Raw genomic sequence first — 72,089 nt, forward strand, 5'->3', positions numbered from 1 at the left:
CAACTCTATAGTCATTACGCTTTTTTCATAATAGCATGAACTATTAGCATAAGCTATGAAGTGAATCACTTACAGAGCTGCAGATAAGTGTGATTACATGATGTGCCCAGGCTCACACACTTTGTTTACAGGGTGAAACCGGGATGTGGACAATTTAAGCAACTGAACACATCTTCCCAAGTCTAATTGATATAGATACTTGTATTTCATGTACTTACATAATAATGTATTTATAGCAACGCCTTTGAAGCAAACCACATTACATAATAAGATAGCCTTTCATATTAAACTAACCATACACTATATACATTGTCATAGAAATATGTTGAGCAATACCAGTAAGGATTTAGTTTTATTCTCCCCATCCTACATGCAAAATTACAATAGCATCATGCAGATTAATGTGAGCCTAACAAATCCCCCTTGGGGTTTAAAGCAATAGTCATGATTTCATAAAGCATTCAGCATTGTGTACCCTTCTCACTTATGATCAACCCATTCACATTTCCTAAGGGATAGAAGTCCCTGGTAATACTGCCCCCTTCCTCCCATCAATGCCTAATGGCTCTCATTGTAATGGTCTGTTGACACAGAGCAATGTGTCAGGCTCCTGGGAGAGCCGCTCTGCTTCCCAGAGCTCGAACAATGAGGGTGCTGAGCAGGAAATTCTGCTCAGCACCCTCATTCTCCTGGTCTGGCTCTTAAAAGAGTCACTGGGGGTGGCAAGGTGCTCCTCCTACCCAACCCCTCCACCCCATCCGCTCTGTACGCCTCTTGTAATAAGGGCTAGTGCACATCATGTTTCCAAGACATGAAATGTATGATGGCAGTTATGTAGAATTGACAGAGAATCTATTGAGTGGTGTGAGACAAGAGACATACGAGTGAGACTCCAAAGCACGAGGGCTGCGGTGGGACACAAATGAGACTCCATTAAAGTGTATGGGCCCAGCAAGGAAAGAACAAGTGAGACTCCACTGAAGTGTAAGAGATCAGTGGTGTTGTAATGAGTGTGACTCCACTGCAGAGTATGAAGTCAGTGATTTAGCAATGAGCAACTCAATGGAAGTGTATGAGACCTGGGATCTGGTCATGAGTGAGACTCCATTGATCTGCATTGGACATCAGATGGAAAATGAATGTGACTAATGAAGACAGCGACAGGGAATGAGGGAGCCTCCGCTGAAGTGCATATGGTCAGTCGTATGGGACCGGTAATCCCAAATTAGGTACATTCCACTAGCACAGCAATAAGTGAGTGACCCTGGAAACGTATAATGCTAGTGAAGTGGGAATGAGTGAGACTCGTTGGAAGGGCATGAGGCCAGTAATGGGTTAGTTAGTGAGGCTCCATTAAAGCGTGTGAGATCAGTTCTGTGGCGATTTAGCGAGACCAAAAAGTCAACAGGGACATTCATGTGGGAATAAGTGAAACCCGATAGAAGCGCATGAGGTCAATGATGGCAAATGTGTGGGATTCCATTGGCATGTAGGAGGTCAGCAATATAGGAGTGGAGGAGAATGGCACAATATGGGAATTATGCAGAGGCAGATCTCACTGTGTTTGTCAAAATGGAAGCACTGTGGTTTAGTGGATTTGGCCAACTGGGAGTGTACTGGTATTGGGAAAACAGGGAGTATACTGGGATTGTCAAACTGATAAATAACTGGGATTGTCCCACTCAGAGTACATTAGGACTATGCATCATAGAAGTATACTGGTATTTTGTAAACACAGTAGGATTATCAAACTAACATTTTGCAAACTGAGTTCATAGTGGGATTTCAGGATGGGAATATACTAAACTGGTCTAACTGGAAATACACTGGGATTGTCGAAAGTGGGGATGCAAAACTTGGATTTTCAATCTGGGAGTACTTTCAAAACTGGAATAGTAGAACAGTTAATTGGGATTTTACTAGACTTGTTTAACAGTAATCCACATGTAAAATATGATTGTTTAATTGCACAGTTTGGAGTATACCAAAATGGAGCAACAGCAAACTGGGAATTGTGCAATGTGGCAGTATACTAGTATATTGGAATTGTGTAACAGGCAACTGGAATCGTATTGAAATTGTGTACAATTGGATACTGTGCAAAATTATAAAATGCTGAAAATACGTGGATTACCACTCTAGAAACATACTAGGTTACAGCAGACTGGAAACAGACCTGGTTAGTAAAGCTACAGTAATGGTGGCATAGGACAAACTGGGATTATATTAGATTGTAACGTTAGGAATTAGCTAGAGTTGTAAGAAGTGGGATTATATTGTGATTGACTGCCTCTGAATATACTGGGAATGTGCACACTGAAAGTGTACCAGGATTGTCACACTGCCAATGTGATTGTTTTTAGTAATAATAGATTGGGTTTGCTATGCAGTATCACATGTATACTGGTTCTATCAAACTGCTCGTTTACTGTGTTTGTCAAACTGGGAATATACTGGGATAAACAAATTGGAAATATACTGGTGTTGGGAAATTGACAAATACACTGGGGTTGGACAAAATGTGGATTTAATGTTGTTAGGTTAACTGGGAATATCCTGGGATTGCAAAACTGGGAATACACTGACATTCTGCCAGCTTGGAATGTCAAATTGGGAGAGTGCTAGGATTTTGTTAACAGAGGGTATATTGGAGTGAGTGCCAAAATCTCACCATTGAGGCTGGGTAATGGGGTGATAGGCGTCCCGGTGGCCATGGGAATCTTCCCGTTCCATGATGCTGATCATGTAGGAGGTATGTGGTGGATCTCCCTGGATCTTTGGTCCTAAGATTTTTGGACCACTTGTTTAGGCCCCTGTACGGAACCTGTCCAGCTGAAAAAAATGTGGGTGTTAAACTAGATGTGACGTTGACATTATCTTCCCAGGTATCATGTGTGGTTCTGCCCTCTTCATTTCAACTTGATCTCTTATCGTCTTATGGCAAATTCTTCACTTTCTTCCATTCTCCAGTTAAAATACAAAGGTCAATGCTTTCATCCGTGCAGTTTCTTAGACTACTCAAGTATGGTTTTCTTGGGGTGTGCTGAGTATTCTAGCTTTCATGTGCAACCTGTACAGAATGGCGCTGCCCAGATTTTAATAGGACTGTGCCAGTGTGATCATGTGCCCACAGCTATTTCTGCTCTGTATTGGCTCCCGATAGCCAAACGTGTTTAATTCAAGGCATTGTGCCTTATTTTCACGTCACCCAACTTCAGTGGTAGAAGTGTACTGAAAAAGGTAGTGGAACTGTAGAGTTAGCAGGGGAGAGGGGAGGCGGAAGCAGAGCGGACCATGTGACAAAGTGTTGCGGCATAGGCATTGCAATAGTCTAAGAGACTAGTAACTAAGGCTCCTGTTAGAACTTTACACTTGCACAAGGACATGAATGGACAAATCCTCAGTATAGAATGGTGAATATGGTCGTAAAAAGTAGAGGTATGGTAAACAACAAAAAATGAAAGTAGTGGAACAGCGCTCCTGACCGTTTTTGCTCACTTCGATCAATGCCCAACTTCAATCACCCCTTCTTTTTTGCCTAGACATACCCTTACTGACTGCCGTTCCTTATGCCCATCCTCTGCAAATTAAGTTCTTGATCCCTCTATTTCGATATGGTATCGGTGGCTGATCCATCTCGGCTCATGTCGCCCATCTCTGGAATTCTTTACTTGCCTCTCTTCTTAAGTAATTAGCTCTTTACAAGGTCAGGAGGAAGATTACAACTTAGTTGTTTACTGATTGATCTCAGAGTTCAATGAATGTATTTTCCAATCAGCAATGCACTGTCACCCTTAAGTTCACATCTACAGCAACAAGATGCCAGAACGAGTAATAGTGCACTTTGCAAACAACAAACTACAATGCAAGTACAAAATACTCATTTCCCCATGCCCACCCCAGTAGCCATGTTGCATGCATGACTGCAGAAACCATTAGTAAAAAGGGTTCAGATAGCTCACGCCGTGATCATGGTTTTCGAGTCTGGCTAGCAAACGTATAACAGCGCATGGGGAGAATGGCAGGCACGATGATCCACGGATGGGATAATGATAGCTAGCGCAAGTTTCCGTGAGCTGTGCAACCACATATCACACAACCTTACAAGGGAGTGTGGGAGCCTCTCTACTGAGAACAAACATGGGTCAAATACCCTGCTCTATGGAATTTCTTCCACTCGGGAGGGTCTCCAAGCACGTTTTAGCTCACTGCACCCTTCACAGGGGAGAATACCCATTTGCATATTAGGCTTTGTGTAACCCACAAGGGCAGTCCAGCACCAAAATGCTAGGCAACACTCCTCTGAACAAGAGCACCATCAGCAACCCCAGACATGTGTTATGGCCTAGCCGGGCCTCATCAGTGAGGTGAAGCTGAGCCTCTCTAAGCACAGTGAGTAAGGGGTCCAGTCTGGATTACCCTGGGTTACTTATGGTAAAACCCCAAGTTTTACAAATTTACAAGCCCCTGCCTGATTCAGCTATGGTTCCATGCAGGTAGTCGTTGTATGATATGTGTTACAAAGGAGTGTATGATATGTGTTATAAAGGAGTGTGGGAGCCCCTCTTCTGAGAACAAACATGAGTCAAATACCCACGGGTGGGACAAAGACTGATATGCAAATGGGTATTTCTCCTTTGTGAAGGGTGCAGTGAGCTGAAACGTAGTTGTAGACCCTCCTGAGTGGGAGAAATTACATAGAACTGGGTATTTGACCCATGTTCATTCTCAGTCGAGGGGCTCCCACACTCCTTTGTAACACATATCATACACTCCTTTGTAACACATATCATACAACGACTACCTGCATGGAACCATGGCTGAATCAGGCAGACTCGATAACTGGGCTGCCTTATTCCAAGGTGGCAGCCCCAGGTATGGTCTATTCAGCTTGCAGAGCTACTGGTCAACCATTAGTAATTCAGACCTTGGGATTAACACATGGATCAGAGGAGGGTCCTAGGGCAATTAACCAACTCCACATAAAGAGACTAATAAACCCACAAAGGAGTCAGCACCTCATCATCTCATTCACAGAGGAGGTTGGGGACAAAGGGGCTGGGGGTGAGGCAGAGTGAGAGAGCTTGGACTCAGGTTGGGAGTGGAGAGGTTTGAGGCGAATTATAGAGAGATGAAATGCGCCAGACAAAGCAAAAGGGAAGGAGAGAGAGAAAGAGAGGAAAGGATAAAGGTGCAGGGATTGGAGATGTGGGAGGAGCAGGGAGCCAGGTCAAGGGAAAGGAAGTCACTGGAGGAGGCTCAGTTGAGGTAGAGAAGAGAGGAAGGTAATGGACGTTGGTTGCACTGGACAGCATGGTCCTGATTGGGAAACAGTATCGGCCAAGCCAAGAGGGCCAAATGAGAGTGCTGGGAGGCAAAGGGCACATAACCTGTGTTGCCAGAGCTGAGGTGCTGCCAGGACATGCCAGGCAACCAGTGCAAAGTCAGTGTCAGCCAGGAAGTCAGCAAGGGAGAGGAGGAGAAAAAGCAGAAGCAAAGAGAAAGGTTTTGAGGTACTTCCGGAACCAAAGATGATTCTCCTCAAGTTTCAGGGAGGAAGGGAGGCTGTTCCAGAGGGAGGCCCCAGCCAATGAAAGAGATCTACCACCAACTCGTTGCTTGGAGAAGCGGCTGACCCTGAGGGAGTTTGAGGCAGATGAGCGAAGAGCTCGAGAAGGAAGGTATTTAGGAAGAGAGAGTTGAGGGTATTGAGACCCCAGGCCCCAGAAGGCCTTGTGGACGATGCAGAGGGTTTTGAACTTAATCCTCACAGCCACAGGGAGCCAGTGCAGAGATTTCAGACCGGGAGAGATGCGATCCCTGGGCTAGAGGCCCAGGTCAAGTCTCGCAGTCCTGTTCTGGATAAGTTGCAGAGGCTGGAAAGAAGAGGCAGGCAGATTTAGAAAGAGGCTGTTGCAGTAGTCCAGTAGTAGAGAGAACTAGAGCTCTGGAGACAGTGAGCTTCTGGGGGAAGGAGAGGAAAGGAAGAATACCTCTGAGGAGGTGCAGTTGGTAGTGTGACTTCTTAGAGACGTCAGAGATTTGAGGAGAGAAGGAGAGTGTAGAGTCGAAGATGACCCCAATGTTCTTAGCCACACAGGTGGGAGCAGGAAGAGGGCCAAGAGAGGCCGGCCAGAGAGCTACAGGAAAGGAAGGAGGGGGTGTGCCACTGAGGAGAATCTCAGTCTTACTGGCATTAAGGCAGAGGTCATTGGTGGCACACCACTCCTGGATAGTAGACAGACAGTCAGAGATGAGGGAAGTAGAGGAGGAGGCCGAGGGTAGCCTGAAGATGAGCTTGGTGTCATCCGCATAACACTGAAAGTTGGGGCAGAGAGCAGCGATGCGGTGGGCCACGAGTGCCAGGTATTGGTTGAACAGCCAGGGAGAGAGGTTAGACCGCTGGGGGACACCACAGGTAGAGAAAAAGATAGCGGTTAGGAAGGACCCAAGTTGGACCTGAGAGGGTTGGTCACAGAGGAAAGAAGTCAGCCACGCCAGAGCCTGACCAGTGATACCAAGGTTATCACAGAGACAGTTGAGCAGGAGGGCATGGTTGACAGTGTCAAAGGCAGAAGAGAGATCAAGCAGGATGAGGACGCAAGGGGTGTTAGAGTCAAGATTGGAGAGCAGGTCTTTACAGATGTTCAGGAGAGCAGTTTCCATGCTCCTGGCAGCTCTGAAGCCAGACTGATGGTCATGGAGACAACCAACCGATTCAGTGTGGAGATTAAGCTGGGAGATGGCCAGTTTCTCTGGGAGCTTGCCCAGGAAGAGAGTGATGGAGATTGGGCGATAGTTGGACGGGCAGGAGGGGTCGGCAATGGGTTTCTTAAGAGGAGGGTGCACAAGGGAGTGCTTCAGGGGGTTGGTGGCAAAGGAGTGATTGCAGAAATCAGCCAGGGCAGGAGCCATGGAGTCAATGTGGTCCTTGATAGTTTTAGAGGAACAAGGGTGAATCTGTTTCGGCAAGACTTTCATAGATCGGACTTGTCTAGAAAACTTGTCTGCGGAGAACAGGGGAAAGGCAGAGAAGGAGGGAGGAGAGGTGGCTGCAGAATGGCCAGAAGAAGAGCAGGGAGTGGGGGGAGGGAGGGGATAGGAGGAGAGAGAGGACAGGATGTCCTGAGTTTTAGAGATGAAGTAAGACGCCAGTGCTGTACAAAGGGCCTGGGAGGGGACAGGAGAGGTAGAGACTGCGGCAGGATTGGCCAGTTCCTTGCAGCCGAATTGTTAGATGCCACAGAGACGCGGGTTTGGATATGCGCTCTCTTCTTGGCTAGGACAGAGAGACAGTATCGCCTTTGCAGCGGGCAGCAGGCCAGTTTATCAGAGAATGTACATGAAGCATGCCATTTCCTCTTGGCCACCCTACACTTGTGTTTTGGGGTGACAAGGTCTGTGTCGTACCAGGAGTTGCACTTGGCTTTGGGCTTCAGACGGATTATCATGACTGGGGCAAGGATATTAAGAGTATCAGAAACAGAAGGGTGGAGAGTGGAGAGGGCTGTGTCAGGAGGAGAGTCAGCCAAGGGGGCAGGGGGGTGAGAAGGTGGCGGCGAAAGCCTCAGCTGACATGCGCTTCATGGGTCGGATGACCGAGAAGGTGGGTGTCAGTGATGGAAGTGGCTTGGCCTGGCTGGTAGGGAGGGTGAGTTGGGAGGAGAGGAGAAAGTGATCACTCCAGGAGAGAGGAGTGGTGAGAGGGACAGAGAGGGGAAGTTCTGAGGAGATCAGAACATCAAGAGTGTGCCCTTCAGAATGAGTCGGGCCAGAAGGGAGAAAAGTGACTGAGAGAGAGTCGCAGAGGTCGCGAAAGAGTCCAGAGGGCGGACAGGAGGCATCCAGGTGGATGTGGAAGTCTCCAAGGAGTTGAGTAGTTGAGGTCAGGAGTGAGGAGAAGAGGTCCACCCACTCAGAGAGGAAGGATGAAATTTGACCAGGTGGCCGATAGATAGTAGTCTATTACAGTAAGTGAGTGCCTAGGGGAGAGAGAGAGCCTGCAGACAAGGCATTCAAAAGAGGAGTAGGCCTGCGTAGGAGTGACAGAGGTAGGAATCCACTCGGGGAAGATCAGGGCTATGCCCCCACCTGAGCGGTTGGCCCTTGGCGCAAAGAGGATCTTGTAGCTAACCATCAGGTAAGAGCGAATCAACGCTTGTGACAGAGCTGGCCGTGAATCATTCCTCAGTGAGACCGAGGACATCAAGCTCAAGTTCTTCCAGAAGTCTGCAGATATCAGAGGAGTGTTTGACAGCAGAGCGAGAGTTTAGAGTGGCAAGATGGAGAAGGTTGCCATCCTTGAAGGACTTCCGGGGAGGGGTACAGATCAGAGGTACACCCTGCAGAGGTGTAGAAGGAGCCGAGAGGGGGCAGAGAGGGAAGGGGACGGCAAGGTGGCCAGGGAGGAGGCAGAAGGGGGAGACGAGGTAGTCAAGGAAAGGGGAGAGGGACAGCAGGAGAAGAAAGGAAGTTCATGAGGCGCATGAAGCGTCCATCAAAGAGGTGAAGGTTGGCCTGAGGGCCTTGGACCAGGACAGTCCCATTTGAGTAGACATTAATGATGACTTTAGAGGAAAGGAAGAATGCCAGGAGGGTGTCCCAGCGGGTGCCACCATTAATGGGAGAAGAGGAGAAAGGGGAGAGCACAGAGACCATATGAAGGGTCCATAGGTCTGGCGAAGGCACACAAAGTGGATGTCGGTGAGAGTTTCCTTGGAGGAGGCACTGGTGTAGGTGTCGGCGATAGGGAGGCCTAGGTTGGCGACCAGGATGTCCTTTTTAAACCTTTTCCTACCAGATTTAGTGAGGAGAGCAGGATAGTCAATAGAGAAGCAGTTAGAAAAGATAGGAGAGACAGAGAGCACCATAGAGTAGGCGGGAGAGGGGGAGGGTGGAAGGGAAGACACTAGCGAAGGTCAGTGGAGTAGGCAGACCAGACAGCCGGAGGCAAGCAGGTTGTGCAATAGGACAGAAGACAACACTCAAGAAAGAAGTTTTCAAAATGCGCCGGTTTGAGACAGCTAGGAGGGCACACCTAAGTTTGAGAATCCTAAAAGGGGAGAAAGGCCTGGATTTTCCCAATGCAACTTTTTTAAAATACTGGTACAGTGCATATTAGAACAACACGGGGAAAAACACCTAAGTTTGAGAATCCTAAAAGGGGGGAAAGGCCTAGTTTTTCACACTGCAATTTTTAAAAGAAATACTGATACAGTGCATATTTTAACAACATGGGGAAAAAACACCTAAGTTTGAGAATCCTAAAAGGGGGGAAATGCCTGGTTTTTCACACTTCAATTTTTTTTTAAAATACTGATACAGTGCATATTATAAAAACACAGGGAAAAAACCCCTACGTTTGAGAATCCTAAAAGGGGAGAAAGGCCTGGTTTTTCACAATGCATTTTTTTAAAAAATACTGTTACAGTGCATATTATAACAACACGGGGAAAAAACACCTAAGTTTGAGAATCCTAAAAAGGGGAGAAAGGCCTGGTATTAACAAGGGGACTACAACACAACCGAGAAGGTGTGAAGGCGGCAAGGAAGCTCAGTGGGACTGACCAGAAGACTGACTGGTGACTAGCGTCTCCTGCAGACACCTGCAGACACAACAGGATGAGCCGCCGCAGAGGGAGCCGCCCTTTGCCTTAGGGGCCCTTAGCTTTGGGGCTGCCGGGCAGGGGCTGCCCTGGTAGCGCCTATAATGAGGAGGGGGGGCGTGCCAATCAGGATGCAGTGGGAGGGATGGGAGGGATGGGAGGCGGGAAGGAGGGAGGAAGGCAACCGTGAAACCACGGAAGGGGGGAGGGGGCATGAGGAGCACAACAAAGGGGAAACAGAGGTAGGGACAACCAAAATCAAAGAGCAGGGCATACGGAGGGTCCTGGTACCTTTACAGCAGCCTGCAGTCACCCGCTCAGCACACACTGTAAATGGCGAGTGCGGTGACTGCAGGGCTACCTAACTTGGCCAGGAACTGGAGCGGCCAATCAGGATGCAGTGGGAGAGATGGGAGGCGGGAAGGAGGGAGGAAGGTAACAGAGAAACCATGGAATGGGAGAGGGGGGTAGGAGGACCATAACAAAGGGGAAACAGGGGTAGGGACAACCAAAATCAAAGAGCAGGGCCCACGGAGGGTCCTGGTACCTTTACAGCAGCCTGCAGTCACCCACTCAGCACACGATGTAAAGACTCCTAGGAATCCACCCTGAGGACTTGATACACGCATAAACCCAGCAAGGAGTCTGTGATTGGCTCAAAAGACATTGAATACACAAGGCTCTTGGCTGGGGGGCATACAAGGACTGCAACCTGACAGATGGAGAAGAAATTAGCAGGCATATGAAAGCCAGGCAACCATCATCTAGGAGGCCAACGTGTGCACCAGCAGCAGAGGGGTTAAGGGCCCATGAAGCGCAGAGAACTGTGAGTGACTTCACTTGCAATCCTCGAGGGAAGCTACACCTGCACCTATATAGGCCAGAACGTTTGGCCTTAAGACCATGGTTCTATGCTAGATTAACTTTGGCTCCTAACAATAGTCCTCCCAGTTATGGCAGCCCAAACATGGAACTCACTCCCCTACTCACTCCGGGCTGATCAAACCTACCCCAGTTTCAGACGAAACATACAGAAATTGATTAGAACCCATGGCAAGCACCCAACAACTTAGTGTCAATCAACAGACTAAGCTAATATCTGCCACCACATAAGCTGGCAACTGAAACGTCACCTTATACTGCTCTCCGTAATGTAACAGTATATATTGTAATGTACTGTATATATCTTTAACTGCTCACCAGCAACCTGTGACCGGTAACTCTATTACTGTAATTCTATGACTGTAGTTCTATGTATCATCAAGCCTAAAGTCTCCTTGTACTGTTTGCGCCCAGTTACCTTCGGGTTTGGTGCGCCATATAAAAACAATAAACAAATAAACAAACAATTGTCTGGTTCGCCTTGCACCCTCACACCCACTAAAGGAGAAGCATCCAAGGTTGGCTTTGCCCGTACTCCAGGCCTTGTGCTGTGGGCTTTTTTGTTGAAACCCCATGAGATTCAACTTATCGTTTGTTCCCTCAGTCTGTGGCAAGTGTCAAAGTGGGAATTGCCTAGGGTTGTAATCGTGGGTATTAAATTGGAATTGGCACCATCAGAATGTAATCAGTTTCTGCGCATTGGGGAATGTACTGGGGTTGTCAAACTGAGAATAGACAGGGCCCAGGGCTGTCGAACTGTAGGTATATTAAATTAGACATACTTGGTGCAGGCTGGAATTGTGGAATTGGAGTATACTGTGGGTTGTAAACTGTGATTTTGTACAATGGTAATTGATGGATTAGTACAACTCGGAATAGATTTTTTGAAGTTTGCATTTTTGGAATACTCTGGGGATGTCAAACTGTAGGCCTACTAGGGCTGTCAAACTATATATTTACTCTCATTCCAAACCATTTGATTCTGCATTGTGAAAAATTAGGAAGATTAAACTGGGACTATGCTTGGATTGTACAAACAGGGCATATCCTGGGGCTGTGCAAACTAGGCGCACACCATTGGTGATCAAACTTGGAATATGCTGAGATTGTCTACCCCAGACTAAACTGCCATTATGTCCCCTCTGAATGTTCTGGGGTTGCCAAATTGGGAGCGCGATGGGATTGTGTACATTCTGAATATACTGGTTTAGTCCCACGTGGATTGCACTTGTATTTCCAAAGGGGAATATACTGGAGTTATCAAATGGGCGACAACTCAGATTGCCAAGTAGCAATTTTGCAAACTCCCTGTAAGGTAGGGGCTGCAAAAGAAACGTTCTGTTCACATACCTGTTTCAAGATCTCAGTAACTCATCTACGTGAAGATAGAACTGTGAATGTTAGCATGTCCACACTTAGATAGAATTGTGAATATTGGCATGTCAAGACTTGGATATAATTGTGGATACTAGCATGCCTAGACTTGGAGAGAGTTGTGAATATTGGCATGTCCAGAGTTATATGGAATTGTGAATATTGGCATGTCCACACTTAGATGGAATTGTGAGTGTTGGCATGTCCAGACTTGGATAGAATTGTGAATACTAGCATCTAAGTCCACACTTGGATGGAGTTGTGAATGTTTGCCTGCGTCGCATCTGGATGGGACTTTGAATGCTGGCATGTTCGGACTTAGATAGAATTGTGAATATTGGCATGTCCAGACTTGGATAGAATCTGTGAATATTAGCATCTAAGTCCACAATGGGATAGAATTGTGAACATTGGCCTGCAGACTTTGAATGTTAGAATGCCCGCACTCAGGTGAAACATGAATGTTAGCATGACCACCCTTAGATAGTATTGTGAATATTAGCATGTCCACACCTGGATAGAGTTGTGAATGCTAGCATGCCTACACTTAGATAGAATTGTGAATGTTAGCATGTCCAGACTTGGATGGAATCTGTGAATATTAGCATCTAAGTCCACACTTGGATAGAATTGTGAACATTGGCCTGCGGACTTTGAATGTTAGCATGCCCGCACTCAGGTGAAACATGAATGTTAGCATGGCCACCCTTAGATAGTATTGTGAATATTAGCATGTCCACACCTGGATAGAGTTGTGAATATTAGCATGCGTCACATCTAGATAGGACTTTGAATATTAGCATGTCCAGACTTAGATAGAATTGTGAATATTAGCCTGTCCACACTTAGATAGAATTGTGATTACTAGCATGTCCAGACTTCGATAGAACTGTGAATGTTAGCGTGCTAAAGGTCAGGTAACCCACTAACCAATATAAGCTCAAACTCTCCATACTTATCTCACTCAAAAAACTCACACAACCATCTCTCGCACAACAAGCCGCACGCACTTCACAACACTGCAACAACACATAAGCCGGAGCAATAGCACACGCGGACTGACACCGATCCAATACCCGCACCAAAGCTCAGTATCTGGTGTATACTGAGCTGAAGCTGCCAATAGAACTCTTTCAGCTAGCTTTAAACAAGCGTTACCATCAAACTTTGCACTGGAATTGGCTGCCAGTGTTTTTCCAAAGCAGTCTTCTGAGAGTTAATGGCTTAATTGGAGTTGTAAAACCGCTACAAGTGTAATAAAAATGTCTGAACCAGGTCTGCCTTTGGCCTCTCGCTTTTTAAGCACTCTCTGTGTCCTTCACTGAAGTCCTGTCAAAAACAAGTATTGGCAAAGCCAACCGTTTTGGCTTGTGTATATGTATTAGGCATTTGCCCGTCTCTGCTATTAGATACCCAGATACTCGCACCATTTTGCACTTGCTGCCATCAATGACCAGTTAATACCACTACAGCAATGCCTGGCAAGTGCGTTTCCCATGCACACACAACAGCCCAAACTGCCGGCATTGCCAATACTTGTTTTTAGATGCCTTGGGCAGTAGGTTTTCTGAATGGGGTTGGCCTGCCTCATCCAGTATGTGGCCAGGTATGCTAGAGTGGGGTGGGTGGAGCATACCCTCTACAGGTTTAGGAAACCATATTGGCCATGGTAGTACAGAAAATTAAGAGACAAAACAGAGAGACCCGCTCCCAGTGAGAGGTTGCTTTGTATCGTGTTCCAGACATCCTACAGAGCCTGGGCGTGCAGTTTTGTGCCACTGCAAAACCCTTGAATCAAGACCCATATCCGCAAAAGCACAAGGTGGGGGTCATTGATACAGTACTCGTCTCAAAGGAGCAAGTGACACGTGACACCAGGTTTATTTGACCTCTTTAAAAAAAAAGAAATTCTAAATTGGTTTGATTGATCATTTTCAGGAAATGAATTGTCAAACATCTACATTGCAACGATCGAATAAGTAACTCAGGCAAACTACAAACATGTTTGTCGTTTAACATTTTACTTAGTTTTGACTCCCGTCCCCCATCCCTCTCCTCCCCACCCCCCACTGGAGACTCGCCAGGTCACGAATATCAGTCTTTGGATCATGGGCATTTCATTCCCTGGGGGATCTTGAAGCTTAGGTTGGTTCTGGGTCATTTATAGGCCTCAAGGAAAGGTGCCCATTCCATTTCCCTACTCGGAGATGTGCCATGAATGGCCCCTGTAATGCTTTCAATTTCATAGGGTTCTCTGGCTTTTTTCAGGCCCATGTTTTGGCTTTCCAGCTTATTGTGATGCAGTCCCTGGCTGCTAGCAAGAGGAGGTGCGTCATGTGAGGGACTTTTACCAGGTGCCCTTTTTGTTCTTCAAGCCCGAAAAGCACAAGTCTTGGATCAATGTCCCTGGCAATACCTTCTATGTTCTTAATCCAAGCCAGCACCTCCGTCCAGAACGTTTGCGCAATTACTGGCACACCACATGTGCCAGTAATTGGCATTGTCCCCACATTCCCTGCAGCATTTAGCGATAGTCTGGCTGAACATCTTGGAGAGCCTAACGGGCTCGTACTGCCATCTGTGCAATAGTTTTATTCTGTGTAACTTATATTGCGCTGAGATGGATGTTTTCTGCGCTGCTGTGCACATTTTAGACCAGAGCTGGTCATACATTAGTGGGCCTAAGTCTTTATCCCATCTTCTTTTGAGGCTCTCAAGGTTATTTCTCTGCTCCGCTATTAGGGATCCGTATAAACGAGAGGTGAGGCCTTTGCTCGCGTGGGTCTCACTGAGTACACGTTCAAAAGCGTTGAGGTCTCTTTGGAGCACGTCTTTCCATCCCGGAGCCGTGAGCACCCCCTTCCGTTGTAGATACACGAATACCTTTTACATTTTTTAAGTGTTTACACATCTTTTTGACCTTTTTATCCTTAAATCTTTATTGAACTCTTTTCTTGCATCTTTTTAGTATGGTAGATTCCTGTCTGATATGATATATTTTATTTATATCGCGCTCATACACAAGTGTTTCAGAGCGCGACGAGGTAAGGGAGGCGTAACTGTCTACATTTGAAAATCAAAAATCCTGAGATGTATGCCCCGCCCACAGCCACACAAGACTCCGCCCATTTGCACACAGCTCCGCCCACCTGTCAAAAAGGTAAACTCGGCTGTGTATGCACATTTCATTAAATTGGCTTTTCATAACCACCCAAATTGCATAGAACCATAAAACCAATACACACACACAAAACCAAGATAGGTTATTTTCTTCAAATTGTGTTTTTGAAAACGTTAACATGTGTGCATGTTTTAAACTCCATGAACCACTACAAAGGTCTTCCCTGGAACTTGCAGTACCGAAATTGGACATTTCACCTTAGTTGTTTGTTATTTTTCATGACATTATATAGTGCAGTGGTGAGGTGTCCAACCTGCAAACCTGATGGCTGTGGTTCAATCGTTGAGGTCGGCTTTAATTCATGAATTCAAAGAGGACGTTCAATGTTTCTCATTTTAGCTGGGGGGGGCAACCTCTGAAAAAAGTGGGTGAACTTCGCCCACCCTCGTGTACCCTCAATTTGAGTCCTGGCAAACTGGCCAAAAAGAATGGAAGCTGAAAAAATAGGAATACTGCTTTCAATCCTGTGTCATTAATGACACCGGATTGAAAGCAGTATTTAGTGTTCACATTTAAGGGCGACTAAAACAAGGCAAACTGGCCAAAAGGAATGAAAGCTTAAGCCAAATAAACGCGGTAATACTGCTTTCAATCCGGTGTCATTAGTGACACCGGATTGAAAGCAGTATTCTACGTTTCTTTTCCTCCAGTCTGCAAAAGTGCGCAGGGAGGAACATTCGCAATGATTACGGGTCCCGCCCACACCTCCCCCTGATTGGCCACCGGCAGCCGTCTTTTGCAGCCAATCGAATGGACGGCACCCGGAAACTGCATCAAAAACCCGGAGACTCCAGGGTCCTCCTCCTTGGAGACCTGGAGAAATGGCTAAAAACCCAGAGACTCTGGTGAAAACCTGGAGGTTAGGCAGGTATGAAGGGAGGGGAACAAGGGAGGACAAAACCACAATGTTACTAGGCCCAGTGACATTGAGAACGCGCAAGTGCAGGGGAAGTGTGTAAGTGTGTAACACTAAACTGGCATTATATTGAAATTGTGTATAGTGGCTGTTATAAGCTGTTCTCCCGGAGGCCCAGCACGAGGGGCTGGCTCCGGTCCAGGAGGCCGCGCGGCCTTGAGCATGGCATGGGCAGGAGCGCTGAATAAACACACGCACGCGCTGATCTGCATTCGCCCGGAACTGCCTCCCACTCCAGGGGGCGGGGCTTTTATTTAGCTGCCCTACGTCACCGCGCTGCGGGACGTAGGGCGGATATAACATTCCTCCTTTATTTCAAACCAACCTAACAAACAACATAAACAACATGCTCAACTATAAACTCCTGCCACTGTTCTTGGCTTAGCATACATAGTCATTCAGCCTCGCAGGCGGTCTTGTGGTCTTTCTCAGACTGTACCGCTTCGTTTGGGGGCTGTCCCCGCTCGGTTCGTAAGTCTGCTCACCTTCGCTGCATGTGTCCTCACTGCTGGGCGGTCTCGGTGATTGCCAGCTGCGATCCCCTGCGGATTCTTCCTCGGGGTCTTGCGCCGGCACGTCGCTGCTTTGTTGCTCGTTGTCGTCGTGAGGCCCCTCGCAATCCGTCCAGAGATGCTGGGGCACGGGCTTGAACCAGGAGGCGTTCCTTGTTACTTTCCGACCTCCCCGGGTGACAGTTATCATGGTCCCGCGCCGGTTGCTGATAGTCCATGGCAGTTCCTCGTACCTGGTGTCTAGCTTGGATTTCGTGGGGTTTCGCAACATGATTACTTGGTCACCCACTCTGTGGTTTGAGGGCCTTGCTCTTCTCTTGGCGCTCATGTGAGCGTTGGCACGTGTTCTCCTCGTTTCCACGCGTGCATTGTCGACGTCGTCAGGGGTCCTGCTTGGATGATGGGGAATCGATGAGTTGATGATAGTTCCAAACATAAGGTCAGCAGGTGGTATGCCCGTGGTGCTGTGGGGGGTGACCCGATAGTTCCTTAGGAACCGGAATAGGTCGATCCTCCATGGGCTGGCGTTTGCCTTTGATACTCTGAGTCCCTTGTTAATGGTCCTCATGAATCGCCCGACGTCCCCATTAGCTTGTGGCCACCTTGGCATGATGTGGTGGTATTTAATGCCCAGTTCCTGTAGGTATGACCTGAATTCCTCCCCTGTGAACGGGGGTCCATTGTCACTCTTAATGGTCGTGGGCAGACCATGGGTGGCAAACATCTTTTCCATCACCGGGATGACCACTTCCGCGGCGGTGGACTCCAGTATCTCGACCTCTGGATAGCGTGAGTGGTCATCGATTGCCACCAGTAGATGTAGACCCTCTCTGATTTTGCAAAAGTCAATGCTGATCGCTTCCCATCGTGCCCGGCCACGCTCGGCCGATAGGATTGGTTCTGGGTCTGGTGGCCCACTCGTTATTTGGCAGGGTAGACATGTGTTCACTAGGTCCTCGACACGATCGTCGATGTGAGGGAACCATACCCTGTGTCTGACCCGGGCCTTTGTTCTTGCGAGCCCTTGGTGTCCTTCATGCGCTAGGGCAACTATCGTGTCTTGCAGCCTTGGGGGTATGATGATGCGGTCACCCCTTAGCAGGAGCCCTCCCTCAGTGATTGAGAGGTCTTGTCGAACCGTGAACATGCCTGCTAGGAACTCCTTGGCCCCCTCGGTTCTGTTGCGTGTGTGCGACATGAATTCTTTCCAGTTGCCTGACATGATGGCATCTTTTACCAGATCGCAACAGGGGTCATTTTGGGTTTCTGTTGCAATGTCCTCAATGTTTATGGCTTTGGGCCTCATGGTGTGGACTACTTGACAAATGTGTTCCTCCGTTTCTTCGGCGACTAGCACTTCCTGCTGGGTGGCTGGTCGTGGGTGTCTCGACAGGAAGTCCGCGGGGTTGCCACTGCCCGGTTGGTAGACAAGTTCAAAGTCATACTGCTGGAGGTGTAGCAGCCACTTGGTGATTCTGGCTGGTGGGTGCGCCGATGACCCAATGAAGATTGGTAGTAGGGGCTTGTGGTCGGTGATCGCCGTGAACTTGCGCCCATATAGGTACATGTGGAAGTGTCAACACCCCCATAGAACGGCGATTGCCTCCTTTTCTATATGGGAATACCTTTGTTCCGTTGCTGTGAGCGCCCTGGATGCATATGCAATCGACCTTTTTGTGCCCTCTTTTGTGACCTGCATCAGGATTGCTCCAAGTCCCACTGGGCTGGCATCCACAAATAGTTCTGTCGGGAGGTCCTTGTCGTAGTAGGCCATCTTGGTATCAGTTGATAGGGAGTCTTTTATGCTCTCAAATGCTTTCTGGCATTCGGGCCCCCAGTCCCACTTGGTACTGGCCTTTGTTAGCTCCCGCAGCAGTTCGGATAGGGTTGCTAGGTTCCGAATGAATCTGCCACAGTAGGTGGCCATTCCCAGAAAACTGCGCACCTCGTTGGGGGACTGGCAGCTTGGATGTCCGCCACTTTCTGGGGGTCTGGTGATATCCAGGTGCGGTCGAACCTGTATCCAAAAAAAGTTATTTCTGGTTTTAGGAACTCGCACTTCTCTCGATGAATTGTGAGTCCGGCGTTTTCCAACCTGTCCAGTAGTGTCTTGAGTCTCGTGATGTGTTCCTTGGTGTCCGGTGCATGTATTAGGATGTCATCGCTCACGTTCAATACCCCTGGTATGCCTCTGATGACCTCCTGGATGGTCTGTTGAAAAACCTCCGCGGCCGATGATATGCCGAAGCTCAGGCGCTTGTACCTCCTCAGACCTAGGTGGGTTGAGAAAGTGGTGATATAGCGCGACTCTCTGTGGAGCTTAAGCTGGTGGTATCCCGCCTTTAGGTCTACCTTCGAGAACACACACGATCCAGTGAGGTCGGTGATGATTTCATCAATTGTGGGTGTTATGTGTCGTTCTCTTTTTATGGCTGCATTGGGCAGGCGCATGTCAATGCAGATCCGGACTTTTCCGGGCTGTTTGGGCTTCCTGGTGACCACCATCGGGGAGACCCACGGTGTTGGTCCAGTGACTTCTTCAATAATGCCAGCGGCTTCGAGTGACCTTAACTCCTTCTCAACCTGTTCCCTCATGTGGAACGGTGTCCTTCGGTGTCTTACCACACGTGGTTGCACTGATTGATCAATGTGTAGTTTGATGGTCTTTCCCTTGAGACGGCCTATCCCCTTCTGTAGCTTGGGGTGTTGCCTGAGGAAGTTCTCGACCTCGGACGTGTCGTCAATGTGGCATATGAATTTGACCACGCCCAGGTCTTCAGCCGCATCTCCACTCAGCAGGCTTTCAATTCCCGCCTTGACAACATAGATCTTCGACCACAACTTCTGTTTGCCATGCTCAAGAGTGGTGCGGAACCTCCCGATGACTGGTAAGGGTCTCCGACTGCCGTAGGCAAATAACCGAGTGTCTGTGGATTTTAGCTCGGGTGGTGGTACGAGGGTTTGGAAAACGGTGGTTGGCATGACGTTTACCGAGGCCCCCGTGTCAATGGTCATCTGTATGTCCTGGCCTTGTATGTTGACCATGCATTTTCGTCGCCTGTCGGTTCTTTTCGACGGTGCTGGCCCTTGGTTCAGTGTCGATACTAGGTATACCTTTCGGCCCTTTCCTTCGTTCTCCGTGCCTGCTGTTTGTCGTAGGGCTGAGAGGTCATCCCCTTCCTCTTCCGTCGAGGAGTTGACTACCGCAACCCTCCTCGCGCTGGCTTGTTTCTTTTTTTTCGATGACCCTTTTTCCTGCGGAGGCTGTAGTGGCGTGTTCGCTGATCTGCACACTTTCGCGTAGTGATCCTTCCTGCCACACGCTCCGCACGTGGTGCCTTGCGCCGGGCAGTTTCGCCTTCCGTGCCTTTGACCCCCACACCATCCACATTCTGTTGGTCCTGGTGCTCGAGGCTGCCACCTGTTCTGGGTGTAGCCGCTGCCACTTTCGCTTCTCGTTGATTGTCTGTCCGAGATTTGAGCGACCATCGCTGTGGAGAGTGACGGCTGGAGTTTTTGTAGGGTCGCTTCCATGTTGGCGGCCCTGGAGTGGGCAAGCTCCCTCTGTCGACCCAATTCCAGGATGCGTTGTAGAGGGATGCCCTTTTCACTGAGCACGAGACGCCTCAGCTTCTCCGAGTGAATTCCATTTATGATTTGCCTCCTAATCTCCCTTTCAGTGTTCGTAAACTCACACGACATGGCCAGCTTCCTCAGCCTCGTGTGGTAGGCGTTGAGAGTCTCATCGGTGGCCTGGATGGTCGTGCAAAAGATAAAAGTTTCATAGTCTGGATTGAGTTGCGGGAGAAAATGTGCTGTTAGCGCGTCCTTTGCACCCCGGTATGCGTCTTGGCCGTCATCCACATCCAGGGAGTTGAAGATGCGCAGCACCTCGTCGCCCACGCTGAGGAGTAGATGCGCTTTCATCTTTCTGGATGACGTGATGTCCTTACATTCCATGGCCATCTCAAACTTTTGTAGCCATAGCTGCCATCTGGGCCCACTGGATGATGGGTCTGTGAATGGGTCGAATGGTTGGATCAACGTCGACGAACTCCCCTGCGTGCGAGGCGGTGGTGACGCCATTGACAGGTTTGCCGCCATCCTGGACGGTGTTGAGGGTCCAGGGGTAGATGACCCAGTCGCCATGGTGTTGCGTGCGCTTGGTCAACGATTCTCCGCCCTCTGGGTTTGTGCGCACCCTGTGGTGAGGCAGTGTCCCACGTGGTGACAGTTCCTACCGGCACTTGTGCTCCGATTGATTGGCGCTTCGTGACCTGTGTGCTTTTTTTTTTGGTGGTGGGGGTCACGTGATCGTGGGGGCCCCCACCGGGTGTCCAAAAATTTACACGGAGCGTCCGTGTGGCATCCGCGTGTGAAATGGTGGTGGAGCGCGTGGATGCTCGCTCACTTCCTCGTCGCCATTGTTATAAGCTGTTCTCCCGGAGGCCCAGCACGAGGGGCTGGCTCCGGTCCAGGAGGCCGCGCGGCCTTGAGCGCGGCGTGGGCAGGGTCGCTGAATAAACACACGCACACGCTGATCTGCATTCGCCCGGAACTGCCTCCCACTCCAGGGGGCGGGGCTTTTATTTAGCTGCCCTACGTCACCGCGCTGCGGGACGTAGGGCGGATATAACAGTGGCATACTGTACAAACATACAAAATGATGGGATTGTCACACTGGCCAGGTTCGTCCCAGCATATCCCGGTTTGTCCTATGTCAGTATATCCCTAGTTTTACGAACCTGCCAAAGTGATACAATCATCCTAGAACCGGATCTATACTAGGGTTGTAAAAAGTGGGATTATGTTGGGATTGCCAACTGCAGGATGTATTGGAAATGTGAAACCAGTCAGAGTTCTGACAACTGCCAAACCAGCAATGTCCTGGGATTATTTAAACTGAGAGCTACTGCCTTGCAGTACTATGGGTACACTAGGACTGTCAAACTGGCAGCACACTCTGATTATCAATCCGATAATCTACTAGGTTTGGCCAACCTAGGAATATACTGGCTTTGAACAAAATGGTAATAATTCGACATTAAAAAGGAGAAATGTAGGGTTGGAGAAAATGGGAAAATACATAGCAATGGTAATGTAATTGGGCAATATTTGGATATTTAGGGTTGGATAAAATGAGGAAATACCGACTTTGTAAAAAAAGGGAATATTCTGGCATTGTGCAAATTGAGAGTGTCACAATGAGAGATGTCGCTGGTACTGAGGACAGCAACACAACAGCAGAGTTCAATGTCATGCTTCTATTGTAAATTGCAAAAGGCGGGGTCGGTGTGACGGCGGGCATCATATGAGCAGCTCACAGTTGACTGAGAGTGTTCAGTCAAATCGCGCTCGCAGTCTCCGTAAGTGAAGACTTCCTGCACCAGAGACCGTGTTTCCCACAACCCACATCCCCTGCACAATTCCCAAAACTCTGGCTCCATGCGGGGTGAGCTGTGCTTCCAGGGTCTGGACACAGGCCAAGTCACCGGCGCTACATACACATGGGACAATGCCTATGGAAACTTTTAGTATCCCATGCCCCAGGCATGGTACCCAATGTCCATGTCCTGTGTTTACTGTGAGAATGGCTTGGACATAACTAAACCGTGCTCACAGGCCGTGCATTGCACGTGAGACAAAGATGTAGGCTAAGCACTTTGGCAACTATTCAAGAATACTGATTATCACATGTCTGATGATGACAATGCATCTGTGATATCATCAGTGACGTTATTGATGATGTCATCGGTGACACCATGAGCTGTGCATTGTGGGATGAGTTACTGTTCTTTTGTTAGCGTAAACACGAATATCCGTGTTTTTAGGCTGTGCATTCCAAGCACAGTATCTCTCCGGCTAAACATTTCTCGCTGAATTGTGCAGCTTTTAATAACAGGTGGTTTACCATAACGACCCTTAAACGTTTGTTTAACTGAAAAGATATATAAAGGATATGGCAGAGTCACACAGCGAGTCAGTATTGCATGTTATTTTATGTTTACATTCTGGGAAAACAGAACGCGGGTAAAGGCAGAAGGGCTTTCGATGGTGCATTGCGTGCAGAAGTCCTGGCACGCGTCCAGTGGCTACAGCTGCTTGGAACTTGCTGCGCGGTCATGTCGCAGTTAGCTGGCGGCGGGAAAGGCAGGGCTTGGGCAATACTTCCTCATAAGTGACGCAAACGCGAGCATCCGCTGTGATGGGTGGATTGCCACGTGTGAGCCAAACATGACGCGGAAACCTGAGAGATATGCTACCAGTAACACAACAGGATGGGGGGAGGCAGTGAGGGGGGTCAGCAGGACAGCCTTGGGACAAGGAGGAGCCAGTACAGAGACCTCCCACTGCGCAGTCACGACTAAAGAGTGAAATCCAGAACAGAAATTGCTCTCGCTAACGCGTCTGCGACAATGTCACTTTCTAGTGTGAGTACCTCGCCCAGTGAACATATCGCATGCTTTCTAGTGTGAGTAGCTCACCCAGTGAACGTATCTCATGCTGTCCCTTTCTAGTGTGAGTAGCGCACCCAGTGAACGTATCTCATGCTGTCCCTTTCTAGTGTGAGTACCTCACCCAGTGAATTAATCTCATGCTGTCCCTTTCTAGTGTGAGTAGCGCACCCAGTGAACGTATCTCATGCTGTCCCTTTCTAGTGTGAGTAGCTCACCCAGTGAATAACATATTTCATGCGGCCCCTTTCTACTGTGTGTAGCTCGCCCAGTGAACATATTTCATGCTGTCCCTTTTTAGTGTGAGTAGCTCACCCAGTGAATAACATATTTCATGCTGTCCCTTTCTAGTGAGAGTAGCTCACCCAGTGAAAGTATCTCATGCTGTCCATTTCTAGTGTGGGTAGCTCACCCAGTGAACGTATCTCACGCTGTCCCTTTCTAGTGTGAGTTGCTCACCCAGTGAACATATTTCATGCTGCCCCTTTCTTGTGTGAGTAGCTCACCCAGTGAATATCTCATGCTGTCCTTTTCTAGTGTGAGTAGCGCACCCAGTGAACATATCTCATGCTGTCCCTTTCTAGTGTGAGTAGCTCACCCAGTGAATAACATATTTCATGCGGCCCCTTTCTACTGTGAGTAGCTCGCCCAGTGAACATATTTCATGCTGTCCCTTTTTAATGTGAGTAGCTCACCCAGTGAATAACATATTTCATGATGTCCCTTTCTAGTGAGAGTAGCTCACCCAGTGAAAGTATCTCATGCTGTCCATTTCTAGTGGGAGTAGCTCACCCAGTGAACGTATCTCACGCTGTCCCTTTCTTGTGTGAGTAGCTCACCCAGTGAACATATTTCATGCTGTCCCTTTTTAGTGTGAGTAGCTCACCCAGTGAATAACATATTTTATGCTGTCCCTTTCTAGTGAGAGTAGCGCACCCAGTGAACATATCTCATGCTTTCTAGTGTGAGTAGCTCACCCAGTGAACATATTTCATGCTGTCCCTTTCTAGTGTGAGTAGTTCTCCCAGTAAATGTATCTCATGCTGTCCCTTCCTAGTGTGAGTAGTTCTCCCAGTAAATGTATCTCATGCTGTCCCTTCCTAGTGTGAGTGGCTCAGCCAGTGAACATATTTCATGCTGCCCCTTCCTAGTGTGAGTGGCTCACCCAGTGAACGTATTCATGCTGTCCCTTTCTAGTGTGAATAGCTCACCCAGTGAACGTATCTCATGCTGCCTCTTTCTAGTGTGAGTAGCTCACCCAGCGAACGTATTTCATGCTGTCCCATTCTGGTGTGAGTAGCTCACCCAGTCAACAAAACTCATGCTTTCTCTTTCTAGTGTGAGTAGCTCACCCAGTGAACGTATCTCATGCTGTCCTTTTCTAGTGTGAGTAGCTCACCCAGTGAACATATTTCATATTCGCCCTTTCTAGTATGAGTAGCTCTGCTCACCCAGTGAATCTCATGCTGTCCCTTTCTAGTGTGAGTAGCTCACCCAGTTAACATATCTCATGCTGCCTCTTTCTAGTGTGAGCAGCTCACCCAGTGAATTAATCTCATGCTGTCTCTTTCTAGTGTGAGTAGCTCACCCAGTGAACATATCTCATGCTGTCTCTTTTTAGTGTGAGTAGCTCACCCAGTGAACGTATTTCATGCTGTCCCTTTCTAGTGTGAGTAGCTCACCCAGTGAACGTATCTCATGCTGTCCCTTTCTAGTGTGAGTGGCTCACCCAGTGAACATATTTCATCCTGTCCCCTTGTAGTCTGAGTAGCTCGCCCAGTCAAAGTATCTCATGCCGTCCCTTCCTAGCGTGAGTAGCTCACCCAGTAAAAGTATCTCATGCTGTCCCTTCCTAGTGTGGGTAGCTCACCCAGTGAACATATCTCATGCTTTCTAGTGTGAGTAGCTCACCCAGTGAACGTATCTCATGCTGCCTGATGTCAGGTGAGAGCTAGCACTCACTACGGGCTTCATTATGAGTTTGGCAGAGCAGTAAAAAAGAGACTTTAGCATAATTACTGCCACGTTTGCTGCACGTCCCAAATTCGGAGTTTGGAAAAAATGTGGAGGAAGAACCCCAGCACTTGCCCACAGGCCTTACCTGCACATTACCCCCCAAGAGTTGAGTGTTTACTGTGGGTGGAATTACGGACCCATGGTCAATATGAATGGAGATTAAAGCCGCCTCACCATCACTCGTTATCTGGCGGATTTCCTGCCAGGTGGAATGGCTGTAAAGGTCAACAAGTATGGTAGTATGTGCCATGCAAAGATTAGTTTTATGATACACCTGGAGGATAATTAACACCTGCAAACAGTGGCTCAAAAAGAGACACTTCACAGAGCAAGGAGCACACCTACCTGAAGCAAGTATCTGCACTGTGCACATGCCTTCAAGCCAGAAAGTGCCAAGAGGTGATGCGGTCCAAGTCCAGGTGCCATCATGCATTCCTCCTTTTACCCGTCCACCCATAGGTCGTTAGAGTAGACTAGGAGCGAACTGTTGGAATATGTGCGAGTACATTCATTACACGGACGGCGGTAACCATGGTGCTATTAGCGCCATGGTTGCTGCTGGTATTTTACCGATTCCGCCTTGGTGAATGGGGGAATTACCGCCCCATTCCAAGGTTGGCGGGGCAGTAATTCCCCATTCACCAAGGCCCTTCCCCATTCCCATTTGAGCCCCTATAGGGCTCAATTGGAATGGGGAAGGAGCAAATAACGGTACCGCTATTGCCTTGAAGTCCCTCAGCGGGTCCCTTCCTTAACGTGTGGTCTGGCCACATGTTAAGGACGGGACCCGCTGAGGGACCTCGTAGTATGGCGCTAAGGGATTACCGGCACCGGTGCCCTTACCGGTGCCGGTAATCAATGTTCCCTCTAATTTTTTTGGGCTGTGTGCGCCAAAGAATAGTTGTGTGCGGGCTGTTTTTCAGTCATGTGCGCAACTGAGTGATGCGCTGCCAGACCGGGGGTGGTCGTCGGCGCAGCGGCGGCGCAGCGCCATACCAGTGAGCAAAGCTTAGTGATCAGATTCCACAGTGTGCAAGCGAGGAATGCGAATTTGCAGCACAACAAGCTCTACTTCAAGGGACATTTGGGTGCTCTATTCTCCTCCCAAGACTTTAGCTCTTCTGAAATTGTGTCCTTTTACATCTCTAAACCAAGATCTTTCGTTTTATGATGGGTTGGTACAAGAACAGAGGGGTTCTTGTAGTGGAACACAGATTCTGCCTCACAAATTAATATTGGCACAGCATTAGCTTCTCCATTCACTAAATGTATGGAATATAAAGGAAATGCTTTCTCTTGGTTTAATGAAATAAACAGTACATGAACATGATTAATGACAAAGACGGCTTAATAGAAGGCGGGATATGAATGGACATTGCACTCTGACAGTTAAATAAAAAGCACTGAATCATGTAATCATGTAATCTCAGATGATTGTCACCACTCACCTCACCAATGCCATTTGTGAATGTCATGTGACTGCCAGTGTTTAAACATAAGGTCTGTTGTAACGTAACTTGTAGATCATGTGATCTCCATATGTGTAGCAGTGGAGAAAAGAGGTGTTCATTCTACAATACTCTGCCCATTTGAGGCCCACTGTGTATTTATTTGCAACTGGATTTAATTCTACAAGGTTTTTACTTGTCGCACCATGGAGTACTGACCTTCCACACACCAGGTCGGGTGGAGAACAATCGTGTGGCAAGCACGGGATGGCTCTATCTCTTCTACACATATGCCCAATTCAACATATTGAGGGTTCATGTGTCTGTTACATTACAACACTCCAGACAACGCCTCTACAGCCAACTTACACAACATCACCACCTGTCCACTCCCTGCCCTGGTCCCTTTCGGGATACCAATGCCCCTATGCCCTCAACAAAGACACTGTGGGGTCGGTGCTTCCGAACTGCACACAGCAACAAAGGCTAGCATCATCCGGGGTCAGACTGGGCCATGTAATTGTCTCAGGCACCAAAGAAAAAGTGGCTCGCACTTGCAAATAGCTTTTCATTCCTTTTGTGATACTGTTTGAGTAGTACCCAGGGGAGCTTTTTGATAAAGTGACGTGCAAATTGTACATTTTAAAGAATATTTATTCAGCAACACTGGTCAAACTACTAGTCACAGCAGAGTAAATTAACTCATCAAACTGGCCCACATGGGCCAATAAGGGTCCCAGTGACTTTTTCTTTCTTTCACCAATGCATCAGGGCTGGACCCCTGAGCTGCTCGGGGCTGGCCCTCTTGACTACAACAAAAGAAACTCTGCTGCAAGACCAGGGGCTCTGTGTGTAAACCAGCTGACTCGCACACTAAACTTTTTCTTTCTTTTACCAATAAATCAGGGGATATCGCGAACGCAGTCCCCCACTACTAGAAATAATGCAGTCGAGTACCCTGCATTTGGGGACATCGCAGGAGTCAGCAAATCCGATGTGCAATGGATGAGCCTCACCCGGGGAGCTCTGCCTTTCTGATCACAGATGCTCCCCTGCCAGGTAAGTATGAGTTGCGAGCAAGAGGGCAGGGGTTGGGCGGCGGGGCCTTTTCTGGAAGCCCCGCTAAGCGAGGGTGAGAAGGCCGGCACTGACCCAGACCCAGCCCTCCCAGAAGCCCTGAGCGTCTGCAGAGCTGCCTGCCCCACAGGCAGGGAGAAGCTCCGGCAGGCAGAGCCCAGCAGAAGAGGCACATTGTAGCACAGTTCATTTCTCCCATCAGGCCCTGCTCGGCCCGAGATTTGCATAAATTCGGACCTGGCCGCCAGCCAGCAGGCACAGTCGGATAGTGAGCAGGCCTGGTGCAGTGGGCCCACTGGCCCGTCAGCCCCAGGAGGGTCCATGGCCCTCCTGAGCCGACAGGTCACCCCGCTTAAATAGAGCGTCTCGGGTGGGGTGCCCCCCATCAGGACACGGCAACGCCGTGAAGGCAAGGCCCAATCGGTGCTTGGACGGGGCCGGCGGCAGCCGGTAGCCAGACCCCCCTCCCTCATAAATCCCCAGGAGCTGCTGTAGCCAGACCCCCCCCCCCATAAATCCCCAGGAGCTGCTGGCTGGGCCTTCTTCAGGTTGGAGGGCCTGGGCGCGAAAACAGGCAGGGTGGCTTCAAGAACTACCGGGGCACCTCATAGCATGGGGCGCACATGGGTGGGGGGGGAGGGTGCGGCTGGGTGACGTCCATGGGGAAACACACCATAGCGTTTTTTGCCAAACCCTTTTATAAGACGAGAGTCCTCTCCTCCTTACCTTGTAGCACAGTGGCAGGCTGACTGTTGGCTGCTGACTGTGGCCTGGGTCGTCGTCGCCTCGCCTGGTGGTCCTCCTCAGTGTGGCTGTCCTGTGTGTGGGCTGGGCACTGGGCTGGCTGGTGGTGTGACTGGTGACTGAGGTCCACTGGTGCACCCCAATAAATCATGCCCAGCCAGGGCCAGGGCCAGGGTGGGTCAGAGGCCCAATAGCATCAGTCACGTGCGTCACGCCGTGATGGACCTGGCGGCACTGAGTCTGGGTGGACACGAATTTTCATTGGCTTGTTCTTCCCCCAGGCACAAGTGGAAGTTGTTTCAACTTTGTAAAGAAGTGCAACAACAAATTTGTTGTTACTTCCTCCAAAGTTGAAGCAACTAGTGTGCAATGTCACTGGGCCCCAGCTCAGCCCTGCAGGCAGGCTGCCCCCCCAGGGTCAGGACTCGGAGGGAGGCGGCAGGTGTTACAATTGCTTTAGTGTGTGCAATTGCTTCAGCCGCCTGCCGCCTCCCTCCACAGATCAAAGTAAACGTTGAACTCGGCCGGCCCGAGCAGAGCGCGGGCCGAGCACCACACGGCACCGGCCCCCCACGGCCGCCGGTGGCCCGCCCACCATTTTGAATGATGCTGCCTGCTTGCTACACATGCATCTGCATGCATCATAAGTTATGATGCATGCATGATGCAATCATCAAAGCAAGGTAACAACATCTAGTGTTAACTTGCTATGATGATGAATTGTGTGCAGACACTGCAGAGTGCCTCCTGGCTCCTGCCCTGCCCAACCCAGCCCCAGGCGGCCCAGCCCCCAGGAGTCTGACTTGACTTCCCGGCCGCGGGATGAAAAAAATAAAAATAAATAAATAATCATTTCACCCCAGGAGTCCGACTTGACTTCCTGGCCGCGGGCTGGGAAAAAAAAAAAAAAAAAAAAAAATCACAAAATGATGATTGCAGTGCGCGGCAAAATAAGCACTATGCGCGGCTCACAATCAAAAGGTGCGCGGCCGCACAGGCGCGCACCTTACAGGGAACATTGCCGGTAATCCCTTAGCGCCATCCGTGTAATGAGGCCCTATGTCTTGCTAACCTCTCAAGCCAAGGGAATGCGATTGGACGAACGCCAAAGTGTCACCTTAAAGGTAACCTTTGGCTATCCTCTGCGGCCGCCTGAATGTGGGGAAAAATCCGGTGGCACAAAAAACCCCAAGGAAGTCCACACAGAGCGGTTAGGTGAGAACGAGATCCACAAGTTCTTGAAGCAGATCCGGGAAGTATATTCTGTGGCCTGGTCCGGCAGCAGAACGGGATGTAGAGTGGAGCTCCCGTGCAAACTCCTCAGGAAGGTAAGTAGTAGAAGGAGCCTCAGCGAGCAAACAATGGTAGTGTGGCCAAGTAGATCAGAGAAAAGTCAGTCCATGATGCGTTGAAAAATTGAAGATGCGTTGACCAAACCAAAAGGCATCACTTGGTATTCATAAAGACCGAACGGAGTCCTGAAAGCGGTCTTCCATTTGTCGCCGGTCTGAATGCGGAGTAGATCATAAGCATTGCGTAAGTCCAATTTTGTGAAAATGGTAGCTCCCTGAACTGCATGTATGATCTCTGCAATCAGTGGCATGGGGTAGCGGTCTTTTATGGTCACCTTATTTAAGCCTCTGTAGTCAATACATGGCCGTAATTCGTGAGTCCCTTTTTTAGGGATGAAAAACAGCCAGGCCCCTGCTGGGGATTTGGAAGGTCGGATGAGTTCGTTAGCGAGATTCTTGTCTAAGTAATCTCGAAGGTACTGTTTTTCTTTTATCGATAGGGGATACATGCGGCAAAAAGGAACCAAGGCTCCGGGATGGAGATCAATACAGCAATCTTCCGGTCTGTGTGGTGGAAGCTCTAAGGGAACCTTTTCAGTTACCACTTCCGTGAATTCCTTAAGATCAACTGGTAGGCAATGTACCATCTTAGAATCAATACTGCATGTAGTTTGAACAGCTTCAACGGTAGGTTTAGGCAGACAGTTTGTTTTACAAAAGGAGGAATGGAAACTTAACAAGTTCTTAGACCAGTCTATGGTGCGGTTGTGTTTGTGAAGCCAACCAATGCCCAGGATGAGAGGGAAATGAGCCGCTCGTATTATATCAAAGGTGAGACGCTCGGAATTACGGTCTGATTTCTCGACCGCTCTCTCTCTGTTTTCTCCGCTGCCCCATCCCGCCTTGACTCGTACCTCCTCACCTTGTTCCTTCCTTTCCGCCCGTCTCCCGTTTATTCTTTCTGCTCCCTCACTTTGCCTTTCTTATTCTTCCTTTCCCCCATTTTCTTCTGATTGACTTCCCGTGTACCGACCTTGCCTGCATTTGGATTGCTCGCCCTCGCGCTGTGTCTTGATATTTCTCCCAGTATACCTGACCTTCGCTTGTCCCAGGACTGCTTCTTATTTTCCCTGTGCTGCTCGCTGAGGCTCCTTCTACTACTTACCTTCCCGAAGAGTTCGTATGGGGGCTCCACTCTACATCCCGTTCTGCTGCCAGACCAGGCCACAGAATATACTTCCCGGATCTGCTTCAAGAACTCCTGGATATCGTTCTCACCTAACCGCTCTGTGTGGACTTCCTTGGGGTTTTTTGTGCCACCGGCTTTTTCCCCACATTCAGGCGGCCGCGGAGGATAGCCACAGGTTATCTTTAAGGTGACACTGTGGCGTCCTTCCACGGTTGCCCCTATCTACATAAAAAAATGGAGAAGACCAGACCCAAAGGAAGACAAAAGCCAGCACTCCGGTGGAAAGACAGAGGTGAGGTGGAAGGGGAGGTGGGAGAGACAGAGTCTTCGGTGGAGGAAGAAGATATTACCGACCATTCTGACACCGATTTACTTCAGCCAGTAAATCTGCTGTGGTAAATCAACTGGATTTTGGTGGTAAGGGAAAGGTGAAACAATCCATTTCACCTTCAAAGTTGGAGTTTGGCTGTGGGCAAAAGGTAAGCAATAGAATTTCACTGCCACTTCACTGCCTTTTTACCTGCACCATTAAAATCCCAATGAGGACCTTTAACCTTCTGTATTTGCAAATGTGCATGTGTCAATATTTTTACATAAAACTCACATTTGAAGGTTGTGAAGAAGAAGTGGCAAGTTCACTAGTGTTCATTAAATCATTGTGGAATCATCGTGATAAGATATTGCTGTTGATACAGAAAAAGGGTGAATGCATTTTGTTTTCTTAAGAAGAATTTGTGTTGAACTTTGTTGCTATATGCGAAGAGATAAAGACTTTGTGTGTGACTGAACCTTTTGATATAGTCCAAGTGAAAGACTTTTGGAGTAAGAAGGAATTTATGATCAAAACCTGGCTACAACAAGGAACTTTCTTATTTAAACTTTTGATTTAAAAACCTGTTTTGAATCTGAGGGAGGGGATCCAAACTAGGTTACAAGGATGCACAGTTATTGGATTTATGTTAAACATAACTGGTATTTCTGTTTCATTTGAATTGCCATATATTACCTTCATGTGTTTGATGTATGTTTAAGTGTGAAGGACAGATTCCTTATATTGGAGTGTTTTCCTTTAGTTTATTTTCAAGTAGGGATATCCACGTTAGGTTAGAGATAGTGAGGCGTTTGTCAAACCTCTATGAGTTAATAAAATGGCTTGTTGTGAAAAAGCTTTACCAAGTTGTCCGCTTAACATTTCTGACCCCTCACAATCCTCCGAGTTCTGTTTCTCCCTCTCTTCTCTGGAAGACGTTTTGGGTAGGGATCTTCCTTCCCTCTTTGGATATCCTGGCCTCCTTCACTGGTAGAAGAAGTAAGGCACACTGTACCTTCTGCCAGGTTCCAAGGTTGAGTTCTTCTTTCTTACTTCTTGTGAAGTCCTCAGAAGGGTTCAGCCCCCTTTTAAAGCCAAGCCTACCTTTGTGAACCAGTCCTGGGGTCCCAAGCAACAATCTCCTGTATGTGTGAGGTCATAACCAGAGTGCTTTGCAACAGGAAAGGGAAAGGGGTGAATACAGGAACAAGGTGTGCATCAGAACAAACATGGCAGAACCCTTCTCTCAACAGAAAGAGCTCTGGGTTCACTCCATTTTCCAACTAAATCCCACCCATATTCCTGTCTGTTGTCTTCAAAGAGTCTCTCTGGTTAATGGTCCTCCCTGTGTAGGGCCTGCTAAAGCAGCAGGTCTCCCTTAAAGCTGTGGTGGGACCAGACTCTCTGGGTCCTGCCAACCACATTCTCATACCCTATGAATGGGGCCCCCTAGCGGGGTGGCTTACTGTAAACAACAGACCCAGACATGACATTTGCCATTGATACTAAGAAGTGGGTCCTGGATTCAGGTTGACAGTTACATTTGAAAGGTTGCTGCCTCCTTTGTTATCCTCTGCAGCTAGGCCCTGTGTGGGCTTGTTTGAAGTACCCCCGTTGTTATGATCATCACTGTCACCAGCTGCAGGGCCTAACAAATGACAAAGGTTGGTCCTCCTCCTTCCTGGAGATGACATTGTGCACACCTCAGCTGTTCCATTCCAACTAAATATAACAGGGACATATGGTGACCGCAGGCGTTGTCCAGCCCAGAGTACACAGGTCTATGCTTTTGTTGTGGTGTAAGATTATCCCCACACATTTCCAGATGTTGGTCTACCATCATTCCATCTAATTCAACATTTCAAAAAAGCCCCGGCGAGAGCACACCCCCCCCCCCCCTGCAAATGGTTGAATTCCTCGCACGGTCAATTGACCAGTGCTGGAAATAAGAGAGCTTTGGTTAATAGAATAACATAGGTAACGTTTAGGAATCCAAGAGTGGGAGTAAAACATCTTAGTAATGCAATGGAGAGGGGAAGACACTCTCCTTGGTTGGTAAGTAATGATTATATTTACCAGGTGTGAAGCAAGATTTAAACTGTTTAAGGGTGCAGGGGAGAAAAAGATGACTTTGACACTAAAAGTCATTAAGCTAATTGCAAAAGAGAAAACGTGTCCACAATTGTCGCACACTTCCATCCCCTGCAAACCCTTGTACTAGTAAATACCAGTCAGTAGTTATGAAGATTTATAATGAAGTAAATTCTGTTGCTAGAGTTAATCCTAGTTCTAATTCAAGTGCACATCACAAATAAACAATATTTTTACAAACAAAATTCTAATCCAAAGATATATACAATAATACAACAAGCTCAACACGTTTCAAGAAATATCTATCCCTTCATCAGGAGCAAGTTAATGTTTCATTAGACATATTAAAACATCATTCTTCAGACTCCAAGACAGTCTGCAAGGTAAATTAAAGGTCTGTGTCAGTGTGTTTCAAGTTACAGTATGTACTGAGTATACAGTGATAGGATTAGTAATAACTTGAGAATTCACCTGTATCTTAGACTGTTGCAAAAATCAAAGTTCATTTGTTGCCTGCAGTCCGTTTAATATCGATCTACTCTTGCAGTATTGGTGATTCTGTATGATGTTTAAAGAAAGTAAAGGAACAGTTGTATCACTGAGCTCTAATAAGAGTCAAAAAAGTAAGATAGAGAGTAGAGGGCAATACATACCTCTTCTGCGGTAATCGCCAGGAGGAGGTCAATTGATGTGTTGTCCGTGTGAAACGTGAAGATCATCTCCTAAATCTGCCTGTGTTTAAGCCCAGGTTTGGATGTTGTCTATGGGAGTATAGAGACAATGTTTCAGTTTCAAGTCAAAAGCTGCCACTGATTGGTCAAATGTGATGTAACCAGTGGGTTCTTACCCCATTGCGAAGTGGTGGATAGCATGTTGTCAAGTATAATGGCGTTGCAAGGCAGCTCCAGCGTCCTGTGATAATGACAGAGGACATTTGTCTTAATGGAACGCTAACCGTGTGTGATGAGCAATTATCACCAGCTTGTAATTCCTAGTAGCCAAGACCTGATAACAAGTAAGGGTCCCCCTACCCCCACTTCCAAGACCCGGCACGTCGGTGAGGCCTGTTAGGAAGTTCATAGAAAATGTACATGCAAAACGCGACCTGGTTGCCCCAATTACAGTGCCAAAGATAACAAAGCATGTCGTTTTCACCGTTTTAGGAGAGAATCGACACACAGTGTCTTTGTACCTTTCAAACATGGGGCTTAACACCCGAGCTGGAAGAAAAGCAACAGGTATTTTCGGGCTGAGCCTAGGAGGGAGACTTTTTAGTCTTGAGTAATGAGACTACATCATAGAAAGCACCCCGAGGAAAGAGGTTTAATAACCCTTATGCTTAAAACCTATACAGTTAGGTAGAACCAGAACCCTATGTCTAAACTCCCTTTAGACTTGAATGGGTCTCTGGCTATTTTGAACTGTGCCCCATGTTGATCCATCACCATAGAGTGTGCAGGACAGGGCTGAGGCATGGGTGCAGCATCACTGGGTTTATTGGGTTGCAGTCTCCCTCCACCACCCTGATATTTTGGTCCATTCCGAAATGCAGATGATGAGCAGAGTGGTTCTGCTCAATGACTTGCCTTTAGACAAGGGGCTCTGCAACACAGCATTTCTAACTGAAAGACCCCATATGAGTCCAATTAACCAGAGATCTGTTTCTGTTTCGAAGACAATTAAAGTGTCTAAAAGAATAAAGATTCCTTTTACAGATTCCTTTACACCCATGATGTCCCGCACCTTGACATGCAAAAAAGGGTTTGCTTTTATGTGGATATCAAATGTTCTTAACATCATGCATTGCAGCAAGCTGCACTTTTTTTTGGCAAACTAGCTGTATAAAAGGTGACCTTTTACACAATTTCTTTTCGAGTTTAATTATAATTTAGCATTAAAAGAATGCATAAAATGTATATGCATACGTTTTAAGCATGTTTTAACCCCGTGCAACGCCACCCCATCTTTTCATACATTTGTATGGCGGAGAAGGGGGACCGGAATTGCCTTTTCCGTCATCCCCATCCTCTCTAAATGCATAAGCATTTACGCATGCATGACATTTTCATAGAATCTGATTGCTTTTTACACCAGCTGAAAGCAAGCACATTTGAAATGAACCCTTTTCAAACACTGCCTGCCATGCATAAATGCAAGTGGCATTTACTCAGTGTACCCTACAAAGCGAAAAAGCGAAGACGTACAGGCGTACAGGCGATTACGCCAAAATGTATACCTTTGTTTTGTATTTCAAAGTGCGAATAACTAAAATCACACGCAGGGGACCTCTTTACAGATAAGGGCAAATGAAACTGGTCCCCTCTATGCAATTTATATTTTTAAGTAAAAGGACCTTTCAGTATTCGCTGAAAGCACATTGCTGTACAATAGGAGATGTTTTAAGGCTAACATTATTTTGCAGTCTAGGAAAGGAAAGAAATTCTATCAAAAATATGAGATATCACAGTCTGTTCACTACCTTTGAGTCCACTGGTACTGGTAGTGGGAGATGTACCCGACAATGACACCTACCCCATGTCGGGGCCAATGGCAGAACTGGTATCCCACTCACTCATTGTGGCGAGAATAACCCAGGCTTCATTCTGGAAAACCCATTGGAGACCCATCATCTCATATTGGTGGATAAGGTGCGGGAGATTATAGCAATGGAAAGGATATCAGCCATATTGTCCACCACCATGCCTAAATACATTCACACATGGGCACCCTTTCTTGAATATGTCAGGATTCGAAATTGCCAGGAGCCGGGAGCTATTTAGCTCCTGCTTATAGCACAGGGGGAGCGTGGCAAGCTTGAACCAAACAGCTACCAGGGTAAAGTGGTGCCATACAAACCTAGCTATGTAATGTTTAAACTATGTATTTTTGGAATGTATTATAAAGGATAATAAAGAACACACATAAGGGACATTTAGAGCATATTGGATAACATGAAATGGACACAAAGCTAGATTTGCTGGGCACTCTGTACTAGCTCTTGGTTCCCCACAGGTAGATCCTGCCTACCTGGTTATGTCCGATGCCCAGTAGCTGTTTTTTGCTCCTAGTCAAAACATTCCAATTTCCATCCCTGATATGTGAAAGATAGGGAACACAGGCCACAACTATTGAAAACCATGACATTAGATTGAAGGCAACCTTGAGGAAAAGGCAGTAAGATTGGGGGTTATCGCAACTTCGGAGTTAACACACTGGGCTCTGGTTGATCGAGACCCAAGTGGTGAGGCATGCTTGTAACCGGGTGCAGGAGGCTCAAACATTCCTTTTTTTCTCACTCGAATCTTGGCTTTTCTGGGACATTTTCCCCTGGATTCCTACTGGTTCCGAAAGATCTAGAACATAAGGATTCTGGGGGTTATTGTGGAAGTTTCTGTTGGGAGGGGATTTGTTGTACAAATGGATCTTCAAATGTAACTTGCAACTTGAAGTTGCTCATGATTTGTGTACTTGTTTATTTTTGCTGAAGGTGTACAAATATAATAATAAAGAGGTATGGTCTCAATGCAAGCGTGTGCGGCGAAATTGCTTGCTTTTTGGCGTGCCCCTCTCCTTTTGTTTCTTACTCACAGGCTCCGACCCCTTTTGGCAGGCTGCCTGCTGGAGTCAGAGCCTTTGATTAAGAAAGTAAAGAGAGGGGCATGCACCAAAAGCAATTATAACAGTTCTGCGCCCCTCCTTTTGCTGTTCAGGCAACCCTTTAACTCCACATAGTCGCGTCAGGGGTGCCGAGTACCCAGGTGCTCTGGGGTCGAAACCACACCAGGAAAGGCCAATTTCATGGAAGTCCCTATACATTGCAAAGGGACTTTTCTTTTTTTTGATGCTGCCTCCCCGACCCCGTCGGGAAAACCAAAAGTCATCGCCCCTGAGTCTCATGGTTAAAGGACTGTCTGCGTGATTGAAGCCTCTGATATAGAAACAAACAGAGATTTCGGGGTGGGGGTCACTGTTATTATGGTGCTCACGTCTCTGTTTTTCTTATAAAAAATACCACCTTCAGAGGCAGCCCTTTAACCAAATGGCTCTGTGAAATGAAAGGGCTGCCTGAGGGGATTGGCACCTCCAGAGTGCTAGTTAGGGGTGGGGTGGCAGAGCCCCGGCTTCGGAGCACCACGGGTCTGTGCCTCGGCTAGCTACAACCTATTTAAAGCACAACATAACATGGCAGATAAGACCAGGAGTACCTGACATCATGAGGCCATTGCTATGAACCAACTTAATGAGTGGAATTTTCATACTAACTTAACCAACTATCTTTAACTACGACTTATACTAATCAGTTAATTGATCATTTTTCCCATGAAATATATGCCTAAAGGATGCTTGTGGGTCATATTTTGACAGCTCCAGCTCCCCTTTGCCATATACCGCAGCGTAACTGAGGGATAACGCATCTGCTCCTTACCCCCATGATTGCTGCCCTACCATGATACTCTGCGGGTCCTGCAAGGTACTGATCACTCCTGCTCCTTCTGCTAAGCGCTAACAGGAAACTCCCAAGCACTTCTTCGGTCCATCAGGCACTCATTTCCCCCTCATAGGACATCACTGCCTCACTCCTCCTTTAGCCAAGGAGAATCTTTTGATTCTGCCAGGCACATGGATATTCCTCCTTTGTGAAAAGTACAGTGAGAAAAATAGCGATGGCTGCGGACTCTCAAAGTGGGAAAAACCACTGAACAGGTTATCATGCTATGTTCTTCCTGGAGAGGGATGCCTTCTACCTTTTTTGTATTTATGCCAGGCACATTGCACCTCTCTCGTACCTTCCACATTATCCCCCACCCCTCCATTCCTTCACCCCTTGTTTCCTCACCCCTATCAGTTGCCAGCGCCATTGTCTTTGTTCTACTCCTGCAGTCCTGTGTGTCTTCGTCCCCTTTCTAAGTGCTCCTACCCTACCTGCAGGTAGTTGTATTGATAATGCACAGCTGATCGGAAAAGCGATTTAACATAACATTACATGTATTTGATTCAATATGGTCGCATCTGTGGGGCAGCAGAACATACACATACTTGCATCTCTAACCTCATCGGTATTCTAGCTCCTAAAGAAACAATCTATATTAGGAGCACAATGTCCATAAGTAAAATATGCACCCAGCACCGTTTCAAGGTGCTCTCAGAGGGTGCAGCCGCACAAGGGTGCACCCACAATAAAGGGCGCATTGTCTCCAACTTAGTGTCATGTAAACAGCACCTCAGTTTTGAGACCCCCGATGGTCTGGATTTGTTGTGGGCGGGTCAGTGATTCTATGACAAGACAGGAGGCTCATATTATGCATTACAATCTTTACTCTGAAACCACAGCAGCAAAGAAAAAACGTTTACAAACATAAAAAGTTGTAAAGAACAGAACTAAATAGAGTTCAATGTCAATGTAAGGGAGCTCCGCAATCCATCATGGAGGACAGATCATGCCCTGCAGGAGACCAATCAGCAGGGACCCTTCCTTACATAAGTCCATTGCTCTAAACCCAACTCCTCTTTCTTTGCTGCTGACACCACAGCTAAGTCACTCCTTTTCGTTGTGTCTTGCATGTTAGTCAGTAGTGGGCCTTGTTAGTACATTAGGCCTTAAAAATGTGTAAATATAATGTATTTCTTAATTTTTATTGGGTTCCTCTATCATGTGAGGAATGTTTATGGTTTTGTCATTGTATCTGGAAAGGCCGTGTGCGGCCGTTACTTTTGCTAATGTGTTTTCTTTTCACAATGTAGCGCTCACGCTGGTATGCCTCTGGCTATTAAGCCTGTTGCTAATGTTTCCTTTCTAGTGTTTATTTAGCCCACAGCACTGGGCTAATGGAAGCTTCTGCTTCTCTCCAGGCACGTGCAGGCCTCTTTGATTAATTACTGTCCTGGGAATTCCAGGCGCTGAAGGCTGGGCCTGTGGTGCGCACTGGTCTCATAGGAAGCTACTGCTTCAGACACGGTGCTCACAGGCCTTTGTTGTTGTTTCAGGAAGCCTCCTTGTGTTAGGAGACACTGGGGACTACTAGGTCTGGTCCAAGAGAAGCGTATGCTTCAGTCCCAGTGCGTGGCCCCATTTCATTTCATTCGTTTTCATTTCTTGGAGTGTATTGTGTCTGTGGCACAGCCAGTAAGCTTTGTGACTTTTACCTGAAAGGTTGGGGGTTTGAGCCAATCCTCCTACATCAAAATTCTGAAAGTGTTATGAAATAAAATCATAATTTTAAAAGAGGCGCACGGCCCTCTTTTTGTTGGTAAAGCTCTTTGAGTGAGCATATCTACAGCGTGCAGCTGTAACCTCCTTTTAGGTTGAAAAGCCTCTATGTTTTTTCTTTATTTATATATATGGGTATATTGTTTCTGCTTTAACTTGGCCCTTAATTGTGGGGAAGTATGAGGAAGGCTTCTGTTTCTTCACATAAGCGAGATGGCTCCATAAGGAGGCTGCATGTTTACCATGCAGAGGGACCTGGTTTTGCTTCCCGCCATTGGCAGTGTACACATATGGATGTGTGTTTATGTATATGTATTTACATGTATTTATATATATATTTAAAAACTTGACTTTTTATTTAGTTTTTAAATTGATATTTTCAGCTATATTGACACTAGTTCGCCTTTTGAAGAGCCTCATACGCTGCTAATGTGCTGTTTTATTTATTCATTTATTTATTTATTTAAGCGCTGCATAGGGCATAGGTGATTTGCCTTCACTGTAGGTGTCATAACCTGTTCGGTTTCAGGTTCTGCCTGAGTTCTAATGCAAGGTTAACCCCTCGTGTACTGCTGGTTACAACACCCTGCTGGGGTGAGCAGTTTGAGGTACACTTGCTCAGTGTATTCCTCCCTTAAACTTGGCAGTTTTGTTTAGGTGCTGCTTGTGGCAGATGTAATTATCTTCCCTGTAAGGGTGCCGTCACCTGCTCGGTGGCAGGCTTTGCCTGTGTTCTTCTGTGAGGTGACCCCTGGTATACTGCTGGTTCCACACCCTGCTAGGGTGAGCATTTTGAGGTACACTTGCTCAGTGTATTCCTCGTTTGCGTGCTGCACATCGAATTGGTGATTACCTTAACTGTTTGTGTGCCATAACCTGCTCGGTTTCAGGTTCTGCCTGAGTTCTAATGTGAGGTTCCCCCTCGTGTACTGCTGGTTGTCACGCCCTGCTTGGGCAAGCAGTTGGAGGTACACTTGCTCAGTGTATTCCTCCCTTAAAGTCAGCAGCTTTGTTTTGTTTAGGTGCTGCATGTGGCAGTTGTCATTATCTTCCCTCTAGGTGTGCTGTCACCTGCTCAGTGGCAGGCTTTGCCTGTATTCTTCTGCGAGGTGAACCCCTCGTATACTGCTGGTTCCACACCCTGCTAGGGTGAGCGGTTGAGGTGAGCTTAGTCAGTGTACTCTTTTGCTAAACAATATGTTTAAGTGATGCCTGGAACACATTTGCATTTTCAGAATTGTCAGTAGCCCGGATAGCTCAGTAGGTATCAGCTTCTATAAGAGCCGGGGTTTGGACCCCTGTGAGGGTGTAACCCCTCTTCCTTGCATATTTTATATTTTATATTATTTTATATTATTTTATTTATTTATTAAGTACTTTAAAGAAAAGGGTGTGTGGAAGTAGTTGTAAACAGACCCATGTGGGGGGTTGTACCTTCCTCTCTAGCCATCACTCTGGTGTTAACCTTCGTCTTTTAGTTAAAATTCTGTCGCCTTTTACCTTAGTTAGTTTCAGGACAACTCAGTCCTTTCCTTAGGTTTTGCTTTCCCCAATAACAATTGCTCCACCCAATACCTGTGCTGATTAAGCTGCAGAATATTCTCTCGACATGAGGAAGAAAAAATGAGGCGTTATGCTCCTATTGAGGTCTCCAGGGCTTGATTATCTCTTTAGAGAGTGGCGCGTTTTCTTTACTATTTGTCCCATTATGACATTCATTATACTATTTGGACTATTGGTGGAGACGAGGTCAGCTCGGGGGTATCTGTTCAGTTTTGTTGCACGGCAAGTTGGGCAACCATGTTCTAATTGGATGGAGTGTTTGGAAACACTTTTTGGTATCAGAGGGATGAGTTGCCAAATAATAACTTTCTGGTGCCTGCCCCATGGTTTTCCTCCCAAGGCTTGGCCTGTTTTCAGCTATCTAGCAGTCTCCTCGAGGAGTACAAGCCGGCGTCTGTACCTTCAAGAGAGTTGTTTAGCCTCTTTCTTTATATCCATGATCGCTGCAGTGTTCACCTGGCGGGGATGAAAAAGGGCGGGCACTACTCCTCTGCAATAGCTGCAAGATCTCTAAATTGTTTCATTTTGAGCAATTCAATTTTCTTTAATAATTCGAACGCTGGGTAACATTTCATAACACGGCAGATCCATAAGTGCCCGTGTAATCTTGATGTACCTAAATCATAGTTAGCCCGAAATCACTGAGCGCAAATGCCTTTGATGAGCCGTGTATCCTTAGTTTCTGTGCCCATGCCAACCTGTTAGATCTTTTAATGCCACCATACTTTAGGAGTCCGGACCCTTACTTCTCTCGTACTCTGTCCAGACCTCAAACAGGCTTACCTCCATGAGAAAACACCTAACCAATGAAATGTATGTTAACACTGTCTCCTACCAACCACTCTTCCGTGACAAGGAGAGTGTTTGAACTCATAATGGGTAAGAACATAGATGTCAGACATCAGTAGGTATTGCACGATCTCCCATCTCTGTATTTCATGGCCTATCTTCAAGTTCCAACACAGCCACCTAAGAAATTGGCCCTTTTCAAATCCACTATCATATCCGCGTGAGATGCCTGCACTGTCTTGGAATAGGCGCTGTGCATAGATGGAGAATCCTAACGTGGCAGCGGTTCTGTAATTGCTCACAGAAATGCATAAGCAATACCAAGCATCGCTCTACAGTTACTCAAGCACCAAGCCTCAAACACAAGCAGAAGATATAAACAGTTCCCCTTGAGGCTCGGGCCAGCCAAGCAGGAAGTGAGGAGGACATTGCCAGGCTGCACCCATTCCAGCAGGGAGCGATTAACATGCAGCAAACATTTCTGGCAGCCCTTCTGGCCATAAACTAGTGTGAGGATCTGTCTTGTGAGATCACGGTGGGCTAGATCTCATGAGACTATGTGCGTGAAGCGTGCAAGTTGCCTGGAGCCCGCCAGTTGCAGAGCGGACCGCGAGACAGGAGGGTGCTCCCCGGCACTCCTGCTTATATCAGGCCTGCAGCCTGATCAGTCAAGCCAGCAAATATAACTTGCTCTATATGCTGAAAGCATAAATCCATGGCTGTGTATCCAACAGCAGTGCTTGCCACCTAGACTTGCTAACAAACTCTTACAGATACATAATCTCACAGCAGTGGAGCAACTGCTGTGGTGGTCTCAGAGACTCTTTAAGTACTCTAATGTTATTGTACATATAACCTTATGTGCCATCCAGGTAAAAAAAAGCCTGTCACGTCATCACCCTGTGCCCAGTGCTCCTTTCAGGCCACCACATAATTGGCGACGAGGACCACAGAAACCGCCCCAAGCAGCCACCATGCAGGGTACCACCCCACCCCCTCCATTTCTCCAGTCCTCGGGAAAGCACGGAATCCCCTGGCTGCAATGGGAACCTTTGTTCACTACATACCTAGAAACATTTGGAGGCATGGCCTACTCCGCAGGCAGAAAAAATGCCATGTTGCTCAACGCAATGGGAGTTGAAGGGTAACAGATCTTTGCAGGCTTTAAGCCAGAGCCGGTTGTGGGTAAAGGAGACGATGTGTTTAGAGAAGTAATTTGTCGTATCATAAAATGGTTCTCCAGCAAACAGAACATAGTTCTGCACCGGTTCAAGTTCTACACCAGGAAGCAAGAGAGTGGTGAGCCTGTCAATGATTACATTACCTGCATATGAGAGAGCTATGTGGGTTTGGAGACAATGCTGAACACGTTATATGTGACATGCTCGTGGTGCACATAAATAGCAGGAAGGTGCAGCATAAGTTCATTCTGGAGAAAGAATTGGGCTTGGATAAAGCCGTTCAGATAGCGAGAGCGGAAGAGGAAACAGCAATGCAGGCGGAAAGAAATAGCAGGAACGGCGCTGGCTGCTGAGATGACGAGCAATATAAATGGGTGGAGCCCACCATTTTCTGGTAAAGGGGAATTAGGCTTTGTGTGGGAGGGATTTATTCAAAACACAAGAACCAAAGGCCTAATTACCTCTTTCTAGGTCCGCCGTATCAGCCGGCAGTGGTCTACATTTGTATCACGTGCACCAGCACATTGAACAGATTTATCAAAACAAGCCGGTTGCTAAAACAAGTTAAAACAAAGTTTATGATTGCATCAAAACAAAAACATCATTACGTTGATAAAATCAATTCACCTAGGAGGTGTGCACTTTCTAATGGGCACACTAAACTAACAGTGAAACATCTACTTGTGAGTCTAAGAGCCCCAGGAAGGGTTGGGTGAAGGGGTTAGTACGTGACAATTCTATTTTAGAACATAGCATTGGCTTTTGACCATATCAGCTGCGTTCTAGTTTGGTCAATAGATTATATTCAGTGATTTTGCAAAAAGAGAAAAAGTGATTCACATCTCTCAGATAGTTGGACACATTCTTTTCAATGTCCGATGGATGTGTCTACACATGTTTCGGCTGTATAAAAGTTTTAGGCACCACCCCTGGTGTCTGTCTCTTGTGTTACAAGCCGTCTTCAGGACAGAGTATTTCTTCAAAATAACATGGAAACCTCATACCTTCCCCGCCATTTCTTGCCTTGTGTTGTGTTTACTATAGACAAAACATAAAAACAAAACAAAATATTTAAAACCATGGCTAAAAGGCCAGCTGAATTGACAAAAATAATGGTGACGATTCACCATCCTTGTTGAGAACTGACCTGGTCAGTCTTTTCGGTAGGACCTGGATGTTGTAGATTATCTGGGAAAGTTATGTTCTTTCCTTCTTAGGAGCTGTGTCATTGAGCTGCCTGTCTTTTCTCTTTTGTGTGCGCACTTTTAATTGCACCTGTGTGTGACATGGATGAACATCATTATAGTCTTTTATTTCAGCAGTTATTCTAGTGCTTGGGTCTTATCAAGAGCATTTCACTAACCTCTGTGTTGGTTATGCTTGTGCATATGCTGCTTGATAGCTTGATGTTCCGGAGTTGTGGAACATGTACATTATTGGTACAGAGCAGTATCGCTGTCTTCGTCAGTGCGTCTTTGTGCCCACTGTATTGTCGTTCATATCTGTATTAATAAGGATACAGTGGACATCAGTCATCTTTTAAGACTGATCTGTACACTAAACGTTGTCATACGGCATAAATATTTTGCAACTGTCCATTTTAATTTATTATTATTTATCTCTTATTGGAGCCATGCTCACACAAAAGAAGGGGACTCAGAGCACATAGTCGCTTTTGGTCCAAAGCACTGTCGGACTCAGAAAAGAACTAGTCCACTGTGGAGAAAGAGATGCTCGCATGTGGAATACTTCGGGATGTATGTATGGGTTACGAAGTTCTGACTGGTCACCGACCACAAACCATTGGTCCACATGTTGAGTCCGGAAGGCACCAAGATGTTGATGCCAAGACTGGCTGACACAGCAGTCAAGATGTAACAATATACTTACAAAATCTTACATATAGCAGGGTGGAGGAACGCTCAGTCAGATTGCATGTCAAGGCTGTTAGATTGCAGAACCCCAGCCACCACGTTCCTTAAAGATCAATGTGTAGTAGCATCTGTCAAGGATCTGAGAAGCCAAGAATTCCTGGAGATGAGCAAAGCCCACTGGAGGGAAGAACTAGACAAAGTTGAGCCCCTGAGTATGGTATCAAATTGGGCCCACAAGTGCTGGCCCAATGAGAGGGCAGTGTCGGAAGGGCTACGCCCATATTGGAAAGTCAACCAGGAAATGTTTGAGATGGACGGTCTCGTAATGAGAGGTGACCAAGTAATACCACCAAGAGGCATGCGCAAAGTGATACTGTGCAGGGCACACACAGGACACTTCAGCAGCAACATGGCCAGGCAGAGAGTGCGGGAAGCATATTGATGGCCAGGCATGGACCTAGATGTCAGGAACATCATTGAAAGGTGACACTAGTGCGCGAACAGCGACTAAAGGCTCAAAGTGAGGCAGGCACCCATGATTTCTACCGAGATCCTCACAGATGTGTGGCACAAAAAAGGTTTGGATTTCATTGGCCCATTAGACGACATGTTGCCGGACCACAAGTACATGGTAGGCCAAGTTGATTACCCGACATCACCACGACCACTGTGATTGAAGTGTTAAACTCAGTCTTCCAAAGGAAAGGCTTGCCCAAAGAAATAGTCATGTACAATAGCGTCCAAATAATTTCAAGCAACATGGAAGGATTTCTGAGGAAGCACAACATTCGGCACTTGCGAGCCAGTATCTACCACCCACAGGCCAACGGATTGGTAGAGCGTGCCTACGGGTTCATAAAAGGGGCTTTACAACTAGCCTGTGGAGCAGGAATGGATCCCCACAAGACAGTTAAAGAAGCTGTAGCTGTTCACCACCTGACCCTCAATGCGGTTACAGGAGTATAACCATTCCAAATGCTGAGAGGAGGGAGGGCTGCATCCACATTAGTACCACCTTGGTTGCATAGTGTGAGGCAAGATGAGGTCATTGGAATGTGGGAAGTGGTCTGGAGGATCAAAAAACAAGGATCAAATGAAGGCATAGAGCGACATGTGCAGAGCAGCCCATCGGATGGAAGTTGAGGCGAAAATAAAGCTACCCCACAAGGACATGCTAACAGGGTCTAACTACAGCCAGCCAACAGAGGCCGCTCAAAGAGGCACCAACCACATCTACACCCGGGATGGCAAAAGATGGAATTTAGAGAGAGTGGCCATGTTCAGAAAAAAGCTCCCCAGAGGAGAGGATCCACTGGAATGGAGTGTCAGAACGCATGGATCCATGCAAAGATACTGAGATGCTAGATTCAGAGAACATGGAGTCTGATGGTCAAGGAAGGGGCGACATGAGGAATCTCACACCTGGAGTAGGTGAACAACACAGAGAGAAGATGCCAGGATCACAAGGTCTAGAGGCAGCACCAGAGGTTGAGAGTGTACCACCAAGATCCTCACCCCTTGAAAGCCGACCCCAGCGAGAGAGGAGAAGACCGACCAAGTACATGGACTTTGTCATGTAGTTGGACCAAGCTACTCAACAAAAGGAGGCATGTGAGGATCCCGTCTCGCAGGGTCACAGCCGGCGAGATCTTGCGAGACTACGCATGTGAAGCGCGCAGGTCTCCCGGGGCCCGCCAGTTGCAGAGTGGACCAGGATACAGTAAGGTGCTCCCCGGCGCTCCTCCTTAAATCAGGCCTGCAGCTTGATCACACAATCCAGCAACTATAACTTGCTCAATATGGTGAAAGCATAAATCCATGGTCATTCTCTGCACGTGCTGTAAAATGTTCACATTCTGTCAAGGCTTTCCAGCCTGAAGACTGGCCAGTGCCCTACCGTCATTTAAACCATGCTACTTGGATATGCCTTCCGGCCCCATTTCACTCCCATTGCAGCACCCTATGTCATACCTCTCAACTTGCAAGCTTTTGGCAGGTGTCACCCACCATAAGTTAGTCCACACACAAGGCAAGCCCTTTTTCTCGTATATAGAGTTCAATGGGCTCTCATCTGTCAAAAACCAAATCTGTTTTTAGCTCCCCTTGTGACTGAAAAGATTGTGGTTTGCCCTATGTTCCTTGGTGCATTAAGGAAAATGTGTGATGCTATGTCCAGTGGATAAAGGGAGGACATACCGCTCTATGTGTTTATTTATTTAATTGTTCATTTATTATGCGCTTAATACCAACGAGTGGTTTCTAAGCGTGGGATCGGGATTCAAACCCATTTGCTCTTTGTTGCATTGCTATCAAGTCAACCGCGTTGCCCCTGAGCTATCCTTCCTTCCCCAGTAAACAAAGAAAAGGGGCAAGGTGAATACAGTTCATTGAGCCTCATCAGAAGTTGGGCAGTATCCTGGCGGTAACTGCTCTGGGATACTGTCCAACGCTATTTGCGTTACCGCAACTCAGTCTGGCGCAATTTGCACCAGATTCTGAGTTGCAGTGGGGCAGTAAGTCTCCATTCCGATGGGGTCCATTGGACCCAATGGGGTTGTGGTAGCACAGTTAACGCCGCTGTAATGGTGCCAAAAAGGGACAGAAAATGGTGATTTTTACCTCCAGCAAACAGCTGGAGGTAAAACTCAATTTTCCGCCCAACTCATGATTCGGCGGAGCGTTAAATGTGGTGGTAATAGCATTACCACTGCATTGTACAGCTCCGCCCAACTTGTGATGAGTCCCATAGTCTTTCTAGTTAGCTGGAATCTGCTTTCAGGAGGGTCTGCACTCCTCTATACTCAGGTGGGTTCTTCTTCAATCATGGTCTCTTGTTCCATACCATGTCTTCTCTTCCATTACTCACTCTGCTACTCTGCCACTGTGACATTTCAGTCTTCCACATGTCAGGACTCTTCAAATTTTCCTTTTGTTCCACGTGCCCTTGGCGATCACTTTCCTCTAGTAGTGTACCACTTATAATTCTCACTGGGACCCCCATTCCTTCTGGGATCCATGCATGGTTAACTTTTGTCCTGTATAGTTTGTACTGTTTTTATCACCCATATGGGTGCGCTCATACAGTACTTGGAGAGTTTTGTCTTTAGTGTTCATTGAGAGGGACGGTGTGACAAGACCTGCCACTCTCAGGAATTTTGATGAAAAGGCAGGTTAGTTTTACATTAATGTTCTCTCTTCCCTTGGTATCAAATGTGCTCCATGATGTTTTGTATGATGTGATGAATCCCAAGAGATTGTCACTACTTTAGATGGGGGCAGCCCCATTCCATGAGACAAGACAAGTGAAGCCACTACCCGATATTCCCCCTGTGGGTGGTGCTCAGGGGGAGGATCGCATTAGAAGGGAGAACCCCACTGAGAGTGGTGACCAGTTTGGGAAAACACATTACCGTTTTCCCTCTCCCACCTTCCCTCTAAACCCATCCTTCACTACTTAACTCGAGACTCCCAGGTGTTACTGCAATACACTCCTGTTAACAACTACTGTGACGAAGAAGAGGACGCAAGAAATGATGATCACCAACGCGAGTGACAGCGCGCGTTCTAGCTTTTGCCAGGACTCAATTGGCCCAGCCACATTCAAAAGCGGAGAGGCAGAGGGAGAATGTTGTCTTTGTTCTTGGTCCGGCGCTGACCACAAGAGGCTGCAAGTACGCAGAGGCGGACCAGAGAAAGAAGAACAGCACGTCCTGAGGAGAACAGCATGTCCCACGGATAACCAGAGGAGGCTTGCCAACCGACAAGCTGTCTGAAGCAGAGGGAAGCTGCCTGCTGTGGAGCAGAGCCGCGAGAGTGCAGGGCGAAGTACGCCGAGCAGTGATGGAAGCATGGAGAGGTCGGGCGAGGATGCCGGAAATCTCAAGAAGCTGCCGAAAGCCCTGGGAGACTGGCATTGAAGCAGAGACCATTTGAAGTGCACCAGGCCTGGATGGCAGATCGGCAGTCAGGGATGAAGGAAGGTGTGAGTGAATCAGCAGTAAGTCTGAAAAATAGTTGAGTATCATCTGCATAAGACTGGAAGTTGGGGGAGAAGGAGGAGTGCCAGCTGAGCAAGTTTGATGTTAAAAAAGCCAGGGGGAGAGGATAGATCCCTGTGGGACACCACAGGTGTAGACATGAAGTAGCAGAGGAGAGAGTGCCCAAGATGACTTGGGAAGAGCGGTCAGTTAGGAAAGAGGTCAGCCATTCCAGTGCCCCTTCTGAGATACCAAGGTTATCATGGATTCTTCATATGAGAATGGAATGGTTGACAGTGTCAAAGGCAGATGAGAGATCAGGTAGGATGAGGACAGCAGGGCAGTTGGAGTCCGGACATGTGAGCAGTTCTTCACAGGTGTTCAGAAGAGCAGTTTCTGTGCCTCTGAATGCTTGGAATCCAGATTGATGCTCGTAGAGACCACCAACAAGTTCAGTGTGCGAGTTGAGTTGAGGTAGGGCCAGTTTCTCCAGCAGTTTCGGCAGGAAGGGGATGATTGAAATAGGGCGGTATTTGGATGGACAGGAAGGGTCTGCTGAACGTTTATTCAGGAGCAGGCGCACAAGGGATTTCTTGAGGGAGGAGGGGAGGAGTACCACATGTAAACATAAAGCACCTTTTACATTTTGGAAATTCACATTGTCAGTAAAAACAAAAAACTAGCCTAATCATGTCAGTGTAAAAAAGCAAGTGGTCCAGATATGTGATGTCATCTTTCATGTCCTGGATGTTAGTATTAGCAGTGCACGGTGGTGGCACGAGTTATAGTTGCTTAGCTTACCATAACTGGCGAATTTTTGAGGGTTTTTGTTTTTTACCAGTGCACCCTTAATTTCCCACAACTTACTAATATCATACTTACCCCAATATAGTAACATATTTTATCCCATTTACAAAGTTTCACCTTAAAGCTCTGCCATTCTCTACCTTTTAGCCTCATTTTTAACACTTCTATACACTTTTAACAACTTTTTCCATGGTTTTTGTGTTCGTCGACGTTCGCAAACATCAAACGTCATCTCAGACTTTTCGAACAGTGTCATGTGACCATGCGCTCGCGAATAGTTCCGAACCGTTCGAAACTGCATTTTCAGCTGATCTTGGAACTTTCAAGCTCAGAATGTACCCTTGCACAGCTCCGACACCTATTCTTACTCATTATCCATTAACACTTTAGCACAGATTAGGCATGGATGGCTTCTCACAGTCTATGCCTGAATGATGACAAGACAGAGCTCATTGTCTTGGGCACCCCTCCCAACCTAAACAAACTCAATCACAATTACTCTAGCTTCATCATAGACGGCAACCTCATTAATGTAGCCAAGATAGTTAAAACGGTAGTATTCTATCTCAACGCCAGCCTTTCCTTCCATAAACAGGTCAGCTCCTTGGCCTCATCCACAGCCTACACCTGCTAATTAATTAGAGCAGCCAAACCCTTCCAATTGGCCCCTAGCTGCATCACGCTAGCCAGAGCCTTAATCCTATCCAAACTGGATTATTGTAATGCCTTATATGTTGGAGCCAACAAATATATTACAAATAAAATCCAAATCCTGCAAAATAACGCTCTCAGAGCAGCTTTGAGCATTTCCAAAAAAGACCATATCTCCAGCACCAGGAGAGCCAACAACTGGCTCACCACGACTGACAAAATCATGCTGAAGGTAGCCTCACTGACGCACAAATGTCTCAACAATGGAGCCCCACGCTACCTCGCAGACAGATTTAAGAGGCACACCCCCAACCGATCGACCAACATCCTCACGGAGCCTAGATTCAAACGCTCCAAAGTGGTAGGAATAGTTTGTAGGTGAAAGCGGCCCAACATTGGAACTCCCTGCCACCTACCTTAAGGACAGCCCAAACCTTCCCTCACTTCAGGCGTAATTATATCCACTGGATAAAGGAAAATGACTGGTAACTACTCATTCCATGCTTCCTTATGTACATTATGTAAATAGTTGTGATTGTACCTGCCATGTACTTGTACCTGTAATACCTGTATATATCTGTAAATAATGTACAGCAATGTAACCAAGCTGAGAATATCCTTGCTGCTCATGCGCCCTGATACCCTTGGGTCTGTAGCACACTACAAATGAATAAAACAAACAAAACAAACCAACAGAGTACATACTAGGAAGATCTTAAAAATGGCATCAGCTATTACCACCCCTCCTCCGCAAGAGCCACCACCACCAGCAGCTGGAGGACCTACACAACGAAAAAAGTGCAGTACTTCAAAAGACAATGAAGAGGACCAAGAAGATAAGGTAGAGGAAGTGCCTGCCTCTAGCACCCAGAAAGAATCATGGCTGTGACAGTCATTTGCCACTGTTGGGAATGTGCCATAGGCTAAAGCTAGCAAAATGAAATGCACTGAGTGTACTCAGTTGCGGACTCCCTGGACAGTACTCCTACGGGACCACCTCCATGCGCCATCACACCAAATCCAAACACCACAATTCTCTCAGAAAGGTGGTTCCTTTCTTAGAAAGTAGGCAGCTGTCTTCTTCCACCTCATCTTCCTCAACCAATACTGTAACCACACTGGCCACGTCTGTGGGAAACAAAATCCTACCAGCTACATTGTAAGGGATAAAAGAGGCTGTTGATCCATATCTTTCGAAGACAATAGTACTCTGTATATACTTCAACACACCATTCTGCAGTGGGAAGCAGTTTCGAAGTGCTTTTGAAGCTGTAATCAAGGTGGATGAGAAACACTGCCCCTTAACTTAGATGTAACACATGCGCAACATCTTCCCCTGTCCACCTGCCCATCCATATTTGTGGTTGGTGTCTCTTCCCTCATTTCCCTGCCACCTTACTTTCTGACCTCACCTGCAAAAAAAAGAAATAAAAAAAACACCAAATAAGGGTCCTTCAGGAGCCACCTTTCACAGTTAAAAAATAGAACAAAAGAATAATTTTATAGACTCCATGTACTTTACATTTCTCAGCAAAGTAGGTAGACTCAATACGATTCTCCAACATTTCCTTTAGCATTTTTTGTTATGCTAATGAGAATAATGGACAATTGTATATGAGAGAAAAATATAAAAGTACAGAAACACTTTTCTGCCCCAAATACTTTTCTTTAGAATATAATAAGGACCATAATTGATGGACCTTTATAACTATCTGCGGTCTCCACAGTCCCCTTTCAGGGCTATGGATCATTAAAAGACCTGTATGGCACATGCACACCATCCCACAGGGCAGCCCTTCTCCCCATTTAATTTAATATTTGTAACACTCCTTCAATGCCTGCTTTCAGTCACACATCCATCCACAAATCACTTCGGAAAAACTGTACATAGAACCCTATGACCATATTAAGCTTACACACAGCAACTGCCTCTTAACAATCTTCTAGAAACTTTTGCATCTGCATTTCCATTACTTAAACAAGAATATTGTACACAGTGGTCCTATAAATTCACCTATGCATTGTGCAGTGAGAGGAGTGCATAAATAGAAGGGGCAGTACGGATAGGCAAGTGCCCCTGAGAACCCAGGAGGGAAATGCCAAGGGATGCTAAGGTGGGACGCCACTGGCTAACTACTGGAACAGAGGAGTCCCAAGAGTGGGATGCATCTCAACCATAACATCCCATTAACAATGTGTTTTTCTGTCAATTTAATAGGTTTTTATAAGTGAAAAAGTTTCATGGTGTTACATCACTCTATATGAGTTATTAATAATTCCTCTTTTCATATATATGAAAGAACTATAAGCCACCTTTAAGAAACATATTTTTTGCAACATATACTTATGTCTGTTGTTATCAGCAGCGCATGCTGGGGATACTAATCCTGGTTCAATGGCCTACGGCGTAAGGCTCAACAATGACCCCAGCCCAACCAAACCACTCCTATCATTCACTGCACCTGCCCTGCCTCCTAGCGCAGTGTCCACTATACACTAATAATGTAACCAATGACTAGTGCTCATGGCTTGCAGCCATGCCCAGTCTGCAAATCCATGGAGCATAGGTTTCGGCCGTGCTGCATTCCCCAATAAGCAAATCAGGGTACACATTTGCGTTTGCCAAGGGCCAGGCCCACTACCCAGACACCAGATGTATATCACTAGTATTTCTACTTACATTCTTACACATTACAAAAATAAAACACAAGACATATTTCCAAAAACATGCTCCCAGGTCCTTGCTAATGCTCATCGTGCAAGTTTGTCGTAATCTAGTCCACCACTTCAGGCTGTAACCAGAAGCAGAAATTGTTTTCCCACTCAAACCTACCACTTCAGCCAAGCCGCATGCCCCAATAAGCAAATTACAGTACACATTTCTCCTTACTGATGGCCAGGCCCATTTTTCAGACACCAATGTTATACCAATGTGTTGTATACTTACATTTTCACACTTTAAGAAAAATAAAACAAAGAACATATTTGCAAAGCCATGCTCTGACAAGCTCTTGCTGACCCTCCTTGTGCGTATTTGCTGCAATCCCATCCAGCATTTGTTTTCCCATTCAAACCTATCCCAATTTCAAAAGACATTACCACGTAGCCGGACCCGATGGCCATGCTCACTTTAACCCCTTTGCTGGTCCCTCGTGGTCATGGCCAGTATCCAGATTGTCCGGGTCACGGCCTGCAGCCATAGGCCATGGCCCAGACATTCTGCCCATGATATACCTCAGCTATACCTCAGTTACCAAAGTTATGTCACTATTTATTTGTACCTACATTATGACACTTTAAAAAAAATAAAACACTGACACATTTGCAAAACCATGTTTTCAGGTCCATGCCAATCCTCCTGACATGAGTTTGCTGCAAATCCATTATGTTTTATTTGTTGAAAAGTGTCTAAATGTACATACTTAAAATAGTCAACCCCCACTTGACAAAAGCCATTCAGCATTGCCCAAATATTCAACACTGGGTCCATAATCTTTCTGAAAAACATTGTCCACATTCATCAAACGGCAACAATGTTATAAGCCATCTAAAAATGTTGATACCCCCATCTAATGGCATCAGATTTATAAGCCTTTAAAATATTTTGGGACACCCCTCTAATTATGTTCCCTCTTGACGAAAAAGCACCACACTTTGCTGAACCATTCATAGTCAGGTCTAGGGAGCTAGAGATTTCATGCAGTTTCAATGAGTGTGCCAAAGTTATAAGCCATCCACTAACTGCTTTTCACCAACCCAGTAACGCAGAAATAGGCATCTATGTCCCCGCACTTCTTAGATGTTCGAGAACATCACAGGAACATGTGTTTCAAACTTTTTAAGGCCATATTCCATTCCATCCTCATCACCCCTCACCTCTCCAGAATTGTTTCATTAGTTTGACAAGTGCAATGTTGTGTTTTTTAATGTTTTTACTGCAATGTTGGCAGACTGTCTGCAAATCCAACATGGCAGATGTTTCCAAAAAATATGACGCACCTCACGCTTTTCAACCATCTAATCAGCAGGCGCTTCCGATGTCTGCGGACATCACGCCGCCCTCTGGACCAATCAGGGGCCCGTCTGCAGATTGAACAGGGAAGCGAGTCTGCTGAACGAACCCAGATATCACTAATTGTTTTTACCTACTTTCCTACTTTTTGCCCATTTTAAAAAAAAAGTACTGGATGGATTCACACCAAATTTACAAAAGTACACTTTCGGGACCAAACAGCCACTCCCGCCGCAAATTTGGTGAAAATCCTTCCAGCAGTTTGGGCTGTAGGCATGAGAAACATGTTATTTCCATTGTGTCTATTGGAAAACCACACATTTTGGGACCCCCCATAGCTTTGCCCCCCCCCCCGCACGAAACCTCACCAAACTTTGCACAAACAATCAATAGGATTCATGAAGGGGGAGCAAAGTTATAAGCCACCCAAAAAGGGCTCTTTCTATGGGTTGAGCAACTTAGCCATAACTACAGGGTTGCTCACGCAGGCCCTGTAATATATATATATATATATATATATATATATACATATATATATAAAACTGTGAATCGAAAGCTGCAGGAAGCCCATGGCACGGCCCCACCTGCTGCATCGGTAAAGAGACGCAGGCACAGGCAGAGACGTATTTCCAATTAGGCCTTCTAGGCCCAGGTCTTGGGCTGCAGTTTCAATACATTTTATTAATGACATTTCAAAATAAATGTGAACATTTTGTTTTTCTTGGAGTGTTTTTCCTGGAGTGTATTTGCAGGCACTGCAAAACGAAGGGCGAGCAAGGTCAGCTGAGCTGGTGTTGAAGTGACACAGCCGAGGCACTGACTCTGGGCTCTAGTCTCCAAGATTGTTGCTGAAATGCCTGCTCAATCAATCCACTGAAACCTGTATTGCTGTTTCTGCTCCTCCTCAATGGCAGGATGCAGGCAGCGCCCATTGACATCCGGTGCTGCTGCTCCCTCTTTCTTTCATGTTTTCAGAGTGAAGGCACTGCATAATGTAAGTCAGGCAAATTTAACATCTTTTACCAGCCCTCATTTCATAGGGCCTCATTACACGGTAGGCGGTAAGGGTTTACCGGTACCGGTATTTTACCGGTACCGGTAAACCCTTACCGCCTTACTACGAGGTGCCTTTGCTGGCTGGAGAATTTAACGCCTGCTTTTTGCAGGCGTTAAAAACCAACCCGCAAAGGGACCAAGGTGCTAATTACGGTACCGCAATTTGCGGCACTGTAATTAGCGCCTTCCCCATTCCCATTGAGCCCTATGGGGCAAAAATGGGAATGGGGAAGGGGGAATTACCGCCCCGCCAACCTTGGAATAGGGCGGTAATTCCCCTTTCCACCAAGGCGGTGCCGGTATTTTACAGGCATGGACCAAGGTGCTAATAGCACCTTGGTCCTCCGCCTACTGTGTAATGAGGCCCATAGTTTTTCCTGCTGTGCTGGATTTACACAACAATCTGATAACATGCCTTGAAGGGGAGGCAGAGAATGCAGCTGAATGCATTTTTAATGCAGGAAAGGGTGGGAAACATCTGAGGAGGGAGTTTAAGTTGGTCTCCCTAGTAATCCCGACAGGGTATACCTTTCAATGCCGAGTGCTTTTAGTGCCCACTGGTTTTGTGTTTGTAGGTGGTACTTTGTCTCTCCCTACTTCTGTTGATCCGATCACCTATCAATGGAAATAGTTCCCTACATATTTTATCTCGAGTAGGATGACAGTGCAAAGGCCTCCACTATACAACAAGACCACAGTTTCTGGTGATTAGCCTGTTTTACAAAAGCAGGCAGTGCTTTAAATAGGAAAAAAACGAAGTGCAGGTACTGAAACCTAGGCTTTAGGTGGCCAGGGCTCAGCTCTGAAATGATCCCAAAATTGCTCTCAAACTGGGCCCTTGCTGGACTCCCAATCCATTTATATTAATTGTATTCTGTCTCCCCCATTTGCATAGCCCTCAACTTGTTTTACATTCTATGATATGATATGATATGATACGGCATTTATGACGCGCCTATACACAAGTGTGTCTCGCTCTTTATGTCTCATGAGCCATTTGTGTCACCTTCTATTTTTCTCTCTACCCACTTCTTCCTCTCCCTCCTCCAATCATGTTTGTGTTCAACCCTATATTTCAGTCTCTCTAGAAGTTCTTTTTTGCCTAACTTGGGCCTTCCCAGCAGCATGGCACGCTGAAACGCAATTACGGGATTCCAACAAAAAGCCCAGTATAAGTACTCTTCATTCATTTATCCAAAATCTGAGTCTCTCAGCCTAATGCAGCTATCCAGCAACGATGACCATCGATCACAGGCCAAATTTTTGCAGCATTAGTGTGAGGTACAAAAGTTGGTAGGTTTTGAGAGAAAGGCAATTGAAAACGAACTAATATTAATAACTATGATCTATGGTCAAAGGGTGCCCAAAGAGAGAAGTCTCCCATAAACTCTCACAAACCCCATGGAAATCTGCCGAGAGGCCACAGAGTAACTGCATCAATGAAACAGTGAGAAGATGCGGTTATAACTTAGCTTTAAACCTATCAAGCTAATGAGTTGTTTAGCAAATTCTACTTAGAGCAGCATACCATGCAGAGGCTTTGGTGGGAAGGGGGCATTTTCTTCCATCTGTTAACTTCAAGAGAGGACCACTCACCCTAACACTTGCGCGCTAGCAGTCCTCTCCCTGCAATTTTGATTGTTTGCACGACAAAGTGCAAACAATATATGGAAACTTGGGAGGACCAAGGTTTCTCTGCATTGTATGCACTTCATAGTTCAATTGTAAATGCCTCCTTCCATGTATGTGTATTATAGTAGGGATTTACATGAGATCTTGTGGAATCTGCCGAGCTGTACCAGTTGCTAAAAGCTAGTGGATTCCATAAGATTCTAGTGCACACCCACTATCTTCAAAATCAGATGCTGCAGGAGTGCATGGTGGTGGGAATATAACTTTTGCTAGGTGGCCCCACCAAGCCCATCAAAAACTTAAACATCCTCTTGAATGAGAAATGAGGCTAAATGAAAGTGTAAACCTTTTGCACGTGGTTGTTAAAACTCATTTACCACTGCAGGGAATTGGAAAAAGGCCCTATTATTGGAGTGAGTCTTTTCGCAGGACTCCTAATTTTTGCAGGTACGGTACAGTGAGATAAAATAATTTGCCCAGGATCAAACTATTTGGCAAAGCAGTGAAGCTAGGATTTAAACCCACTGTGTGATTTAGGCACTTGACCACATACCTCTCGAGCTCGAGTTGGTACACATATTTAGGTGTTAGCTCTTCTGTAGAGTTTACTTGCAAAGTACACACGTTACATAGTAGCACATCTGACAATATATAACCCCTTACAGAAATAAGTTAAACCAACAGAGTACCCATTATACCTTTATTCTCTATGTCCTGAATGGAAAATATAATATCCCAGAATGCAAAATAATGCAAATATGAAAAATCTCTTCACTATATTTTTGGCTTTTCAACACATAAAACGCATTGGGCCTCATTAGGACCCAGGCGGATTTCGCGGTGCTAAATGCACCGCGAAGCACGGCGGAAAGCCGTCGATAGCGCCATGGGGGTTGGCGGATTTACCGCCCCATTCCGACCTCGGCGGAGCGGTAAATCCCCAATCCCCATTCTGCCCTTCCCCATTCCCATTCTTGCCCCATAGGGTATAATGGGAGTGGGGAAGGAGTTAATTACGCCACCGTAAAATACGGTGGCGTAATTAACAACGAGGTCCCGTAGCGCCATGGTTTTCTCCGCCTGGTAAAACCAGGCGGAGAAAACCTCCATGGCGCTAAGGGAACTCGTAGTACGGCGGACGGGTCCGCCGCGATTAGCGCTGGCGGAAACCCACTCCGCCTGGGTCCTAATGAGGCCCATTGTGTTATAGGCACACCTGAGTTATGGTTTTACAAGAACATCCAGCTATTTGTTATGCATCATTCATGCCAATATTATCCATTCCATTGGGAGGCAAATGTCCATTCCTGGTTTTATGTTTGCATTGTGACTTGCAGCCCTGAGTTTATGATGGGGGAATCCAGGACTACAAGCCCCACAATGCAAAGTTAAAACCGCCCGATTGGCTTCATCAAAATGGAATGAATGATGCGAGATTGATGCCTGGTGTTGTGCACATAATCACATATACACATAAAAGCAAACCAACCATTTCTTTTTTTTGTACGCCAAACTAACACTGGACATACATGACGACTTAACAGGGAGTTTTATTTTGTGCTCACTTGCTGTGCTCACAAACAAAAAGTTTAAAAAGTCATTGCAATGCCGTCACGTTTAGCTCTCCTTTTTGTTATGCAGTGAGGGGCAGGAAAGAGACATGATTATGGACACTGCGGGTGGCCGAGAGGAAAGAGGCAACAGGCACAGCTTTCCTGCTTAGACTCCGGAAAATGATTTAATTTCCTACTCTCCACTTTGAGTACCGGTACTCTCCCAAAAGACATATACTCATTCAAGATTAACACAGTTCTAATGCCCTGCAACATTGTGCATGCAGTGTTATCATAATTCGACGAGGGGCAACTTGCCAGATTAGTGCATATTTAAACCAGGCCTTCTTTCTTTTAATCTTCTGCTCGATCATTAATCTCTTTATATTAACAGGTTCCTGCTTGATCCCCTCACCACCATAAATCTGTTACTCCAACAGGATTCCTTCTAGCAAAGAGATTGATTAAGAAAGCCTCACTAACACATGGGAGTGCTTTTCAGAATCTATCAGCCCCTGAGCCTGTTGTTGGTGTCCTCTGGAGAGCAGCAGCTGCTCGCACCATATTTCCCCCAGGCGCTGCTCTTCACCTGCCTTACATTTCATCAACTCCCTGCGTTTTGCTCCCTAGCTCCCAAACCCTCTTGTGGCTCCCCCTCTTCACTCCATTAGACAGAAATTGCCCCCCTCCTTCTCCTCCTCTCCCCCAGGATCCCTGACAGACTATCAGTAAGAAATATGCGACCTATAGCAGAAGGAATATGTCATTACTTTTATTTTTGGGGCTTTATACTTTGCTGCAAGTGTACTAAGGCCATGCTTGACGAGGGCGCCGGGATTCATGTGGAATGAATGGCATTTGGATCCTTGGGTTAGGACGCTACTAAGGCCATGCTTGACGAGGGCGCCGGGATTCATGTGGAATGAATGGCATTTGGATCCTTGGGTTAGGACGCTACTAAGGCCATGCTTGACCAGGGTGCCGGGATTCATGTGGAATGAATGGCATTTGGATCCTTGGGTTAGGACGCTACTAAGGCCATGCTTGACCAGGGTGCCGGGATTCATGTGGAATGAATGGCATTTGGATCCTTGGGTTAGGACGCTACTAAGGCCATGCTTGACGAGGGTGCCGGGATTCATGTGGAATGAATGGCATTTGGATCCTTGGGTTAGGACGCTACTAAGGCCATGCTTGACGAGGGTGCCGGGATTCATGTGGAATGAATGGCATTTGGATCCTTGGGTTAGGACGCTACTAAGGCCATGCTTGACGAGGGTGCCGGGATTCATGTGGAATGAATGGCATTTGGATCCTTGGGTTAGGACGCTACTAAGGCCATGCTTGACGAGGGTGCCGGGATTCATGTGGAATGAATGGCATTTGGATCCTTGGGTTAGGACGCTACTAAGGCCATGCTTGACGAGGGTGCCGGGATTCATGTGGAATGAATGGCATTTGGATCCTTGGGTTAGGACGCTACTAAGGCCATGCTTGACGAGGGTGCCGGGATTCATGTGGAATGAATGGCATTTGGATCCTTGGGTTAGGACGCTACTAAGGCCATGCTTGACGAGGGTGCCGGGATTCATGTGGAATGAATGGCATTTGGATCCTTGGGTTAGGACGCTACTAAGGCCATGCTTGACGAGGGTGCCGGGATTCATGTGGAATGAATGGCATTTGGATCCTTGGGTTAGGACGCTACTAAGGCCATGCTTGACGAGGGTGCCGGGATTCATGTGGAATGAATGGCATTTGGATCCTTGGGTTAGGACGCTACTAAGGCCATGCTTGACGAGGGCGCCGGGATTCATGTGGAATGAATGGCATTTGGATCCTTGGGTTAGGACGCTACTAAGGCCATGCTTGACGAGGGCGCCGGGATTCATGTGGAATGAATGGCATTTGGATCCTTGGGTTAGGACGCTACTAAGGCCATGCTTGACGAGGGCGCCGGGATTCATGTGGAATGAATGGCATTTGGATCCTTGGGTTAGGACGCTACTAAGGCCATGCTTGACGAGGGCGCCGGGATTCATGTGGAATGAATGGCATTTGGATCCTTGGGTTAGGACGCTACTAAGGCCATGCTTGACGAGGGCGCCGGGATTCATGTGGAATGAATGGCATTTGGATCCTTGGGTTAGGACGCTACTAAGGCCATGCTTGACGAGGGCGCCGGGATTCATGTGGAATGAATGGCATTTGGATCCTTGGGTTAGGACGCTACAGTAATAGCAGTACCACATTAACCAACCGTCTACCCAGCTTCCTCCACAAAGATTTCAATGGAAGCCGAAGTATAGACCGCAGACCGTTTCTGAAGGGCTGATGGGTACTGATTTGGTGTTTGTTTTAAGGAAATAATGTGTTCTGCTGTTCTTCATTTTCCAATGTATGAATGAATGATTGCTCTGCAATTTATTACTGTGCTAAAATGTTGAAGAATCAGATCTAGAATGTGGAACCAGGACATCCATGCTATTATTTTAGTGTCCCCACATGGCCAGAATTGTTTCATCCTAATAAAATTGGATTATATCATTTGAATGGTGGGGTTTTGGCACCAGCATCAGGGAATGGGTCACTGCACCATGAGCCACAACATTTTAATATCAAATATAGCTCAAATAGCAACTTCCAAGAGAGGCATCAAGCTATGTGAGGTGCATTTTGAGTGATTTGTTTGTGATTCTGTATGTGAACGGATCTATTAAGGATGTTTGATGTTCAGTGACAAGAGTTAAAGCTTTGGTGTGACATTACTGCTCACATGGGTTTGCCCATCTGCTAATTCAACTAGACAATGTGCCTGCAATTGCAGTGGGGTTGACTGACATTGACAATTGAGTGTTTTTGCAAAACCATTGACTTTCATGCCTCCAAAATTCTAGGAGAACACATACCTTACACAGAAGTGGAACAACCAGCAATTAAAAAGTCAAAATAGTAGTGAAAATCCCTAAAACGTGAACGGGTTAAAACTTTTTCACCTCCAATTTAATGTGTGCTTCTGTGACTTTAATGTGAACAAAGGAGAGACTGGGTGTGGAAAAGTGGAGTATTAAAGTGGTGGTGGAGGGGCTGCCCAAACTTGGTTGGGCCTAGGACAGCAGAAAGCTTAAATACATCACTGGGCATAGGCAGGAAAAAGAAGTGGGACCATAAAGTATGGCCCCTATATCTAGTACCTGTGCATGGGGATTGGTCTCTTTGCATGTCAGCTCCCCCTGCAGCAGGATCAGTGTTGTCTCAGTGTTCTGCAAAGCACATGGGACACAAATGGGTAGAGGGGAGCTTACCCACGGAGGGGGCAGGTCAGGATCCTGATCGGGTGCCCCTTCTGGAGCCGTGCCGCGGTAGGAGGGAATCCTGTCCACAAAGATCTGACAGCAGCATTGGGAGGACAGCGTTGTGGGAGAAGCCAGTGAGTGGGCTTTCCAGGCCCCGGGGAAGTGCCAGCATCAAGCTGCGGTGGAGCGCTCAGCTGAGGACACAAGCATTGACGGCTGGCCAACTCCAACCGACATCGTTGTAAATGGAGAGGCGGCTGAGGCATGGCTAAGTGCATCCAACCCCATCCGCCGCATATTAAAAGCCCGGAAGCCGGTTTGTAAGGGAGCCAGTGCACTGTGAAGAAATGAAGGGGGAGTAATAGTCATAAAATTGAAGGACCATGTGTTGGGGACAAAGGGAAAATTAGGGGAAATGCCCAAACAACGTGGGCAAAGCGTAGCAGGCATTTTGGAAGGGTCAGAAGAGCAACTGAAATAAAGAAAGGACTCTACCACATGGAGGTTGTGCCGCAGTCATTTTGGTTGGGGAAAAAGACAGAATACTTCCTCATGTAAGAATTATGCAAATGTTTCCCCGCATGAACTGGGATGAGGAGGATGTGTCAGGATACATCCATGAGAGGATATCTAGAAATGGGCACAAGAACATGCCAGTGGGGGAGCAGTAGCTAGTGAGGAGTCAACACCTGGATTGGGGGGACATGAGTTATCACAAAAGCGAGAGGGGGAGGTGCCCCCTTCAGGGTCAGGGTGGTGCCTGGCCCAGGGGCAGCAGATTGGGGAGGGACACCAACTGCTGGAAATTTGAAAAAGGGAACTGCACATGTGCAGCCAAGTGCAAGTTCAGGCACGCGTGCACACGGCTGCCCAGTCTAGAAGTAAAGAGCAACACATCCCCAAGCAGAGGGAGCAAGCGAATCAGAGGGACCAAGCGAAGCAGAGGGAGCAAGCAAAGCAGAAGGGAGGTGGAGGGAAATAGCCCCAACCCTCATCATGCGTGGAACACGGCAGCCTCTGCTGCACTCTTTATATGACAGAGAAGCCTCTGAGATACTCTTGAGGTGCGGCTTTAGAGAGGATGACCTAGAGTGGTAGGGGAACGTGGTGACCATCTTCCTAGGGGGCAAAGACAGATCAGGAGAAAAAGGGCAATGGGTCAGGAGGAGCGAAAGGAAGAGGGTCTTGGGTAAAACCAACACCCTTTTGTTTGGTAAGGAGGGAATGAGATGGGATGAACAAGAGACAACAGTGACAGAATTGATCTAAGAAGAGCCCCTCCCCCCCCCGACATAGCAAGAATCCGCCTAGGGGGAATGACCTTGCCCAACTGGGCGGAAGGTGACAGCTGCACGATTAGGTGGCACGAAGTGGGCATTGAGCAAGGCCTTTGGGGCTGGTGTGTTGACGTGTGCAGAAATGGTTCAAAGGCTCATGGGGAGAGAGGCCACTTCTAGCTGAGGTACCCAGGAGTGCCTGAGTAGTAATAGAAAGAGGGGGTTCATCTGTCGGACATGGGTTAGTACCTCTTTGGCCGAGCTGGGTTGACGCCATGAGAGGGTGAGGATGCGAATAGTAGGCCAATTTTGCACAAAAGGGGTAGAAAAGGGGCAAAAACTCCTTATTGCTGTGATGGTAACTGAGGTGATCGAGCAGTGCCTAAACTAACCTCCTGATGGAGGGTAAAGAGGACCACGGGTAAATGGCCCCCTGTTAGCCTAGCATGGCGGGGGCGGCATGGTCAAGAGTGGAGAGGAGGAGCACCCCCCGTTGTCGTCAGCTTCTAGCTTTGGCTGGTGGAAAAAGAAAGCATAACGACACTCCCTGCAGCCCATCAGTGGCGACTGTCAATGTGTTTTCCCCAGAGCGGTAGGCACTGGGAGGTTCGGGGAGTGAGTCCTAAGTATGCAGGGAAATTAATGGATGAGGAAAAAGAGAGCTGACTGGATGAAAAGGGGGATGCCAAGGAATACAAAGATTAAAGCGAAAGGTGCTGCGTATCGTCTGGGGTTGTAAAAAGTTTGGAAGATGTTATTGTTTGGTTTTAAGTGATAGTGTGAAATGTTTAAATTAAACTGCAGCCTTGTTATGCCACAAATGAAAATGCGGGTCTGGCCTCAGTTATTCAGCCAAAGTTGGCCGACAGCGGGATGGTATGTATCCTGCCGGGCGAAGGGCGAGCAGTACCCGATTGCCCATGTTAAGTGCTATCGTCTCACTAGCAATGCTGTCCCAATCAGCTTCAGGCTTCCCATCGTAAAAATAAGATTTGTGTCAGCAAAGGAACACTTGGATATGATTTGTATTCGGTAGGTGCACGCTGCTCAGTTCTGTGTGTGATCTGCAGGTTGGAGGTTCGAACCCTGGAAACGTTGCCTTAAGTTACAGGCAGGCTTGTGGTCTTTGCGCTCCAACTATGACAATCACTCCCGCCAGTTCCCTCCCATCCCCTGTGGACATTCTCCCTTAGTTTATGTATTTATTTATTTCATTGAGCATTTGTTAGGCGCCTATACAACAGAATTGTTCTATGGGGGGGGGGGTCTTTACATGGAAAGGAGTGTCCTTCTTACCCCTTTTCTGTCAGCAGAGCAGGCGGGTGTGCACAAACTAAGCTGCTGATTTTTTAGGTTCCTTCTGTGTTCGTGCCCAAGATATGTAGGCAAAAGAAAGAAACGTGAGTTCTCAAATTACAAACAACACAGAACATTCCAACATCCTAAACTCTGATTGGCTCACATTTAGTAAAACAACTCTTCATTGGTTAATAGGTGAAAACCACAAAAAATAACTGTCCCACCAGTCAATGCATGCCACATTCGCTGCCAGTTGTCATTCCATCTAAATATTCCTCCTCTCAGCACCCCTTCCCTTCTCTCCTTCAATGTAGAATTGTTTGGGCCGATCATATGCGCTGAAACGAAAAGCAACCATCAAAGTCTCCTGGTAGAGAAAACATTGACGAACGGGAAGATAATGACAACCTGGCTGACTCATGATTGAAATACAGTGCACATGCAGGAAACGTAAACAGAAGGCGCGCAGACAGGAGTGGTTTTATTAGTCACAGAGGTAAAGTCAAATACGAAGCGACATCAGACTAATTAAGCAAATACCTGGGGGTTGGCACTGCTACCGAGCAGAAAATAATCTAGAAACAAGCACCTATATTTACAAAATGAACACAAAGTATGCTAAAGGAGCAGCGGTGTACTTAAGGAGGGGCCAGAAAGGCCCGCCCTCTTTCATAATGCCTGCTACCCTTTGGGACAGGGCCACGCCTGCTCTGCACTTAGAAGCAGGTAGACCAGTGCTGTGCTTGTGCAGCACAAACAAACGGCGAGAAGCCTCACATTGTGATGTGTTCCCATCGTGTACACTCATCGGCTGAAATGTGTGTATTCTGTAATTAATGTCAGCTGATGTATAACATTTATCCAACAATACCTATGCAAGCAAACACCCAAAAAATATTCCTCCTGTCAGAGGCCCTTCCTCATTTCATGTTTAGTTTGCTTTCTCCAATGCGCTATATTTGTAAAGGTGCAGCTGGAGTGTAAGGTTTGTCTATGTAAGACCGGCAGATTGGCTGCGCCAGACCCTGAGCTTCTTATCTAAAGTCAACCTGATTGTTTTCATGTTTTTGTGGCCTGTCATTTTGTTAATGGCAAAATACTCTACATTGTGATGTTACCGTGGCCTATATTGTATCCCATATATCTAGAACAGTTGATATTATTTCATATAGTTATTTTGGGGTATCAGGTGGTGCATAAGCACCAGCTATAATCCAAAACTATTGGATTGGCGTACAGGTAGGAGGGAGATGACATGTGCAGAGGGACACTGTTGTAATGTGCACGGGCTTGTGCATAGGCACACTGGTGGAATGTTGATGCGTGTGCGAGGAGCAGTGGCCTGGGGCTTCGACCTCACCTTTGGTGTTGTTGGTGATTGGGAGGTGAAGCGGAGCAGTCTGGGTGTCCAGCTGACACCTCGGTGCGGGCCAGCCCGCGCCGTATCGTGGCAATCTGAGAGGAGTTGTCCGGGTGCCCAGGCGGGGAGCGGAGGAGCCATCCGTGCGCCCTGTCGGGCACTGCCGCGGGCCAGTCTACGTCGGCGGAACGTAAGCAGGGAGGAGCGGTCTGGGCGCTTTGTCGGGGCACTGCGCAGGCCAGTTGCTGCCGGCTCGTGGCGGGCAGCTGAAGGCCCAGGGAGTCCGCGGTGCGGAAGTTGGATCCCAGCCACTGTGGCAGCGACGGGGGCTTGTGAGCTCCATTATTCAAGGAGGCTTCAGCCGTGGATCCTGTTGGGGCTGGCAGGAAGAGGGCTGTTGAGCTGCACGCAGGCCGGCACACGAGAGAGTCTGCGCAGATAGCAGAGGCCGGCGGCTAGCTCCGCCCCCAGCAGTGTGTTACCTAACGCTGTTTCTGCCACTCGGATCCTGGTGGGGCTGGCAGGAGGAGGGGCACTGGCTGCACGGAGGCCGGCACACCAGTGAGCCTGCGCACATAGCAGAGGCCGGTATTCAGCCCCGCTTCCAGCAGCGTCTTCATCCAACGCTGTTTTTCGGGGACTGCGTGTCTCTGGGAAGGATGGGGGCTGAGGTGGTGCTGGCAATAACGTGGCCGGCTGCCTGCCTCGCTCTGGACAGCATTCTTAGCCAAGGCTGACTCCGTGGACTGGGTCGCCTTGGGGAAGCAGGGGGGGCTGCGGTGGTGAGGTGCTGCTATCAATTCGGGTGAGGCAAATCAAACCAGGCAAGTGCAAAGGGCTGCAAGTAAGTCCTAAAGGCTGTTGGCGGCAAGGTGGACATATAAAGTGTGTGGAGGGTTGCCAACAGGAGGTTAAGGGATTGGCTTGGGCTGGGTTGGATAAGCTGTCGAGACTCACCCAGTGCCAGAACTTGGCTGTACTGCAATTACGTGTGGGTGCACGGGCTCAGGGCAGGAGTTGAGACTCACCCAGCGCCAGAACGTGGCTGTACTGCATTTACGTGTGGGTGCACGTGTCCAAGGCAACAGCGGGAGATATTTATCTGCTTTTGTATTGGGGGGTGTATGGTGATCCATAGCGACAACTACTTTGGGGACTGTATGCATCTTTGGGGGGCAGGCGCACAAAGGTCTGTGAGATAATTTCTGCTTCTAGGGAATTAAGAGCTTTTAACATTGCACGGAGGTAGCAAGTTATTATTGGGGACAGAGGAACTGGGGAGTGTATTCAACTATGTTGCATACAGCGGATAGGCCTCCACCTGCTTTTCTGTCGAATCCTGGAGAGCCGGTTGCTCCTTGGGAGCAGTGGGTAGATGCGTTCAAGGTATATTTGAGGGCTGCAGGTGGGGCAAAGTTCAATGATGATGAAAAGGAGGCTGCTTTATTGAACTGCATTGGTACTGAGGGGTTGAGGGTTTTTCGTCATTTGCCTGGAGAGAATGTGATGGTTCAAGGGGGAGGTGAAGGGGAAATGGTGGTAAGTGCCTATGAGACTGCTTTAAAAAAATTGCAAATACGTTTTGGTAAAAGAGTTAATGTGGGTTTGGAGCGGTATAAGTTTTTCTCTAGGGCACAAGGTTCTATGGAAAGCATAGATTCATATGTTATAGCCTTACGTGCACTCATGGCTACGTGCGGGTTCCCGGGGAATGGAGAGGAACATATAAGGGATCAGATCATGATGAAGACATCAAACCAAAAGATTAGAGAGAGATTGTGGATCGAGAACAATCCTTCTCTTGATAAGGTTTTGGAGATTGCCAGAGCAATTGAAGCTTCAAAGGCGAGTGTACAGGTGGTTACGGAAAGGGATGGGAATAGGGAGATGGTACATGCTGTGGTGCCAAGGAACAAAAAAGCGGGGGATAAAGTGGTGGTACAAAGCAATAGAGCACTGAAGGTCAAGGAGGGATGTAGAAATTGTGGCTGGTCGAGTCACAATGTGGATTCGAAGTCATGTCCTGCTAACAATGTTGAGTGCAGGAAATGTAAACGTGTCGGCCATTTTGCACGCATGTGTAAGGGGCAGGTGGTTGCTAGTGTAACTACAGAGGATGCTACCAAGGGGTTAGAAGGGGCATCGGGTGGTGGCTCTAATCAGAGTGTTATTTTACATGTTGAGGGAGGTGGGCGAAAGGGTCCCTGGCTGTCGGTATTGGTGGACCAGCATCCTTTGGATATGTTGGTGGATTCGGGGTCACCTTATACCTTGGTGTCTCCGGAAGTCTATCATGAAGTATTGGGTAAAGAGATGTCTACTTTGTTGCCCCCGGACATAAGACCATATGCTTATGGGCAACATTCCATTGACCTGCTTGGTTATAATTGGTCGAATTTTGTTTTCAAGTGGAGGCAAACTGTGCGTAAATTGTATGTGGCTTCAAAGGGCACAAGTGTACTAGGCTGGGATGAGCAGGCTGCACTTAAAATACAAATACATCCTGGTAAAAGGAACCAGTCTTAAGTGTCATGGAGGGAGGGGAAGAGAATGATATAACGGTCACTTCCACAGTCCTCATGAGTGAGTTTCCTGAGGTATTTTCAGATACTTTGGGCAAGCTTAAGGGCTTTACACATCGTATTGTATTGAAGAAGGGGGCGATTCCGAGAGTGCACAAAGTGAGGGGTGTGCCTGCTGCGGCCAGGGAGGCATTCAAAGAGGAATTGACTAAGTTGCAGTCAGCAGGAATAATTGAGCCTATTGAGTGTTCAGAGTGGTTGTTTCCGGTGGTTTTAGTGAAGAAGAATGATGGCAGCATAAGAATGTGTGTAGATCTCCGGGAACTAAATTCCAGCATATGGGTGGATCGGCATCCTTTGCCAGATATTAATGAGTTGTTGTTGACGCTGGGGGAAGCTAAATACTTTTCAACTTTTGATTTGTCACCCGCGTATCATTAAATTGATCTGCATGTGGATTCTAGACCCCTTACGTCATTTGTGACTCCGTTTGGAGCTTTCAGGTTTTGTCGCATGCCTTTTGGCCTGGCTTCGGCTTCGGCTGTGTTTCAGCGGTTGATGCAGCAGTTGTTTGGTGGGGTGAAGGGTGTCAGCTATTTTCAAGATGACATTTTGGTTTGGGGCAGTAGCAAAGAACAACATGATATCAGGGTAAGGAAGGTCATGCACATTCTTAAAGAGAGAGGATTGACGGTAAAGCTGACCAAGTGTCAGGTGGGTGTGCAGGAGGTCACATATTTGGGACACACATTGAGTTCACGAGGTGTGAGAACAAAAAAGGAGTTAGTACAAGTGTTGAGAGATACGCCAGCTCCGGGCAATAAGGATCAGCTAAGGGCTTTTCTGGGTCTGGCGGAATATTATGTTAAATTTGTTCCAAATTATGCGGAAAAAACGGTGGCCATGAGAGCTCTCATGAGGAAATGTGTAAGGTTTGTATGGTCTGCGGAGTGTGCGGCAGAATTTGAGTTGGTCAAGAAGGAAGTAGAGAATGCTCCTTCGTTGAAGTCATTTGACCTAAAAAATAAAACTGCTTTGACTGTGGATGCAAGTGAAGTGGGCGTGGGGGCAGTGCTAGAGCAATGGATAAATGGTGAATGGGTACCAGTGGCGTTTGCTTCGAGGAGTTTAAGAGAGGTGGAAACGAGGTACTCTGTGATTGAGAGAGAGACTTTGGCAGTTTTATGGGCTTCAAAACACTTCAGGACATTTTTGTGGGGCATACCTTATATTGTCAGAACGAACCACAAACCGTTGGTGCAGGTATTTTCTACCAAAGGGGTCATGGCAGTGTCTCCGAGGATTGCAAAGTGGTCAGTACAATTGCAGGATTACAATTTCTCTTTACAGTATTTTCCAGGAAGGTTGAATGTTGTTGCGGATTGTTTGTCCCTGTTGCCAGCGGGGCAGTGTGACGGTGAGGCAGGAGAAGTACAGGAGGATGATTCACAGGAGTGTCAGGTTGCTTTGGTGACTTCAGCTGTGGAGAAGTCGTTGTGGGATCGGGAGTCTGAGAGGGATCTTGAGTTGAGGTGGATTAGGGAAGGTTTGCTTAAGGGGTGGCACACTGTTAAGGACAGGTTGGAAGGGAAACCTTATGTTCAGGTTATTGATGAATTAGCCGAGGGTCCCTGGGGTGTGTCTAGGGGTTGTAAATTGATACCTCCTGTCAGTTTGAGAGCTAGAATAGTGGAATTGGCACATGTTGGTCATTTGGGACGATCTTTGACTAAAAGGAGATTGAGAGAGGAGTACTGGTGGCCGTCTATGGATAAGGATGTTGAGCAAGTAGTGAAAGATTGTATGGCATGTTCTTTGAGTGATAAGAGCAAGGTACTGCATCCACAACCTATACATCCTATAGAGGTACCAGAGCAAGTATGGTCGAAATTGGCTTTGGATATCATGGGTCCATTTGATTGTTTAGAGCCTGAGTCCAGGTATATGTTGGTATTGGTGGACTATACGTCCAGGTGGATTGAGGTGGCGGCATGTTCTAGTGTTACAACCAATTCAGTTATTGATTTTTTGAGGAAAGTGTTTGATCGTGAAGGATTACCTGCAACGTTAGTTACTGACAATGGGGTGCAGTTCACCTCTAGAGCAATGAGAGATTTTTTGGAGCAGCATGCCATTTCGCATTGTAGGACAGCTTTATATAATCCTTCTGCAAATGGATTAGTAGAAAGAGCAAATGGTACTATTAAATCAGCAATACAATTGGCTTTGGCCAATGGGTTAGATTGGCAGGAGGTGTTGACACAATATTTGGCTGCATATCGGAGAACGCCTGCCATGCTTACGGGAAGATCTCCATTTGAACTCATGAGGCGTAGGAAGGCAGGTACAACATTGAGAACTTTGGCCATGGGGGGTGGTGGGCCATGTGATATGGATTTGCGAGCCATTCATCGCAGTGTTTTGGAGCGCCAGCAGAGCACAATGTTTTCACAAAAAGGCAGGAAGGAGTTGAATGTTAAGCCTGGGGATGAAGTTTACATTAAGAATCCTAGGATGGTTCACAAAGGTTACAGTTCTTTCATGCCCTCAAAGAGAGTTATCAAGGTAGGAAAGGGGCATGTGCACTTGGAGGATGGTTCTGTTTGGAGTAAAAGAAGGGTGGTGGTGAGTGGGTGCAAGAGTATGGATAGGCCAGGTGTGGGATCTAATTTGGAATCGCAAGAAACCGTTCTGGATTACGATCCTGTGGATTCACAAGAAATAAGGATTGAACAAGAAGGGATTGGTCCAATTTCAATTCCGGTTGGTCCAGAGGTAGATGTGGAATATCAGAATGCTATGGATCAGCAACATGATGAGAGACAACATAGGGGTCGTGCGGCTAGGACCTGTGGTCCTCCCATAAAATTGAGAGATTACATTTGTTAAAAGTACTAGTACATTTAATTGCTATAATGTTTATCTGTATTTATGTGGAAGTGGTATTGATGACAAGTCATGAAATATTTTGTTTATGTTCCATTATTCAAATTGGTATTAACAGTTTTATCCAAGGGAAGAGGATATGTTGTAATGTGCACGGGCTCGTGCATAGGCACACTGGTGGAATGTTGATGCGTGTTTGGCAATCAACATTCCACAGTGGCCGACGGAGCTGAGGGAGCTGTGGCATCCGCTGCGGGGTCTCACAAATAAAGATACTCATCATCATATACATTGGAGTGGCGGTGAATTATTACAGACACACAGCTTGTGCACGTTGTTTGGGAATTTACCCACCCATTGACTGCAGATTGCCCTGATAATCCCTATGGTCATTCCCACCCACTACCTGCCTTTCCGTACCCTAAATACATCCTCCTAGGATATATTTGAGCTTTCTGTATCAAGCAGTAACATCAAACTTTAGCCTAACAGAGTTTTTTCAAAGCAGTCTGCTGAGAGTTAATTGTTAAATTACAGCTGGAAATGATTACTGGTCTAATACAAATGCCTTAACCAGGTGTGCCTTCAGACATTTGATTTATAGCTCTTCCATGAATTGAAATCCTGTTAAAAACACGCAACGACAAATCCAACAGTTTTGGCTCGAGGTATGAGATAAACATTTGTCAGTTACTGACATCATATGCCGAGGCTATCACTCCATTTCCAGCTGTTTTGATCTTATGCCCAGGTAGTACCATTATATCAGTGCCTAGAAAATGTTTATCCCATAGCCACCCAAAAGCCCAAACTGTTGTCTTTGTCAATGCTTGTTATGTATAATATGTAATTCCTGAGTTCTTCTGTATCTAAGCATCGTAACAATACATGTTATCTCTACCAAATGTAATGGCACTCTGTTTATCAACCTCAGAAGAACGAAGGGCTGATTCAGCCCTCTTGAGATTTGAACTCAGAAACTGCAGGCAGTAATGTCACACTTGAGGGTTTACTCACAAAGCCGTCCACTGGCACTACAGTATGTTGTTTGACC

At 47.0% G+C, this 72,089-nt stretch overlaps 1 non-coding gene across 1 annotated transcript; it reads right to left on the reverse strand.

Annotated features, from left to right (window-relative positions):
* Positions 1–27,292: 27,292 nt before the first annotated feature.
* On the reverse strand, positions 27,293–27,456 carry LOC138496212 (U1 spliceosomal RNA). Its single transcript, XR_011277751.1, has one exon. It is a non-coding gene; the product is annotated as a U1 spliceosomal RNA (small nuclear RNA).
* Between the last annotated feature and the right edge of the window lie 44,633 nt (positions 27,457–72,089).

The sequence above is a fragment of the Ambystoma mexicanum genome, chromosome 10, assembly GCF_040938575.1.
Source record: "Ambystoma mexicanum isolate Mex_15411 chromosome 10, UKY_AmexF1_1, whole genome shotgun sequence".
In the NCBI taxonomy this organism is placed as follows: domain Eukaryota; kingdom Metazoa; phylum Chordata; class Amphibia; order Caudata; family Ambystomatidae; genus Ambystoma; species Ambystoma mexicanum.